The sequence below is a fragment of the Macrotis lagotis genome, chromosome X (assembly GCF_037893015.1).
Source record: "Macrotis lagotis isolate mMagLag1 chromosome X, bilby.v1.9.chrom.fasta, whole genome shotgun sequence".
Classification (NCBI taxonomy): domain Eukaryota; kingdom Metazoa; phylum Chordata; class Mammalia; order Peramelemorphia; family Peramelidae; genus Macrotis; species Macrotis lagotis.
In genome coordinates this window covers 625291265-625360590 of record NC_133666.1, presented here as the reverse complement: position 1 = coordinate 625360590, position 69326 = coordinate 625291265, and the positions used below count along the sequence as shown (strand labels likewise).

General features: G+C 50.2%; 3 protein-coding genes, 2 long non-coding RNA genes and 1 pseudogene across 12 annotated transcripts; 3 read left to right on the top strand and 3 right to left on the bottom strand.

The window, feature by feature from the left end:
* Window positions 1-87: 87 nt before the first annotated feature.
* Window positions 88-2401, bottom strand: LOC141496995 (pentatricopeptide repeat-containing protein 2, mitochondrial pseudogene; annotated as a pseudogene).
* Window positions 2402-3696: 1295 nt separating this feature from the next.
* LOC141500293 (uncharacterized) lies at window positions 3697-6135 on the top strand. The gene is made up of 3 exons (XR_012471902.1): window positions 3697-3855; window positions 5375-5445; window positions 6021-6135. It is a non-coding gene; the product is annotated as an uncharacterized LOC141500293 (long non-coding RNA).
* Window positions 6136-6151: 16 nt separating this feature from the next.
* On the top strand, window positions 6152-8206 carry S1PR5 (sphingosine-1-phosphate receptor 5). Its single transcript, XM_074203370.1, has one exon. It carries the CDS (start codon window positions 6152-6154, stop codon window positions 7298-7300), a length of 1149 nt encoding a protein of 382 aa, XP_074059471.1. The 3' UTR covers window positions 7301-8206.
* Window positions 8207-8390: 184 nt separating this feature from the next.
* KEAP1 (kelch like ECH associated protein 1) lies at window positions 8391-14865 on the top strand. Of its 3 annotated transcripts, none has more exons than XM_074203369.1 (6): window positions 8391-8527; window positions 10509-11185; window positions 11557-12242; window positions 12650-12855; window positions 13236-13412; window positions 13681-14865. In XM_074203369.1, exons 2-6 carry the CDS (start codon window positions 10550-10552, stop codon window positions 13845-13847), a joined length of 1872 nt encoding a protein of 623 aa, XP_074059470.1. In that variant the 5' UTR covers window positions 8391-8527; window positions 10509-10549; the 3' UTR covers window positions 13848-14865. The 3 variants fall into 3 exon arrangements, with proteins under 3 accessions (XP_074059470.1, XP_074059468.1, XP_074059469.1); XM_074203367.1 differs by lacking the exon at window positions 8391-8527 and adding an exon at window positions 8611-9020 and having other exon boundaries at window positions 13681-14864; XM_074203368.1 differs by lacking the exon at window positions 8391-8527 and adding an exon at window positions 9926-10089.
* Window positions 14866-23100: 8235 nt separating this feature from the next.
* LOC141500289 (uncharacterized) lies at window positions 23101-28036 on the bottom strand. The gene is made up of 3 exons (XR_012471901.1): window positions 25530-28036; window positions 23856-24010; window positions 23101-23527 (listed from the first exon to the last, which is right to left on the bottom strand). It is a non-coding gene; the product is annotated as an uncharacterized LOC141500289 (long non-coding RNA).
* A 73-nt stretch (window positions 28037-28109) lies between these two features.
* PDE4A (phosphodiesterase 4A) lies at window positions 28110-62574 on the bottom strand. 6 transcript variants are annotated; one of them, XM_074203364.1, is made up of 17 exons: window positions 62417-62547; window positions 61973-62107; window positions 61146-61375; window positions 44624-44815; window positions 44336-44369; window positions 44060-44133; window positions 43930-43979; window positions 43408-43520; window positions 37381-37474; window positions 36270-36460; window positions 35310-35408; window positions 34943-35107; window positions 33411-33510; window positions 32845-32999; window positions 29900-30022; window positions 29171-29353; window positions 28110-28861 (listed from the first exon to the last, which is right to left on the bottom strand). In XM_074203364.1, the coding sequence occupies exons 1-17, from the start codon at window positions 62417-62419 to the stop codon at window positions 28289-28291; spliced, it is 2514 nt and encodes an 837-aa protein (XP_074059465.1). In that variant the 5' UTR covers window positions 62420-62547; the 3' UTR covers window positions 28110-28288. The 6 variants fall into 6 exon arrangements, with proteins under 6 accessions (XP_074059465.1, XP_074059467.1, XP_074059462.1 ...); XM_074203361.1 differs by having other exon boundaries at window positions 28112-28861; window positions 61991-62107; window positions 62417-62574; XM_074203363.1 differs by lacking the exons at window positions 61146-61375; window positions 61973-62107; window positions 62417-62547 and adding exons at window positions 49631-49672; window positions 50536-50651 and having other exon boundaries at window positions 28114-28861.
* Between the last annotated feature and the right edge of the window lie 6752 nt (window positions 62575-69326).

Sequence of the window (69326 nt, the reverse complement as noted above, 5' to 3'; positions counted from 1 at the left end):
AATCCGGCCTCAGACACTTAATAATTACCTAGCTGTGTGACCCTGGGCAAACCACTTAACCCCATTGCCTTGCAAAAACCTAAAAAAAAAAGCTAGCTGAATGTGTCAAGGTTATCATTTCAATCCCTCCAATATCTCTTGCATACCAAACTCTAGCTTTCTACTCACATAACCATATGTAGCCTCCTCTTGGTCTCCCTGCCTCCCAAGTCTCTCCTCTATACAATCTATCCTCCTTACAGCTGCCAAAGTGATTTTTCTAATACAGATTACCTCACAACTCAACAAATCCCAATGACTCCCTAGGATCAAAAATAAATTCCTCTTGACTTGTAAAACTGTTTATAAACTTACTCTTCCTTCTGATGCAGTCTGTGATGTAGTCAAACTGACCCATTCACTGTTCCTTTGCACTGGATCTCTCACAAAGTCTAGACTGCACTCCCTTCCAACCCTTACCTCTTAGAATTCCTGGCTTCCTTTAAGACTCACCTTAAGCATTACATTCTTCACAAAATCTTTTTTTTTTATTCTATGCGTTGCTTTTATTAGTCTAAAATCTTCCTACTTGTTGTCTGATATTCTCAGATCTGGATGGTAAGATAGGAGGGCACAAGTACTGGTGTATATAGATGAGGAAACCAGGAACTAAATCATTAAGTGGATTGTGTAGGGTCACATAAATTAGGTAGTGGTGGAAGCCAGGACAAAATCCTCCTTAGTCCCAGTTTCTTGTTGAGTTACATTGTCCATGTAATTCTGCTTCTAGCAAATATTTTATTAGGGACTTTCTCAGCATTCACACCTTGGTGCTTTAGATACTAAAAACAGTATTAGTGCATTCAAGGAAATATGAAAAAATGACCATTTTTCAAAGCAACACAGCAAACTTCCTGAAATCCACAACAGAATCGAGTTTACAATGATATAACAAGTGCCTTTGGAAAGAAGGGTTACTAAGAGTGGACAAGTCTATAGCCAGCCCTGAAATTCTCCGTTTTCTCTTTGTGTGAACTGAGGTCCAGGAAACAGGACTGAGAAACCACTACAACCTTCTCTAGGGCACATCTGTCACTCAACAGAGACCAAAATAAAAATTCAGGTTGTTTGGGTCAATTGTCCACAATACTAACCTCTCAGTTAGGAATGTCAAAAATCTGGGAAGGGGGAAAAATATTCAGTCTAATTTCCTTTAGATCAATTTCTAAGACATTCAGAAAGACACAATCAGTTCAGAGTCACCTTAGCTCCCCTCCAGGGCTACTCAGCTATCAGAGATGAATTGAGTGGTTGTAAAGTCCGGCGGCTTATTTTTTGGAGAGAATGTGGGGTTTCTTGCTCTGAGGGATGACACAAAGTATTGTATCCACAGATTGGGGGATGACCTGGCCAGAGAGCTGGAGATTATCCCAAATCTCTTTGAATCTGGCCTGGAGAGCTGGCTGTCCATCTAATTTCTTCTTCACTGTAGTCAGCACTTCCTCTGAGAACTCTTGCTTCTTCACAAAGCTAGAGTAGGCTTTTTCAGTAGATGCCTCTGGGATCTGCAGGACTCCTTCCAACATGTCTGAGTGGGCATGGATAAGGATATTTAAATTACTGCATGCTTTGCTGTCTGGGTTCATGATATGAGAATAAATGGATCTTGCTTTTGCCACCTGGTTCTGTTTCAGTGCTAATGCTATAGCAAAACCATAAGCTTGCCTTGTCAAAACTACTTCTTTGATCAATGCTTCGTCCCATAAAGTCATGCAGGTACTGAAAGAATTGGCACTATTCAGTGTGTAGCAAATTGCAAAAGCAAGGATGTAGGTGTCTTTATTGAACTTTACCTCTTGTTTTTTTCATTTCTAATAAAAGCTCCAACGCTCCTTTGTAATTGCCTTTGATAAATAACATATTCATCAGAATATTGAATGATGTGCAGTCTGAAAAGAAACCACGCAAATGCTGGTCTTTGATGAGTTCCACTGCAGACTGTTCTAGGTCCAGCTCATAACAAAGTCTTATAAAAAGGGGTCCAAACTTAAATTCTCCAAAGGAGACATTTCTGTTTTCAGAATGGTACCTGTAAATGGCATTTCTTATCCGCTCCAGGTCATCTTGGGTCTCACACAAATGGAGCAGGATTTTCAATTCCTCCTTTAAGATGAGATCCTTTTTCTTCATTTTTCTCTTCTATATCTTTAAAAAAGATTTCTTTTTTGCCCTGAAATCGACAGGAAGCTGCCATTTTTGCATGCTGGAATTCTTGCAGCTTCACAACATCATCTGCAAGCAGATAGCGTTTCCCTCCCAGGGCCCAGCGGCCGGCCGGGACGCCGAGCAGCACGCCGCGGGCCGCGGGCCGCCGCATGAGTTCCTGCAGGATTCTGCCTGAACGTCGGGTCGCAGCCGCCATCCTGGCGGCTTCCCTAGGGCCGCACCAACTGCGGCAGCCGGACGGGGGATGCCGGAAGAGCGGATTCCCCCCCCACACACACCCCAAATCTTTTCTTGGCTCTTTACTAATCTCTTCCCTCCTTCCCTCTAGTGTAGTTTCTCTCTAAAGTAACTTGCATTCATTTTACACATGTATTCTGTATATTACCTCCCCCATTAGACTTTAAGCTCTTGGAGGGAAGGAACTATTCTACTTTCCTATATGTATCCCCAGTGTTTAGTATAGTTTAGTATAATAAGCACTTAACTTCCTTCCCTCATTTATTTATTCTTATATATATATGTGTGTGTCTGTGCGTGTGTGTGTGTTTAGAGTACCCACCCTAGGTGTTCACATGGATTGTTTGTGCCTGACCTGTGGTAGAGCATTCTGAACTCCCATCAGTCTAATCAGCCACAGTCTGACACTGTAATTTGTCTCAGAGTGATGCTGTTTGGTGTTCTTTGATAAGGATAAGAACCAACCAACCATTTACTCATTCATTGTTCCCCCTTTCACTCAGTACAGTTCTTGACCCAAGGAAAGCATTTAATAAGTGTTTGTTGATTGATTGTTGTTAAGGGAATTCCTGCTCTGAGCATATTGGATTAAATGATCTCTGAACTCCTATTCAACTTTTAAGACTGTGGTATTGACCATTTCTCAGAGGCTGCATGATCCTGGACTTGGATCAGGCAAGGCCCAGCTTGAAATTTTGCTTAGGACTCTTAGCTATGACCTGAGCAAGTCCCTTATTCTCTGTGAGCCCCAATTTTCCACATATATAAATGGAAATATTACTAGTACTCAGAGTACTTATATAGGCTTAAGGATCAAAGATAATGTATTCAAACACTTTACAAATCTTCAGTCCCCATCTACTTTTCACCCAGTCTGTTTCAAACCCCACCTCCTACCCATTATTCTTCAACTGGCCACAATTTCCCAGTAGGTGCAAAGGGCATTGCCCTTGGTGGAGGCCACAGGTCACCCCATCGCATCCACCCCCTTTGTCTAAGGTATGGCTCTGACCAAGCACACTGCCTTGCAGAGAAATGTTTTATAAAATACAGACTCAGATTAGATTAGATTAGGTAGCTGTCCCAGAACCCGGGGGCAGGACCAGAGAGCCAGGGGTCGAATCCTGCCTGGGAACTGGGGAGGAGGGGGCCAGGTGTAGGGAATTAGTAGGAACAGAAGGGGAGGGGTCAAAGGCGGGGGAGGCCCCCGGACATGGAGCAGGCGGGCCTTAAGGAGGGGGCGGCAGAGTTCGTGAGAGTCAGTCTGCCTCTGAGGAGAGAGCCGGCTGACCCGGGGAAAGGTCCCCACGGGAATTGAAGTCCATCCTCCCAGGCCTGCGGGCCCCTGGGGAGCTAAGGGGAAGCAGCTTCCTGGCCCTGAGAAACAGGACCATCCCGTAGCCGAGCCTCACTGTAAGTGTGTCTTTGTCCCAGTCCGTCCCTGGAGTTCTGTCTCTGTGCGCCCCTGTCTGTGTCTGTCTGCTAGTGTCTCTCGGCTGTCTCTGGGGTGCTGGGGGGCGGCGCGGCTTGGGGCGGCGGGGCTGCCGGGCTCCAGGGCTTACTCCAGTCCATCGGGTCTCGCCCTCTGTGCCCCTCTGCTGGCAGGGTCTTTCCTAAGGCGTCCCCCGCAAGCCCCCGCGGAGCCAGGTGCCTCCGGGCGGCTGCACGCCGAGCTCCAGCCCGGACGGGGTCTGAGCGTCCGTGTGGCCGCCTGGGACCGAGTGCCGCGAGCGAGGGCAGCAAGGCTGGCCCCCGCGCGTAGGGCCCCGTGCCGGCAGCGGGCACGCCGCTAGCGCCGGGTGACCCTGGACACATTGCCTCGCCTTGACGCGCTCTCTGCGGAGCCAGTCCCGTCCGGACGGACCCTGCAGTATCGACTGGAAAAGGGCCGCCCAGGAGGGCGCAGGCCCGGGGCCCGGGAGTGGGTCCCGCCGGGTTTGAGGGGGGCCAGCTGTTCCCGCGCCGCCCACAAGCCGGGATGGATCCTGCCTCCCACTCTGGGAACAGCTCAGGCCCCGCCTTCGCCCCCTGGCCCGCACCCAGGCCTGAGCCGAGCCTCTCAGGCCCGGGCTCTTCCCCGCCCAGCCCTGTGCGGGCACAACTCCGGAGGAGGAGCGCGCTTCATTGGGCGAGGAGGAGCGCGCTTCATTGGGCTTGGCGGAGCGCAGCTCGCTACCGCCGGGTGAGTGCGGGGGGCCTGGGGGCCCCTCCCGGGACATGCAAGGCGGGGTAGTGGGGTCTGGGTTCGAGATCCTAGAGCGAACTCGACACCTCTCCCCGAGGGTGTTCCCGGGGTCCTGGCGACGCGCGTGGGGCAGGGGGAGAGCAGCGGCGGGCGGGGTCCTGAAGCTAAGGGCTCCCCCGGCGTCCTTGCTGCACCGGAGACGACTGTGGGGGCTTCGTCCCCGGGCCACAGTAGCCGCTGTCCGGAGCCCTCCGGATGTCCCACGCGGGACACGGGAACGGGACCACCACCCTGCGGCTCCTCTGAACCAAGACCCCCGGTTTCTAGGGACTTCCCTGGCATTTCCAAAAAAGGATAAACCTCAAAATCAGCTCAGGGAAACCCCAGCCATCTGGGCTTAGAGGAATGGAGCGCGCGGGAGGGTACAGAGGGAAGCAGGCGCCGTCTAAGAACCCCCGCTGGCTCGCAAGCCTCTGCCCTTGCTTTCCCGATCCAGCCAGGCCAACGGGCACGGCACTCCTCAGCCACATCTCCTGCCCCGGCTCCAGGGAGTCCTTCCAAAATCCCAGATCTCTCCCATCGGCAGCACGCTCTATGCATTGTGGTGCCTGCTGCGTGTGTAATTCTGGATAGCACGAGTGGGTGCACTGTGTGTCTGATTGCCAGTGATTCTGCTTTTACATTTTAAATCCGGAGGGGGGCGGGGAAATCCGTTTCCAATTAAGGGTTAATTTCCTTCTAACTCAGATTCGGGGATTCAGGGACTTTGTAGCCGTGCACATGAGTGACGCTAAGCCTCCGTGGATTTGCCTACTTGTGTAAGTGTCATGCTCTCTGTCTGTGGATCCGTGCCTGCCTGTGCAACTCTGCTCGTGTGTGTGGCTTTTGTGTTTGTGTCTGTGCGTGTATCTGAGAGTTCTGGGACAATGTCTCCCGCCCCACTGGCTTGGCCCAGCTCCGGTGCCTGCCTGGTTCCTGGCCCGGAGGTCACAACTCATCCCCTCCCAGGAACCTCCCCCGCTGTTCCTCATCCTGCTGGAGCTGCCTGCCAGGTCTTTGCCAAGGGCTAAGCCCATTCCCCTTCGGCCCCCTCACTGCAGTCTGGCTCTAAGGACAGCTGCCTGGGCTTTTGCCCCAGAAGGGGGTGCCTCGAGGGAATCTCGGACATCCTCCCTGTGGAGCACCGGCAGCTCATTGGGTCTCTTTTCTGGGTTGGCCGGGGTCCCAGAATGGGGAGGGGGGAGAAGCTGCCTCTGCCTCCTGCTCCTTATTTCGAAGACTTTAGGGAGGACACAGGAGTCTGAGGGAAAGGAGGTCTCTGGGGTGCTGGACTCTTTAGAGGCCCAGCTCTGGGGGGGCCTCCACCACTGACTTCGCCCTTTCCCTTCCCCAGCAGAACAGCCCCTCCGGAGCTGTGAATGGTTTCTCTCCCCAGGGTCCCGTCTGGGGATGTAGCCGCCCGTCGGTGAAGCGCCCCACGAGGCAGAGCAGCAGCAGGAGGAGGAGAAGGGGAGGCGCGCCCCCATGGAGGCGCCCCCGGCCGCGCTGGGGAGCGAGGTGATCGCGCTGCACTACAACTACACGGGCAAGCTGAATGGGGCGCGCTACGACCCGAACGGGGGCCTGCGCGCCGATGCCATCGCCTTCCTGGCGGTGTGCGGCGTCATCGTCCTGGAGAACCTGGCGGTCCTGCTGGTCCTCTGGCGCCACAAGAAGTTCCACGCGCCCATGTACCTGCTGCTGGGCAGCCTGACGCTGTCCGACCTGTTGGCCGGCGCCGCCTACACCGCCAACATCCTGCTGTCCGGGGCCCGCACCTTGCACCTGTCGCCCGCTCTCTGGTTCGCCCGGGAGGGAGGCGTCTTCGTCACGCTGGCCGCCTCGGTGCTCAGCCTGCTCGCCATAGCGCTGGAGCGCCACCTGACCATGAGCGGCCGCCGGCCCGCGCCCGCCCAGCGCCGGGGCCGCACGCTGCTGCTGGCCGGGGCCGCCTGGCTGCTGTCGCTGCTGCTCGGGCTCCTCCCCGGCCTCGGCTGGAACTGCCTGGGCCGCCTGGCCCAGTGCTCCACGGTGCTCCCCCTCTACGCCAAGCCCTACGTCCTCTTCTGCGTGCTGGCCTTCCTGGCCATCCTGGTGACCATCTTCGCGCTCTACGCGCGCATCTACTGGCAGGTGCGGGCCAACGCGCGCAGGTGGCAGCTGCGGGCCGCGGCCGGAGGGCCCCGCCGCCTGCCCAAGCCCCTGGCGCTGCTGCGCACCGTCACCGTGGTGCTGCTGGCCTTCGTCGTGTGCTGGGGCCCGCTCTTCTCGCTGCTGCTGCTGGACGTGGCCTGCCCGGCCCGGGCCTGCCCGCTGCTCCTGCAGGCGGACTACTTCCTGGGGCTGGCCATGGCCAACTCGCTGCTCAACCCCATCATCTACACGCTCACCAGCCGGGACCTGCGCCGCGCGCTGCTGCTCCTGTGCCGCTGCGGCCCCCTGGGCGCGGGGCCGGGGCGCGGCGAGGGCGCGGCGGGTGGGCGCCGCGGGCTGCAGCGCACGCTCGAGGGCAGCACCAGCAAGTCAGAGCGCTCCTCCAACCGCGCGGAGGGGCCGGACACCAGCGTCTCCACCGGCAACGCCACGCCCTCGCGCGCGCCCCTTCGCTGCCTGCTGCCCAAGCCCGCCGACTGACTCTTCTCCCCCAGCCCGCGCCCGGGGCCCGCCTCTTTTCGGATTGCCGGGCGTTTCTGTTGTTTTATAAAAGTGAATAAAGTAATTTGTACTAGAATGTCGGGGGGTGGACAGACACCTTGGAAAACGCAGAGTCGTTAGGGCCAGCCGGGTCCCGGCTTCCTTGGCCGCCTGGACCACGGATGAGCCGCCGTTACAGGCAGGAAGGGGGAGGAGCCCCAGTCCCAAATCGGATCTGGCGGATGGGCTCGGGGCTTGTGGGAAAATCTTTGTGCAGCGCCATCCTCTCCTCGGCTGGGCTGTGCATACCCAGCCCGGCGCGTCCCTAACATAAGACCCAATCCGTCCTCTACCTCCCGGCACGCAGCCTTCTTGATCTCGGGGCGACCCGCCTGGGCGCTGCGGAAGAGGGTTGGGGGCAGATCGCGAAGCGATTGCATAACTTTGAGCCTGGGGTCTCCCACCTAAGTCTGATCCCCACTTCGCGGCCCTAGCAGACCATGTCGGCGCGCCGCCACCCTCCGGTAGCCTCCCGAACTGCAGAGGATCGAGGTAGCTTTTTTGCTAAGGAGGCTGGAAACCCAGGGATGGGGGGGGGGGGGGTCTGATTGCACCTTGGCTCCACCCCGCCTTGGGTTCCCAGTCTTCAGTGATCCCCACGCGTGGCTCCGGCCCTGAGCTTCCCCACACCCAGGCGTCTCTTTTCCCCGCCTCGGGGCCGGAGCTGCTCCGATTCAGATGTCAGTGGCCCCGCCGCGGCCGCGGACAGGCCGGTCCTCGGGCGTCCGTGGCACTCGGGCTTCCCGCGCCCGGCGGCGGCAGCCGGGGATCCTCCGGCCCCCGGGTGTCCAGGACGCTTCCGTGGCCGGGCAGGGCAACGCGCAGCCCCTGGGGCAGGCGGGACCCCCCTCCCCCGCCCTGCCGCCCCCTGTGTTCCGGGCCCGGGGGCGGCTGAAACGGTCGTTTTTCTCCCCACGTTCGGCCTCGCGCAGGGCGGGCGGGAGCGCCTCCGTGGTGCCGAACAGCACGTGCTCCGAGCTCCCGCTCTGCAGGCGCCTGCGAGAAGCAGAGGCCCGGCTCGGGGCGGCGGAGGAGAGGCGGGTCGCGTGGGGCGTGGAGGCCGGCCGCCGCGGCCCCGGACGAGGGGCGGGCTTGCTGGGCACCGGGCCCGGCTCCAAGGCGGGGCTGCTGAGCCACGGGCCGGGCGGACGTCCCCCAGCGCTTGCGGTGAGTCCTGGGGCCCAGGAGCCCGCGAAGCTCCGTCGTGGGCGCGGCGGGCCCCGGGAAGGGGTGGCCCAGGGGCGCCCCCCGGCTCCGCCCCCGCGGCCAGGCGCTTTGGTGACCCAGGGGCCCCCCTCGGAAGGGGGAGGGGAAGGGGTGGCAACAGGGCCCCCTCCCCCAGCCCTGCCTCCATGCTCTTTTTTGGTGTCGAAGGCAAGCGAGGCCCCTTTCCCCTCCTCCTCGCTCGAGGACGCGGTCTTGGCGACCCCATTGGCCGCCGGATCCCGGGCGGCGGACCAGGAGACTCTTATTCTGACGAGGCCGGGGCGCGCGGTCTGCTTAGTCATGGTGACTTTATCCTCCCCCTTGCCCCTCCCCCTCCGCCTTCCCTCTTCTCCCGCTCCCCACCCCCACCCCACCCCCCGCGCGCCGCGATGGAGGCGCCCGAGCCCGGGAGGCGGAGGCGGAGGCGGAGGAGCAGGAGCGCGGCCATGGCTGGGTGAGTAACGCGGCCGCGGTCGCCGCCGCCGGGGCTCGGGCCCTCGGGGCCGCGGGGGGCCGTGTCCGGCGGGGTGCGGCCCCGAGCCGGCGCCCGGGAGAGGCCCCCCGCTGCCGGCCCGGGCTGGGCTCCGGGGCCCGGCTCGCAGGCCGCCGCGGGGGGCTCCGGGCGGCGGGCCCGGGCTCGTCCCTGCAGCTCGGAGCCCGCCTGGCGGCGCGGGCCGCGGCGGACCCAGAGAGGGGTGGCCTGGCCCGGGCCGAGCCGGCCTGGCGCCCCCCGGCCGGGCGCCGCTTTGTTTCCCCCCTCCGGGCCCGGCCTTCCCCGCTCGCGCAGGGCTCCCCCCGTCAGAGGGCCGGGCGGACGGGCTCTGGGGGGGCCGGGAAGGCCCCCGCGGGCGGCCCCGGGACCCCGAGAGCCGGTCGTGGGCAGGCCGGGCCGGACCGGGGCCAAGGCCGGGGCAGGAAGTGGGAGCGCAGCCATTGTGCGGCCCCGGCCCGGGTCTCGGGCCGGCTCCGGTTGCGGCCCCGGCCCGGCCCCGGCCCCGGCCCGACCGACGTTAGCGCGGCTTCCCGGGCTTTGCCCCCTCCGAGCCTCCCCAGCGGCCCGGGGGGAGCGGGGGGCGCGGGCGGCGGGGAGCGCGGGCGCGAGCCCCGACGTCACGTAGCTGGGAGGCCGTCCCGCCCGGCTGGAGTCCGGGCTTCCTGCCTCGGAGCCAGCTTCCTCGGGCTCCAAGCGGGGCCGGGCTGGGGCCAGTGCGGCCCCCCGGACCCCCAGGGGAGGGCTAGCAGCCGGAACACGGGGCTTGTACCCTCAGGGGCCCCAGGAGTAGCCATGGCCGGAATGCCACCTACTAACTGGCTAATGGGGGGCACCGGGCGGGGGGGTGTCCACTACTTAGAAGGGTCACTTCTCAGATGTCTAGTGTGGCCGCAGCTCGGATCTGGGACCTTCTGCTTTTTGTACTCGGAGTTCAGAGCCCGACGCCGCGGGAACTGGGTTGGAATTCCAGATCTTAGCACCTGTGCAAAGTTGCTTCCCTGCAGATCCTCAGCTTCCTCTTTAGAGTGAGGTCGGAATGGATGCCTTCTGAGATCTGTGATCCCTTCAGGGCTCAGAGCCAGGCCAGAGAGACCTCCACCAGGGGGTCTGGCCAGGGAATATAATTAAGAGGAGGAGCCATAGTATTTATGTAGCTCTTTTAAGTTTTGCTGAGTACTTTACATAGGTTATCTCATTGGCAGGAGGCCTTACCCAGGCAAGAATTGCTACTCTGGAGTGCCAGCTGACACTGATAAGGCTCACTTTTAGGCTGGTACTCTGAGCACCTAGGGTGGGGGGAGTTGGCTACCAACTCCTGGGATAGTCGTCTTAGCAAAGAAGAAATTGTTGTTCCCCCAAGAGACAGAAAGAAGCCCATGGAGGAGTGGGTTTTCCCCACCAGGACTGGCATCTAGGGCCTGATCATCATCCCCTCACCCTCACTCCCAGGTGCATGATTCCAGGCGGTGGCAGTGTTTTTCTAGAGGCTGATGCAGCCAGTGTCTGGGCATAGCAGGGGTGTTCCCTGTGCCCATTCTCTCCCCCTCCTGTCCAATCGCCCTGGGGGGGCTGGCGATGCGGTGATGTATGCCACGGAATGCAAGGCGGAGGTGACACCCTCCCAGCATGGCAACCGGACCTTCAGCTACACCTTAGAGGACCACACCAAACAGGCCTTTGGCATCATGAATGAGCTTCGGCTCAGCCAGCAGCTATGTGATGTGACTCTGCAGGTCAAGTACGAGGATGCGCCTGCTGCCCAATTTATGGCGCACAAGGTGGTACTGGCCTCCTCCAGCCCAGTTTTCAAGGCCATGTTCACCAATGGGTTGCGGGAGCAGGGCATGGAAGTGGTCTCCATTGAGGGCATCCACCCCAAAGTGATGGAACGACTCATAGAGTTTGCCTACACTGCCTCCATCTCCATGGGGGAGAAATGTGTGCTACATGTGATGAATGGGGCTGTCATGTACCAGATTGACAGTGTAGTGCGGGCCTGCAGTGATTTTTTGGTGCAGCAGCTGGACCCCAGTAATGCCATTGGCATTGCCAACTTTGCTGAGCAAATTGGCTGTGCTGAACTCCATCAACGAGCCCGGGAGTACATCTACATGCACTTTGGGGAGGTAAGTGTGTTATGTTTGGCCTGGGTGGGGGGGGGGTGTGAAGGGTGGTGTGGTGAATGATTCATTTTCTGGACAAAACTCTAGTCCTGTGCCTAAGTTGAGATGTACAGGGTGAGAGTGAGAAAGTCTAGGTTGATGGGCGTCTGGCTGCTTTGTTACTTGTTCATTTGTTTATTAGTACTACTTTGAGCTTTGGGGAGGAGCTGGGGGCATTCTGTTTCCCTGTGTCTCCACTCAGGGGTGGCCCCACTGAAAGCAGGAAGTACACAGCTCCTGACGATGGTAGTCAAATCCCAGGAGGATGGGAGGGCAGCGCTTTGGACCGTGGTCAAGAACTCCTTGCCCCCACTAGCTCTCATCCCCCCTACCAGGTAGCAAAGCAGGAGGAATTCTTTAACCTGTCCCACTGCCAGCTGGCTACACTTATCAGCCGGGATGAGCTCAACGTGCGCTGTGAGTCCGAGGTCTTCCATGCCTGCATCAATTGGGTCAAATATGACTGCGAGCATCGCCGCTTCTACATTCAGGCCCTTCTTCGTGCTGTCCGTTGCCATTCCCTCACTCCCCACTTCCTGCAAATGCAGCTGCAGAAATGTGAGATCCTCCAATCAGATTCACGCTGTAAGGACTATCTGGTTAAGATCTTTCAAGACCTCACCCTGCACAAGCCCACCCAGGTGATGCCCTGCCGGGCACCCAAGGTGGGCCAGCTCATCTACACAGCAGGAGGCTACTTCCGCCAATCATTGAGCTACCTGGAGGCCTACAACCCTTGTGATGGCACTTGGCTCCGTCTTGCAGACCTACAGGTGCCTCGAAGTGGCCTGGCAGGCTGTGTGGTGGGTGGCCTGCTGTATGCCGTGGGGGGCAGGAACAATTCCCCAGATGGCAATACAGACTCCAATGCCCTGGACTGCTACAATCCTATGACTAATCAGTGGTCCCCCTGTGCACCCATGAGTGTGCCCCGGAATCGTATTGGTGTTGGTGTCATCGATGGCCTCATCTATGCAGTTGGGGGCTCCCATGGCTGCATTCACCACAACAGTGTGGAGAGGTGAGTGTTGGGCAATGAATAAACTCAACAGTACCTCCTATTAAGATAGATATGGGAAACCAGGCCCCAAGAGCTTAGTTGAGGAAAACAACACCTGAGAAGCATCTGAGAAGGCATCAGTCATCAGACGCAAAGCAAAATAGTGAGAACAGGGTAATTGATTATTATTTCATATTCATACTCATGAAATAAGCCCATTCCCTGCTCATTGCTCCTAGTAGGAGGAAAAATTTGGATCCTGAGTGGGGTTTACAATCAATTTACCTTACAACTTTGTCATCTTGCTTTAAGAGGCCAAAAGCAAGACGACATGGCCAGCCTTGTGGCCCCGGCCCCCTGTTCACCCCTCCCACCCTCATCTGCAAGGACAGATTTGGTTGATTCTCATCCTCTGGCTTCCCTTGCAGGTACGAGCCAGAACGGGATGAATGGCACTTGGTAGCCCCGATGCTGACACAGAGGATCGGTGTGGGAGTGGCTGTTCTGAATCGTCTCCTTTATGCAGTCGGTGGCTTCGATGGGACAAACCGTCTCAATTCTGCTGAGTGTTACTACCCGGAAAGGAACGAGTGGCGGATGATTGCCCCTATGAACACCATCCGAAGTGGGGCAGGTGAGCAGGGAGATATTCGGGGGTAGGGATGGGGTCTGGAATCCTAGACTGAAGTTTTCTCCTCTCAGGGACCTGACCAAAGCAGAAATAGATATTTATTGTGTACCTGACCTTGGGGATGGCAAGGCCTGGCCTGGTTTGCAGAGATGAGCAAAAGAAACAGGCTGCCTATTCAGGTCCCTGTGCTCTGCCTTCTTAGAGGGGGATCTTGTTACAGCTTTGATGCTCAGACAAGCAGACTAGTTCTCTCCATGCTCAGATTTATGTGATCTTGTAAGGTAAGGAGAGGACCCTAAGTAGAAGTGCTGTCTGGGGATTCTGAGGAACCTGGATTTTCTATTCTATGGGTCACCCATCTGTCTGTCTGTTTGTTTGTGCAGGAGTCTGTGCTCTCAACAATTGCATCTATGCTACAGGAGGCTACGATGGCACTGACCAGTTGAACAGTATGGAAAGATATGATGTGGAAACAGAGACCTGGACTTTTGTGGCCCCCATGAAGCATCGGCGGAGTGCACTGGGGGTCACTGTACACCAGGGAAAGATCTATGTTCTTGGTAAAGTTAGCTGTATGGATTCTGAACCCTGAGGGGGGGCACAGACATCCAATGTATCTGATATACTCAGTCCTTTGAGAGTCATTATGGAATAATAGCACAGCCTTTCTTTCCTTCTCCATCTGCTTTTTGCCTTGCAGGACTGGGCAGGGGAGGGAAAAGTAGAAAGAAAGCAAGAAGACAAGTTGTGGGGATTTGAAAAGCCAGTCCTCTCTCCCCTTCTTCCCTGACCTGATGCAGATATATGCTTATCTTGTCCCCCTTGCAGGTGGATATGATGGACACACATTTCTGGACAGTGTGGAATGCTATGACCCAGCCACAGACACATGGAGTGAAGTGACACATATGACCTCTGGCCGAAGTGGGGTAGGGGTGGCTGTGACCATGGAGCCTTGTCGAAAGCAGATTGACCAACAGAACTGCACCTGTTAAAAGATTTTTATCTCTTTAACAAAATTGTCAGATTTTTTTTGTATGAAAATGAAAAACAAAGCAAAAAAATCATTTCCAAGACCAGAAGCTGGAATAACAATTCAGTGTTAAAATAACAAAGCAGAAGAAGCCAACACAGGAACCTTTGATTTTGCCACTTTGGCCCTGAGACATTTTTTGTAAGGTATTGTCAGGGATCCACTGGCTTAGGAGGAGTTTGGCAAGGGGGAGGATTCTTAGGAGTGGGGCACTGGCATCCAGTGCGCCTATAGGAGAGGGCCTGCCTGCAGAAGGGAGATGGAAATTGGACCCAGACCATAGCCACAGACTCCAGCTCTCTTCATTCCTGAAGCTCCTGTGCTGAACAAGAAGGGTTTTGGTGCCAGGATGTTGGCATGAACACTGGGGGTGGGGTGGGCTTGTACATAAAAACTTGGGCTAGATTATCTCTGGGCTCTCTACAATTATCATGGTAAGTTCTCTTGTAACTTTCAAACTGAAATAAAGATCAGACTAACTAGTGTTTTCAGGAAGTTTCCCTGCTCTCCAGATCTGGGCAAAATAGGCAGGGGGCTGGAAGACCCCCCACACACACACATTAGAAGCAGGACTGCTAGAATGAAAATCCAGAATTCTTAAGTCACACCCACTTCCTCCATCATTTCTAATTAGTTTGGGGCTTAGCAACCAGTCTAACTCTACCATTAAGATGCCATTGCTGATCCCTTATTTCAATTATCAAAGGACAAAGAGATTATGGTTAAGCATAGAGGGAAATGATTTAAATCAAGGGGGCCAAGGCTATGGCCTGTTTCAGATCACTTATGCTTAGGGCTGTTATCCAGGAGGTCTTGCTTTTTTTGACCAGGATGAAGCACTTCACTGGGAATTTAGAACTAGGGTTCCTTTCCCCATTAATTAAGGCCCTAAAGATTTAGATCTGCTATACTAGGCACTATGGGGAACACAAAGAATGTTTCTGCTACAAGCTGTTGTAGAGGGTTTTTTGTTTGTTTGGGCTTTTTTTTTTTTTTTTTTTTTTTTTGGCTTGTAAGGATTGAATCCTGCTTGTGGAGCTAATTCAGAAATAATAGTTGGTGAATTCAGTGTAACAAACTCCCCCTGCCCCAATTCTCCTAAAGGAACAGGCCCTTTACAAAGCTCTGGCTGAATTATACAGTCAGCCACCAGTCTCAAAGAGCCTTGGCAAGGAAGAGTGCTTGACAGAGTCAAGGAGAGCAGCAGCATGGGACATATACTCCAGAAGGGGGTGTCTCCCCACATATGTAGGTGGGGCAAGAACCTACCCACAAAAGATCAAAGTACAGGGACTGCAAAACAGAGCCACGAGTAATGATTTGTTGTGGATAAACACCAAAGGGTGGAATTAAGGTAAATCAAGTGTCCAAATGATCCAACTCCCTAAAAAACATTTCCTCTAATTGCCCATTCTGGTCCAATACAATAGCTGCTGCTTCCCAGGAAGGCTACAAGAATCCCCAGCTTCTGGACTTCATTTAGGCCTGGTCTAAGTTCCAACGAGAATTACATCAAGCCACCAGCACACCTGTAAATCACAAGCTGTAGTCTATGTAACTGTCATCATCCACAGGCATGTATTAAACATTTACTATGCACCTGGTACAGGTAAACTGAGGATAGAAAGACTAAAACATGGTCCTTTGCCCTGAAGGAAATCTCGATCTAATGAGACAACATGTAAAACAAGTACCTACAAGATACAGGGGACAGAGGCAAGGAATTGGCAAATCTCTTGCACAAAGTACAATGTGAACTTAGGGAAGCCAAAGCACAGAGGGGAAGAAGAAGAGTACTGCAGGAACAAGAGAAATCAAGTAAAAAAGCAAGACATCCAGTTAGAAAAAGCAGTTGTAGCGGTGTAGCAGGATTTTAATGTGGAAAGTGGTGTAAAGGGACTAGGAAGGAAGGCAAGCATCAGGCTGTGATTAGCTTTACATGCTGAAAAGGTGATTTTATATTTCATCCCAGAGATAAAAAGGACTCGGTGGAATGTGTGTGTGTCTGTGTATCTGTGTGAAGACCTTATCTGGCAACTGAGTGAAGAAATGTGGACCAACCAGTAGACTTATTAGCCAAGGTGGTGAGGGTTTTTGTTTTTGTCTATTGTAAGGCAGTGGGGGTTAAGTGACTTGCCCAAGGGTCATACTGCTAGTTAATTATTAAATGTCTGATGCGGCATTTGAACTCAGGTCCTTCTGACTCCAGGGCTGCTACTCAATCCACTGTACCACCTAGCTGCCCTGTGGTGAGGATTTTTGATAGGAAAGAGGCTGTGTGCATAGGGAATAGGGGATGAATTTGAGAAAGGATAAGACTTGGCAATAGATTGAAAAGGGGAGTAAGTGAAAGAGACAAGGATGACTAGGAGGATGGTGAACAATAAGTTAATAAGGAAGTCAAGAAAGTAGGAATGTTGGGGTCAAAGGGGATTGATGAGTTTGATTTTGGACATGTTGAGTTTAAGATGTCTTTTTCTTGGGGGTGGCTAGGTGGCACAGTGGACAGAGCACTGGACCTGGAATCAGGAGTGCCTGAGTTCAAACCTGGCCTCAGACACTTAGTAGTTGCCTGGCTGTATGGCCTTAGGCAAGCCACTTAACCCCATTGCCTTGCAAAAAAACAAAAACAAAAACAAAAAAAAAAAAACCAAAAAAAAATCTTTTTCTGGCAGGCAAACAGGGTTAAGTGACTTGCCCAGAGGCCCAGAGTCACTTAATTAGTTAAGTGTCTGAGGTTGGATTTGAATTTAGGTCTTCTTGACTCCAGGTCTGTACTCTTCACTGTATCACCTACCTACTGCTGTAAGATATTTACAAGACATTTAGTTTAAAGTGTCTAAGAAAGTTGATGATGAGAGACTGGAATTCTGTTAGGAAGAAGATTAGGGTTTGAATAAATTTGAAAATTATCTCCTGTGAAGATGATAATTAAATCCATGGGAGCTGACAAGATCACAAGGTGAAATGGAATAGAGGGACAGACATCCATGGGTAGTGGGCATGACCTGGAAGAAGAATGAGTAGAAGAAACTGAAAAGAAGACATTTGATAGGTTAGAGGAGAATCAGGAGAGAGGAGTATCATCAAAAACCTAAAGACAAGGAATTATCCAGGAGAAGGTGTACAGCAGAATCAAATGCTGCTAAGAGGTCAAAAAGAGTAAGGACTGAGAAAGATAATAGGCAACTTTTATGTAAAGCAGTTGCAACTGAATGATAAAACCCAGACCTCAGAATTTAGAAGAGAATTCAAGGAGAGGAAGTACAGAGATCAATTAACTATACATGGCTTGCTCAAGAAGTCTGACCACAGCAGGAAGGAGGGACACAGAATGATAACTATTAGGGATTAAATAAGTTTTTTAAAGGAAAGCCACATGTTTGTAAAAAATATGGGGGCCTGTAGATAGGGAGACAGTGAATGGGGATGATAAAAGGTAAAATTTGCTGAAGATGAGATGGAAAGGGATCACAAGCACCTAGAGATAGGTCTGCCTTAGCAAGAAGGAGGGCCATCTCTTCATGTGAAACAGGTATAGGAGGAAACATAAGAGGGATGTGAAATGAGGAGGGGGAATTTTCATCAAATAGCTTTGATTTCTCCAATAAAATTGAAGGTGACCTCAATTTGGAGGATAGGAGAAGGAATTCCATGGAAGAAAAAATTTACAACAGCCATTATGGTAAAGGAGACAATGAACTGAATTAGGAATGTGTAAAGAACTTCCTTAATGAAATGAAGGTCCACTCAGATAAATTTGTAGTCAAGATTTGCTCAAGCCTCATTAAGCAAGTGAATAGGAACAAAAGCAGCTGAAAGTGGGAGTGTCCTAAAGTTGGAGCTTGGCCGGACATGATCCATTAGTACAGAAGATAGTGTACAATTGAGTTGATTTACTAATCTGTTGATAAGGAAGAAAGGAGATAATGCTAGTACAGGAGTGATGGCCTGGGAAACAAATATATGCTTATTCCATAAATACATTTTACATATATATATATGTATATATGTATATGTATATATGTATATGTATATATATGTATATATGTGTATATATATATATATATATATATATATATATTTATATATGCTTATTCCCTTGCCCCTTAGGAGTGATTAGGTCAAGAGAAGGATGATTAAAAAAGAAAAAAAAAAGACAGATTATGATCACTAACAATTTTGTAGTTCTTTAACATGGAAGCAGAACATTTGTAAGTGATAGCAGGAACAAGAATATGACCATCTATGCTTAGATGAGGTGGAATGGAAAAATAGGTTATGGGAAGTAAATTGAGGAACTGGAAGGTTAGGATATTTGAAGAAACTATCAATATGCACATTGAAATCCCCTATTGTGATGGCAGTAATTAGGGTAGAAAGACTGAGCCAGGCATTAAACTCTTTAAGAAAGGAAGAAGGGGGTAATTAGATGGCACAGAGGATAGAGCACCAGCCCTGGAGTCAGGAGGACCTGAGTTCAAATCCAGCCTCATACACTTACTAATTACCTGTGTGGCCTTGGGCAAATCACTTAACCCCATTGTCTTGCAAAACCAAAAAAAAGAAAGAAGAGTATCTGAGGGCTTGGTAGAAATCAGCTACCAGAATCTTAAATGGATAATACATTTGAAGTGAATTAAGCTCATAAAAGTGGGGATTCCTTAGTAATTGTGGTAGAACCTGTAGAGATAGGTTTGCCTTGGAAATGGTAATGAGGGGCATTAGTAAAAGTGCAACTAGGGCTGGAAGGAGTGGATAGGGATGCAGTATTATCAGGAGGAAACCTGAATAATGTATATTGAAGAGGTGGATCAACAGCAGCCAGACAAGTTGGACAACAAGGCAGATTACAATTTTTAAGTCTACAGTTTTTAAGTTAAATTAAACAGACATCTATTAAGGTTTAATGAGATGGAAAATATGATAAATTCTCCCTACTTAGAGTTCCTTCTTCTGGAGGACGGGTGGTATAGTGGACTGAATGCTGGACTTGGAATGGGGAAGACCTGGGTTCAAATGCTGCTTCTAATAGATATTGGCTATGTTACCTAGGTAAATGAATGAGGGACTCAGCTTCAGTTTCCCCCATCTGTAAAATGGGAATAATAACACCTACCTCATAAAGTTGTAAGACAAATGAAATATGTAAAGTGCCTTGTGAACTTTAAAATGCTACAAAAATGTTAGCTGTTAGAATCTGGAATCCCATCAAAGGATATGACACAAATAATTCACACTATGCCAAGAGCAAAAAGTCTAAGGGGAAGTGCAGGTGATGCCTCTTAGGCACTTAATGCCACTTTTTCTCATGAAGTCTTTACAGAAAGCAGAATGGTGGACCACACTTTCAAAGTCACAAGTGTCAGATGTTGGAGTGAATGCAAGATTACATTGAGTTTTTGGTTGATTATAAAAATGCCCTTGACTTCACAAAATAAAGCCTAGGCTTATCCTAAAAACAAAAATGTGAGACTCTTTGCTATAACCACAGTCATAATTTTCTATATTCAACCTTGTATAAAGACCAAATCAGTTATTCTCCAGATGCTCCAGCTTGCAGGTGTCATTATGCTAACGATACTGAAACCTGATTAGATACAGGGTCACTCAGAATAAATCAATCTAGCCATTGATACAGGAAAATCAAGTAGAAGAAAATTTATTGTCTGGATTACGATATGCAGTTGGATGGGTAGTCCATTGATGGCAGGTGACATCGTGCTGGGACTGGAGTCAAGAAGACCTGAGCTCAAATCCAGCCTCAGATAACTTTAACAGATGTGTGACCTTGAATAAATCATTTGGCCTCAGCCTGCCTTAGTTTCCTTGTCTGTAAAATGGGATTAATAATGGACCTTTGTGAAGAGAATGAGTTTGTAAAGCACTAAATAAACATCAAAGAAGGCTTATAAGATATGTTTTTCTTAGATAGGGATTATAGATGAACTGCCAACTAGACCCAGAATTGAACAGGTTAAGTGGTTTGGGTCAACTTTGGGAGAGAAATGCTTTCAGTGATTCCAAACTGCTCTCTTTAGCCAAAGATATGTTTTCACACCAGTATTCTGATAATATGTTATAGCTGCAAATTATGAAAAATTACAGTCTTAGAAGGATAGAAACCATAGGTCACCCAAAGGGAAATGAAAACACAGTGAGATATATATCATATAGCTAATAATGATTTTTGAGCCAAAAACAAGACATCAAGGATGTATATTATCAGAAAAGGATATGGGCTAATTATTTAATGAGGACAGGGCAAAACAGATAAATACTAGTAACATAAGGTATAAAAAAATTAGAGGAAAGTTTCTCTGTGTCGTTGAGTGCATCCCCTAAGGATGGAAATCGCTGGCATGGATCTGCATTACAACCTCTAGTGCTTCCTACCTGTATGACCTTGAGCAAGTCAGTTAACTTCTTGGGCCTCTCTCCTTTCATCTCTAAGATATGAAGGTGGGACTGGACCTCAAAGATACCTATTATGATTTATGGAAGGAGAAGGACTACAACTTCTCAGTAAAGTTAGAGACACAAGTATATTTTCCAAACATGAGGTGCCGTCACCTCCACATACCCATCCACATGCTAGCTACCCTTTCTGTGCAGGTGGAAACAGAGGACATAAATGTCTGATCACCCCTGGTGGGGAGATGAACAGGGAGAAAACAGGAACCTCAGCCAGAACTCTTCCTCCTACATAACATTCAGAACACAAAGGAACCATCATCACTGAGTAATTGTACTCCCTTTGAAGTTTTGCTATTATTCATCTTGTCCAACAGTTTCTGTGATCTCATGGATTATTCTCTCCATGGGTTTTCTTGGCAAAGATGCTGGAGTGATTTGCTATTTCCTTCTTGGATGAATTAAGGCAAATGGAGGTTAATGGACTTGTCTGGAATCACACAGCTAATGAAACTGAATTTTAATTCAAGTCTTTCTGTCTCCAGGCCCAGTCCTCTATTCACTGAGCCATCTAGCTGCTTCTGAGGTTTACTCAATCCATATCTACCACCCAATCAAAATTCTGGTAGCTATTATTTACCAATTACAAGACCTTCTCCTTCTTTCCTTGATGATCACCCCTGATCCCCCATACTTTTTAGAAGATAACAAAATTTGGCATGGAGAATACAGATGCTGCTGTGCTCCAGAAAGGCAAATAGTGTCAAGAAGCTACAATGAAAAACAGATAGAGTTTAAGAGGCTGCCCTCAAGTTCCCAAAGAGGATGGGGGCCTAGGATAAGGAGGAATGGCAAAAATTAGAGGCAAGATAGTGAAGAGGGGTGGAAGGAAAAAAAACCATGTTAACTAAAAGCATGAAAGAAAGATTTGGCTAGCTAAAAAGGACAGTATAAATGCAAGTACTGAGAACCTGGAGAAATGGTGATATGAACATACTTCCTTCCCAATTCTTTTAATATCTGAGGAAAACAAGTTCCTTAATTGTGTTCATTGTATGTTTGTCATTCATTCTCAAAGAAGACCATGATATCAGGGGAGTGATGCCATGACAAATACATGAATTGGATTTGAGTGATGAGATGGTGGGCTAAAGGCATCAGCCTCACTTTCTCCTTTGGAGTAATCTGAGTCCAGTGGTCAGACAGGGATCAGGACAACTGGAGATGGGTTAAGGGACTCGCCCAAGGTCACAGAGTTAGTGTCCAGTATCTGAGGTCACATTTGAACTCAGGTCCTCCTGACTCCAGGACTGGTGTTCTATCCACTGCTCCAACTACATCCATATTTTATAGGTGGAAAGGAGCCCCAAGGGCAGGATTGTGGAATTGGGACCGTCATCTGGCATGAAAGTTCCAAGAATGAATCCCAGAGCTACAAAATAGAAAGGGGAAGACTACCCTCTAGTGGCCCTCTGGAAGGGAACAACATGCCTCAGAGTGGAACCTCAAAGAGCCAAGATATGATGGAAGCCCAGACTGCCAAGTCTTTGAAAACTGGTGTTCTCCAAGAGCCGCGCTTAAAAACTATAAATCAAATTGAAGGGTGAGCGGCGTTGAGGAAGTACACTACGTTCAAGGGCGCTGGCCTTTGGTAATGTGAAAAATGTCAACATTCCGCCCCCTTCCCCATTTACTGATTTTGTAAATCTGAATTTTCATCAAGGGGAGTTTACTCGGAGAACTCCTTACGTGCTGCTCTGGGGCAGCAAATGAGCCATCTGGCCAACTAAGACCTCCCTGGGGGGCGGAACAGAGGAGCTCCTGGGCCCCTAAGCTGTCTCGGGCGTCCTTACCTGGGCCGTTCCCCGCGGGGCTCCCTTCCCTCTGAGACGCCTCCTCTTTTCTGATGCTTATGGAGGACCTTTGCCGGCCTCCTCCAGGACAAACCTTGATTAGAGACAGGGCGCAGCGGGGCTGGGGCTGGACGCAGCAGGGCGCGGGGAGGCACGTCCTGGAGGAGAGGATGCACCGGGGCAGGGAGCCGGGGATCGGAGAAGGCTGGGCGGGGGGGGACACCTGCGGGGCAGCGGGCGCGTCCTGAGGACGGACGAGGAGGCCATCACGAGAAAAGCCACGAAGCGGCAACAAGCGAGGATGGAGACGCGACGAGGGCGCGACGGGCAAGGCGGCCCGGGTCCGGCGCCGAGGACCTCCGGCAGCCGGGCAGCCAATCAGACAAAGCGTCTCAGCCGCTTTCCGGACCAAAGGGCTGAGGGCCCTTCCTATTGGCGGACCTCCTGGCCGATCGACAGCCCTTTCGTCCAATAGGAGCGGGCTTTGTTCATCTTCTCGGACTGCGCATGTCTGCCTCGCTTCGACGCGGAAGGGTCGGTTCCCACACCCCACGCTGGGCGCGTTCTTCTCCGCTCGGGAGGACGGGTTTGGGGGAGCCCTGCGAACAAACACAACGTCGGCCCACTAGCACGCTTTGGGCGAAGGCAGGACCACTGCCCGAGGCTTGAGGCCTCTCGGGGGAGCTTTGATGCGCCCCCTCCTCCTCTCTCCCCCAGATCTCCCCCCGGAGCGAGGTCGCTGCTTGGGAGACACTAAGAGATCCTCCGATTCATGTGACGAAGGAGGAAACAGGCCCCGACAGAGGGGGGACGAAAACCCGAGCCGACCCGGGGGGCCCGTCACCTGCCGGATCTGACCCCCTCCCCTCCCCCTTTGGGCCTTGCGCTTTTCTATGCCAGCCCTTGCTGGACAGACCCCCCCCCCACACACACACACCCGGCCTTTCCCTGGGTAAGCCCTGCTCAAACCATTAGACATCAGTCACAGAATCACTTGGTGAAAATCAAACTGTGCAACTGTCTGACGGGCTGAGGAACATGTGATGCTCTGTCTTGTTCATGAAAGGTAGATCAGTATTGATCATTACAATTTATACTGTTTTTTTTTACTTCATTCTAGTGTTCTTTACATGTTAACTGTGTAAATTTTTAAAACTCTTCAGATGATGTTTTTGTTTTTGCTTTTCCCAATCTAAAACCATTTTCAGAGTTTTCTCTTTCAGAAAATAGGAAGTAGAGGGGCGGCTAGGTGGCGCAGTGGTTGGAGCACCGGTCCTGGAGTCAGGAGGACCTGAGTTCAAATGCAGCCTCAGACACTTATTACCTAGCTGTGTGGCCTTGGGCAAGCCACTTGACACCATTGCCTTGCAAAAACCTAAAAATAATAATAATAATAATAATAATAAGTAGTACCAAAGTAAGACTTTCCTTAAAGAAATGAAAGAAGAGTATTAAGAGCTTTGTCTTCTTACCCCATGAAAGTGAATGAATGGGCTATTGAACCAGTTAAGGGCAGTCTCCTCTTTGATCTTCCCCTGAATCATTTGACTTTATGATCTACCCCCTTACCATTTAGAAAGAGTTAAAATATAGTTGGAAGAGAGAAGATATCTTCCCTTTGATTACTCCAGGATGTAGGAGTGATCCAGGAAGGAATGGAGGTACCTAATTTGTAATGAAAACAGCCAACTATTTTAACATACCTTTTCCTCGTCTAGATTCCTACATGAATCACACCTCACTTCATCTTGTTGGTAGAGACACACATGGGAGAATAACAAGGGAAATAGGCCATTTTGGGCATATCTTTTAAGTCAGAAATGGCTTTGATATTAAATTGCTTCTGGCAGACTTGTACCTAAAAGACAGAGTAAATTATTAATGTTTTCTTTGGCAAATGAAATCTCTGGACCCCTTCTCATAATAATATTTTAAAATACATAATAAATTATGAAGAAACCAATTATATAGAAATGCAGTTATCAGAATATTTTTTAAAAGTTTACAAACTCCAGATTAAAAAAACCCATTTTACATTTTTTGTATAGACATTCCCCAGAGACCTTTTCTTTACTCTATTGACAGTCCTCCAACTATATGGTCAGTCTTCAATTTAACAAAATAAGTCCCTACTATGTACAATAAATTATTGTATTTTTTGTGATGCTTCTTATATCAGCCCTTTTCCTTCCAGGGCCTGCTGCTCTGGCCCAGTCCTTCGGGACTTCACCACTGGAACAATAGCTTTCAGCCCCATTTCAAGTCCACCCTGTATCTGACTACCAGCAGATTCCTCTTTCAAAGTTCCAGTTTTCATTGAAATCCATATAATCACAACTCAAATTTGCCTGGTACACTAGTTTTAAAAAATGCTTTTCTCATAACCCTGGAAAGGAGTCAGTAGAGGTATTATTATGTTGGCTTGGATTAAGGAAGACCTAATTCAAATCCTGCCTCAAACATTTGATTAACTCTATGACTGATCAGGTCACTTAACTTCTCTTATTCTGTTTCCTCATCTGTAAAATAGGAATACCACCTTTTTCACTGGATTGTCATAAGCAAATGAGACCATGTAAAACATTTTTTTACAAATTTTAATAGCTATAGCTATATCATGATCATTTAAAAAAATTTTTTTTTCCATCATCATTTTAGTCTCAAAGAGATTTAAGAGTCACACAGCTAATAAGTATTGGAACAGAGTCCTGAACTAGATCTTTTGGCTCCAAGTACAGGTTTTGATTTTTTTATTGCCATTATTATTGCTTTTTTTAAAAATATTTGTGTGTATCCTATCATCCAATGAATACAATGTCTGCCACATAATGCTTAAAGTTTATTGACTATTGACTCCAATCCATCTGGCCCCTCATCATGTCACTCTGCTGGTTAAAAACAATCTCAGGTCCTGGGACCTCTCTGGAATCCAGTTTGCACCCTGAATCACGTCCAAAGTACCCCCCTCCTCGAGATCTAGCCCGAGTCTTTTCTCCCTGACTTTGCCTTACCCTCTTTCTTATACAAACTCTCAGCTCCAACCTGACCTCTCTTCTTCCTCTCTAACAGATACTTCTGGCCCATCTCATCCCAAAACAGGACCTTTCAACACCCAAGCTTAAACTCAATCATTCCCTATCTCCTTTAGACATAGCTCAGTAATTTGCCCAAAGAATAGGAAAGGGGAGTGGGACAATCATTAAGCATGGGCTAATGGTCATGTTGTCGATCATGGAATGTTAAAGTCTGGAGGATTTTAGGATTTAGAGCAGGAAGGAAACTTTGAAGATCAAATGGTTCACTTACTTTACCTCCATTCACTGCCCCCCCCCCAATTTACCAATGAGGAAACCCCCCCTCATGCTGGAGCAACTTGCCTAGGATCATTTAGCTTGTGAATTGCAGAGCCAACATTCAAACTCAGATCTTCTGACCTCACCCAGATTTAGGTTAGGGTCACCACCTAAGATTCCCACCAATCCACACTGATGCTCAGCAGAGTTCAAAAAGAGGGTTCTATACCTAGATGAGGAACAAAAGGTCTTCTGAGCAGGTCAAGGTCAAGGCAAACTAAACCCTGGAACAGAGGAAATAAAGTCACACCAGTCAGGTCTGTTTAAGGCCTCACTTTAATTGGAGACACCACTGACAGCCCAGTGGACAAAACACCAGAGAATTGCAGAGTCCTCATCACCACCACCACCAAAAACCACCCCCCTCCATAATCCCTCCAAAGTCAGGGAGGTGGTCAAAGCCCATGGCATGGTGGTGGGGGATAACAAAGGGTGCTGGGGTCCACCCTTTTCTACCCCCGACCCAGTTGCTCCAGGGCCTCTGGAGATAGATAGCTGAGCAAGGGGGCAATGGCCAAATGTCCCTTTCCTTTTCCCCATTGCCGGCCATATCCCCATAACCCTCTAAGGTGGGGTTAAGATCTGCTTCCCCTTCTCCCACAACATATCTCATGAGAATAATAATTATAATAACAACTCTACATTCTCCCACTTGTCTATATTACACATTATAAATACACTGGGGACTGCCTCACCAGGAGGCTACCCTGCCCTGCCCTGCCCTCCCCTCCCTAGGCCTCTCTTTCTCCCAGTGGCCAAAGGGGAGGACAGGACAGAGTGGGACAGGACTAGAGTTAGGAAGAGGATGATTTGGAGTGGGGAGGGGGATGGTTTCCCTTTGTTCTGGAGAATAATTTACAATCCATCCTTACAGTATATGTACAGAAGGTGTTGGCACAGCCCCCACCCTTACCAGCTAGACAGATACCACTTTCTTTACAAAAATAAACCCTGTACAAGAGCCCAGGGGAGGGGAAGATAAGGGAGGGAAGGAGGTGTGAAGGACATGGGATCCACTGAGGCAGAAGGATCAGCAGACAGAAAAATAGGAGGGAGGAAGAGAGTGATGACTCACATTTATGTAGAGGGCTTAAAGGTTTACAAAGCACTTTCCTTACAACCACCTTGTGAGGTAGGAAGTGTAAGTGATTATTATCTCCATATTAGAGAGCAGGAAACCAAGGCTTACGCAAGGTCACACAGCTAGGACCAGAACCAAGATTTGAACCCAATTCTCTCCGAGTACTCCAATGTCTGTGCTCATTCATTAAACGGAAATGACTAATGATGGGCAAAGGAAAGGAGGGAAGAGATGGAGAGCAAGAATTGGCTTTAAGGACAAAAATGGATCACAGAGGGGGTAAGGGAACAAAGGAAAAGGGCTAGTTGCTGCTACAGTACTGTGTGTGAGATCAGAATTGGCAAGGAGAGGTGCAGCAAAGGAAAAGAAATAGTACTGCCCCTTTTCTACCTCCACAGCCTATGGTGGGGCTTCCCCTCAGGGTGGACCTCATCTCCTTCCCTGCCTGGGCACTTCCAGATGGAGAGGGAGAGCCCTATCTTTCTGACCTGTGGCCCAAGAGCCCCTCAGCTCCCAGTGTTTGGGGCACTGGCAGAGGCCAGAGGGAGAATATGGAGAGGGATTACCAGGAGAACAGGCAGCTTTGGTTCCCAAAGGAGCAGGAATGGGGGCTGCCAGGGGAGGGGAAGAGAGGGCTTGGGGTGGGAGTTTGGGTTGGGTGGGATTTATTGCTTGGAGCTCCCCCCCCATGGGGGGCCTGCTGGGGAGGGGAAGGAGGGGGTTGAGGGGGAACTGCAGTCTCCTGAGCATGGACCCTCTGCTCCCCAGCTCCCCTCACTGTCCCCCCAAGGCCACAGGGAGGGGTTAAGGCAGAAACAAGGAGAGCAGACAGCAGCTAGGTGGGAAGGAGGCAGAGCTTCCCCCTCCACCCCATTACAGAGGCCAAGAAAACTCATCACACCCTCCAAAGGCAAAACTTAAGCCTAAGGAGAGGTTTCAATTGGGGAAGGGAGAGAGGCAGCCCTTCCTGCCCTTTCTGTCCCACCCAACCCACCACATACACACACACACACACACACACATACAGACAAGTTTTTGGCAAAATTAAAAGAGCAAAGAAAGCAGCTCAGGGTGCTGACCACACTGCCCAGCCCCCCAACATGCACACCCTTCACCTCAGCTCTGCTCCCCATTGTATTGCCAATCACTGTGCAAAATATAGAGGAAGACTTCCTGGAGGTGGTAGCCTGGGGTGATTGTTGGCTAGGAGATGGGGTCCCCTCTTGCAAAGTGACCCCTTGCTCCCCCTAGGATGGCTATGCCCAGCAGGGGGCACCCCAAGGCCTGACCACAATCAGGACAAGATACAAGTTAGTACTTGGGCACAGACTATATGGAGGAAGACCGAGCCCTAGAGGCTGGGGTAGGGAAGGGCATCTACAGTTGTTGTGTTTCATTCCCTTTTTTTCTGTTTTTTTTTTTTCTAAAAACTTCATAAGTTAAAAACGGAAAAAATACCCCCCTTCCCCACTCCCCCCCCCCACCCTTTCCCCTCCACCCCCTTCCCTTGCCCCTACCCCCACCACCAAAAAAACCTAGCAGGGAAAAAAAAAGAAAAAGGGGGAAAAATATTTTTCTTTTTTCTTTTTTTTCGAAACTGCAAGTTTTTGCTGCTGCTTCCGGGAAAAGGTCGAGGTGGTTGGTAGAGGTGGAAGTGGAGGAGTCCAGGGCTGGGGATGAATTAGGGATGGGGAGATGTAGCTCATGATGGACATTCCAGGTCCTCTAGGCTGGCTAAGGCTTGGGCCTCCTCGGGTGTTTTTTCCTCTGCTTGTGAGGCGGCTTCGACCTCTGTTACTTTCCCGTCTGCCTCCAGCTCCTGAGGCGATACCAGCCATGGTTGCTGCGCCTCTTTGGCTGCTGTGGACTCCTTTGGTTTCTGTTCTTCCTCTTCCATCGTGTCTGGTCTTTGACAGCTGTGATGAATGACTAATGGGCTTAGGGGCCTTGTGGAAGGTGGGGCGGGTAGGCTGCCCTTTTCGGGGCCATGGCCTGGGCCTACCCGCCCCATCTCGGGGGCTGGCTCATCTTGTTCCTCAAATTGCAGGACAGGCTTTGTGGCTGCTATGTCCTCCTCACGGATTAATTCAAATTGGAACTTGTCCTGACCCTGGCCAGGAGGCTCTTCAGGGGGTGGTGAGGGGCTCTGTGGGATAGCACTATGGTACCAGTCCCGATTATCTTCCAGCATGTCCAAAATTTCCTGAGCATCAGGATGAACCAGGTCTGCCCATGTCTCCCACAGTGGATGCACAATGTAGTCAATAAAGCCCACCTGGATCAGGGAGGGAGAAGGAGAATCTATGATCCTTATTACCAGATAGTGTGGTATGTGATCCCCAAGTTTCTTTGGAGCCACGAAAGGGAGACCAGGGAATCCCATTCAGAGGTCCTTTGGGGCAATGTCTCCTGGCAGTAATGGGGTAGGGGCCACAGAAGGGGAGAGGGTGAGATGATGTCCCGTAGAGGGTCCTTTGGAAATAATGGGATCCTTGGCATCCCTGGAGGGGTTAGGGAATCCCACAGACGTGGGGGGTGTGGAATAGTGCCAGAGATTTTCAGGGCATAGGGAAGGGGCTGGTACCTGTGATTTCTCCACAGATGCTGTGTGCTTATCACACATAGGGCTAATCTCCATGCCTCTTTCCCGCTCCTTGTCTCCCTGGTGGAAGAACTCTTCCATGATGCGGTCAGTCCATTGCCTGTACAGTGCCAGTGGCTTTGTCGGGTTGCTGAGGTCAGCACAGTGCACCATGTTCCGAAGGACCTGGAGGATGATCAGGAGGATTCCTTCAGCTCTCCTTGATCAGAGGGCTGGGGACTAGAAATCCTGGTTCTACTTTTCCTTTTGTCCTAGGACTCTTGAATCCCAACATTGGAAAGCATTTAAATAGAAGGTAATTTATTCTAACCCCACCCCAGATAGAAATCCTCTCCCACCTCCCTGACAAATCATCATCATCTATAATCAGTTTTCAGACCCCCAGTGAAGAGAAGCACACTCCCATATAAGGTGACTCATTCCATTTGGGGACATATGTCTGGTTGCTAGAGTTCTTCCCTTGTCTGGACCTCAGTTTCTTCATCTCATAATGGCAAGAACAATCTGCCTCAATCCAGTCCCATTGGCACCCAGAGCTGATATATGGACAAGATGAAATGAGAAAGTGAAGAAGATTCTGGGGAACCGTTATCAGGTAGGGGACTCAGCAAGGAAGTACAAGAAGTTTCTCAGCCAAGAATCTTCTCATCTCCAGAGTTCTCACTAAATGACTAAAGGGGTGAAGCCTGCAATTAGGTCCCAATTCCTTACCTGAATTCGGTCCGTATAATTGTCCAACAGCAGGACCCCTGAGCTTGTCACTTTCTTGGTTTCCACCATGGTCTTCAGGTCAGCCAGAAGGCTCATATGTTTGGACATATCTGTGGCCAGCACCTGTGGGTAAGAGTATAATCACTAGCAGGGGCAGAAAACCCTATTTCCTCACTATAGTTAAACACTAGTCTTTTGACCTCTAGTCATTCCCCTGCCTCCAACTTCTGTCTTCTCCTGCTCCCAGTTCTCAATTTTCCCTTGATCTCAATTCCTGACTCCAGCCTTGCCCACCACCAAAGTTATAACTATTCTTGGGGTAAATTTGAGTATGCTAAGTACAGAAAGGAAGCAGTGATCTTGGGATATCCCTAGACTAGCTGGTGTTGCTTTCACCACTGATCTTGGGTATCGTGCATAGGGCAGGCCCCCATGTGGAGTAGCCAGTAGAAGTCTGCCCTGGCAGGTGCAATTGAATTGGTGGAATAGAAGACAGACCCCAGGATAGAACTTAAGGAGGGTGCTAACAGCTAAGGAACACGAGTTTTGTCAGGCCAGGACTGGACCAGCAAAGGTCCCTTCTCATATTCTTGCCCAGTTGTCAACACAGAGGAGGTGGAAGGGCAGGGGGCAGACATCCTTTTTGTGGTGGATCAAGTTGCTAATTATAGTTCCATCAAGTATCTGATTCTGACTCTGCTCATGCTGCCCACCTAACTACTATATCAATGATACTTCTCCCCACTCCTTGTACTACCATCAATGCTCACTCTCAGTGTCTTAACTAGGCTTTATGGTACTGAGGGGTTTTTTTTGGGGGGGGGTGGAGAAATAGAATAGTCTACCTCATTTGAATGTAGTCATTATGGATCTGGGAGAGGTAGAAGCCTATAGAAAATAACCTTAAGTCCTCTACACTCCAAATCCTAGAAGGAGATGGAGATAGCAGGTGGGTCCTAACCCACTCCTCTCCATGTTGAAACCATTATACTAAAATAAGGTTGAAATGGGTACAGGATTTAGACATAAAGACTGATACCATAGACCAATTAAGAGTACAAGAAATACTCTCTCTGTTGGATCTATGGAGAAGGGAGAAGTTTATGAATAAACAAGAGATAGAGACCATTGTAAATAGCAAAATGTATGATTTTGACTACATTAAATTAAAAAGTTGCACATATAAAAGTAACAGTCAAAATTAAAAGGAACAAAGAAATCTGGAAAACAAGTTTTATAGCTAGTGTTTCTGATTAAGGACTCATTTCTAAAATACATAAAGAACTGAATCAAATTTATAAGATTACAGGTCATTCTCCAATTGATAAATGGTCAAAGGATACGAATTGGCAGTTATCATATAAAAAAATGATCCAAATAATTACTGATTAGAGAGATACAAATTAAAACAATATGATAGAAGTACCTCTATCAGATTGACTAAGATGACCAGAAAAAAGGAAAATGATCAATGTTGGAGAGAATGTGGGAAAACTAGGACACTAATGCACTCATGGTGGAATTTTGAACTGATCCAACCATTTTGGACAGCAATTTGGAACTATGCCCAAAGGGCCATAAAACTGTGCAATACCCTTTGATCCAGTAATACCATTACTAGGTCTATATCCCAAAGAGATCATAAAAATTGAAAAAAGTCCCACTTGTTCAAAAATATTCATAGCAACTCTTTTAGTAGTAGCAAAGAATTGGAAATTAAGGGAATGTCCATCAATTGGGGAATGGCTGAACAAGTTATGGTTTATGAATGTTATGGAGTACTATTATTCTGTAAAAAATCATGAGCAGCCAGACTTGAGAGAAGCATGGAAAGACTTGCATGAACTGATGCTGAGAGAAGAACATTGTTCACATTAACAACAACATTGTGAGATGATCAACTATGATGGATGAAGGTCTTTTCAGCAGTTCAGTGATCAAGGACAATCCTGAGAGACCTGTTATGGAAAATGCCATCCACATCCAGAGAAAAGACTTTAAAGTCTGAATACAGAGCAAAGCATATTAAATTCACTTTTAAAAATTTTCATGTTTTTTCTTTCTTACTTATGGTTCCCCCCCTCATTTCTAATTCCTCTCTCAACATAATATGGAAATATGTTAAATACGATTATACATGTACAACTTTTACCGGATTGTTTGCCACCATGTGGAAGGAGGAGTGAAGGGAGGATGGTAGAAAAATGTGGAACTCATAAATTTGCAAATGAATGAATGTTGAAAACGACCTTCACATGTAATTGGAAAAATAATAAAATTCAAATCTGATTTTTCAAAAGAGAGAGAGAGAACAATGCAACAGTGCTCTAAGGTACAAAACTGGCAACCTGAATTATCTCAGAAGAGATAGACTATGCCTTTCAGACAGCAGATACCCTCAGGACTCTAGGGCAAATATCCAACAGATTTATCATAAGTACACCTCTGCCTCCTACCACTAGCTATCACCCCAACCTTCTTTAGCATTTCAATGACCATCACCCTCAGCTCCCCTTCTCCCATCATATCAATGACCATTCCCCTAACCCCCATCAACATGTCAATGATCACTCCCCCCAGCCCCTCTCCAGTAGATCAGTGTCCAGACCTCAGTTCCTCTCTGTCATATCAGTGACCCCCCACCCCAGCCCCATACACCATAGCAATGACCATCCCTCAGCTCCTTCTCCATCCTATCAGGGACCATCACCCTCAGCATCCCTTCTACACCATATCAATGGATCAAACCTCAGTCCCTTTCCACAGTAACTGCCCTTCCTTCTTCATCAAGTCAATGATCAATCATCCAGCCCCATTCTATCACAGCAATGACCATCCCTCAGTTCCTTCTCTATCAAAGTGGTGACCATCACCCTCAGCTCCCCTTCTCCATATCAATGACCATCCTTAGCCCCTCTCCACCATATCAATGACCATCTCTTCACCATGTCAATGACCATCCTGCGAAGACTCTGCCTCTGCCTCTTGTTCAGGTTCTGGAAGATATCACAATTCTCTTCTTGGAGCAACTTGAAGCCCACAGCCAGGTGGTGATTCTCCAGAACAGACTCATCATTGTACATCAGGGCTAGTTCTGAGTCTGAGGAGAGGGAACTTCAAGTCAGACATAGGGCAGAGTGTCTCAGCCTAGCCTCCTCTCCAACTCTCCACACCAAGAGCTCTTTATTCTACTCTTCCCCAGGTATCCCTCCAATTTTTCTCTTCCAAGACATCTACCTATTGTAAAATCTTCCCACCCTTCCTCCAAAGTCTTTTCCCAAGGATCCTTCAACACTCTAGACGCTTGTCCTCACTCCATTCCACTGTCTCCAAGTTCTAATTACTCTAGCATTAGGGATAAGGGTGTAAGTGCTTAAAGACTTGAGGTGTCTCTGGGGGTAGATTCAGATCTAGAAGGAACCTTCCTGAGTCTAAACTTTCATTGGGAAGGAGGGAAACTAAAGACAAAGAGGATAAAAGTACTGCTGAAGACAAAGAAAGGGTCTCTTACTGGTATTGATGAGGAACTGATTAGAGACCCCCGGGTGGTCAACGTCATGGATGGCTGCGGCAAACAGAGCAGCTAGGATTTCCAGGTCTGTGAACACAGCCTAGGGGTACAGCACAGAAAGGGGCAAAGGATTAAAAGAATCACTTCTTCAGCAGGGTCAATGAGAAACAGGGGCCCAGGGACACAGAGGGGCAGATTCCAGCATGACAGACAGGAATCAGATAGCAAGCAATACACAAAAGGGTAGGGGCTTGTGTATCGTCATGTATGTCTCTCCTCTGTAGCCCTTTGTGGCCTACTGACTAAAGCAAAGGAGACATCATGGCACAGTGGAGAGATTCTTGATTTTTGCTGTTTTTAATCATGACCGACACTTTATGACCCATTTGGAGTTTTCTTGGCAGTGGTTTGCCATTTCCTTCTCTGTTCCTTTTACATAAGAGGAAACTGAGGCAGGCAGGGTGAAGTGACTTGCCCATGGTCACACAGTTAGTAAGCATCTGAGACCAGATTTGAACTTAGATGGATACATACTGACTCTAACTACTGTGCCATTTAGCTGCCCTAAGTGGAGAGATTATTAGCCCCCTCTTCAGAGGATCTGGGTTCAAATCCTATCTTTGATGCTTATTACTTTTGGGTAACCTTCCATAAGTCACTTGGGAAGCAACAATAGATAGTATGTGCCTGCTGTGTTCTAGATATTGTATTAAATGATGAAGTCTCATTGAGCCTTGAGTTGTTGCCTATGTAAAATGAGAGGTTTGACTTATATAACCACTAGTTAGATGGTCCCCTAAATTATATTTTTTGTTTTATTTTGTTTTTTGCAAAGCAATGGGGTAAAGTGACTTGCCCAAGATCACACAACTAGGTAATTATTAAATGTCTGAGACCTGATTTGAACTCAGGTCCTCCCAATTCCAGGGCTGGTGCTCTATTCACTGCTCCAGCTGCCCCAGTCGCCTAAATTCTTGACTGACCTTCGAGGTCATCAAGTATTCCTTTCACTTTAGATAAACTTGATTTTCCTCCATACCTTTGTTCCTTTGCTTACACTTTTCCAAGACCTCCTTTCTTTGAGATTCAGTTCAGGTCTCTACCCCCTCCCTCAAGACCACTATGGTCCAGGAGTCAGGAAAACTTGGGTTCAAATCCTGCCTCGGTCACATAGCAGCTAAATGTAACTCTAGGCAAATGACTTAATCTCTTTGTGCCTCTTCTACCAAGTGAAAGGACAGGATGGCCTAGAATATCCCTTCTGGCTCTAAATCTATGGTATTTTTAAGTCTTATTTTTCCTGTTCTCTCCCTCATCACACTTTCCTAGAATGTTTTGCATCTGCTTCTCTCACAGCCACCCTAGTATCTCATTTATTTCTGTATAATTAATCTAAGTGCCTAAGAGAAGACCCTATGTTCTGACCCAGAACTGAAAGAATAGCTTTGAACAGTAATTGAATTGGGCTTGAAGAGTTCAGGAGACTCAAGGGAACTTGGGAAGCTAGGAAAATATAGGGCAGCAGGCCTTACATCAAGTGCTGGCGTGGCCAAAAGCACGTGTGTGGACTGTAGAACATCAGCAGCATGGAGGCTGTTGTGATAGGCTACATCAGCGTGGTAGTGGTCCTCCAGAGTCAGCATGTAGGTAACCAATGTATCCACTGGAATCTTGAAGGTCTTCAGCAGGTCTCTCTCCTAGGAAAGAATTAGGGAGGTAAATGCTTTCTCCTCTCCAAAGTCTCCCTTCATCGACATGCCCTCTAATCCCAGGAGAGAGTGATTGTGGCCTAGTCAGGTTTCTCAGAGCCCTATACAGGTATGTCTCATTTGCCCTTCTCCCATTCTACACCCCCCAACCCCCTTCCTCAGCCACCCCATGAGAACCCAGCCCCCACACCTGGAATATGGTATACATGATACATCCTAGCGATCGGCCATTGGAGAACTCAGCTACTTGGAAGATGTTAAGGCCCCACTTGTTCAGGTTTTCCAGCTCCTGGTAAGATAGTAGAAGGAAGCTCAGACCTGGGAGCAGAGGCCTGTAGCTTCCCCCCAAGTTCAATATGCTTACAGAAGGCCTGTGGGGGAACTTTACCTCATACCCCATAGACTGAGGTGTCTGGAAGACTGCTTCATCCTGTACCTACAATAGCTACACATATGTCACCTCACCTGTGGGATGATATAAGAGGCACCCTTTCCACCCCAAAATATTTTTCCAGTCAATCTGTCAAGAATGTCACTTTGAAGTTTGGGTTAAGCCATTGACATAACTATGAAAATGAGACATCCTTAGCTGAGGTAAAACACTATGTGATCTTGGGCAAGTCACTGTAACTTCCCTATCTTGGTTTCTACATCATAAGAGGTTAGACTTGCTGACTTCTGAGGGGATCCTATCAGCTCTAGATATATGATCCTAAGTTTCCTTCTCTGAAAAGGAAGTTAGATAAAAAACAAGAGTTCTTGACCTTTCTGATATCCCAGATACCTTTGGTAGTCTGATGAAGTGTGTGAAATCTTTCTCATAATATTGTGTGTTGCTTACATGCACAATTGAAAGAAATGCTAAGCTCCAGTTAGAGGTTAATGAAAATAAAGATTTTTTTTTCACCCAAGTTAGTGGACCCCCTGAAACCACTCAGGATCCATAAGAGTCCAGGTGCAAAATCTCTGTATTATCTCAAAAGACCTTTCTGCTCTTAAAATAACAAGGCCCCAAATGAAAAAGTTATCATTGAGTAATGCTTTACTGTGAATCACTCAATCATTCTCTTGCCCAAGGGACTGAGAGCCTGGAGAGGGTCAAATTTGGAGTTCAAGAGAAACTGGTTGAGTTGTGCAGGCAAATACGAACCTTGCCCAACAGCTCCTCCTGGTCGGTCTTGACCCCAAATCGGGGGATGCCAGAGTTGCTGAGACTGGAACTATGTGTGAGCTTTTTGACCCCACTGATTTGGGACATGGGTTGCCTCTGTGGCCGTTGCTGAAGTTGCTTCTCCTGCTCCTTGGGTGTAGGGGCTGGTATCTCTACATCAGCCTGCTTGTCTATAGAGGAGGGGGGTGGGGGAAGAGATGGAGAGATCCATAGGGCATAAGCATTCCTTGCCATAGTCCCTGTTTTCCACCAAGACACCCCCAAAGCTCCACCAGGGAGGGGGAACCCTTTCAAGGACCCCCCCCCCCCAGGATCTGGTGATCTTTGCTACACAAGAGTAGATGAAGGCTTTGGTAAGCTCACACAGGAGGAGGCTGTCACTGAACCGTTGATCTCGATGGAAATTTAGTGACTGGAAACCACAGAAGATACAGGGAGCCCTTTGGGAGGATGAGGGTAGGGCACAGTTGGGGGTGGTATTTGGGTTGGGGGTTTGAGAAGAGGGGCCAGGGAGCACAGAGGCCTGGTAGCTAGTAGCCAGAGAGGGCAGGAACTGGGATGGAGACAATAGAGTAAGGCGCTGAAGGCCATGACTGGTCGTGGTAGCTTCAGGGTCTGGCTGGAATCGGATGTAGTGGCCCGAGTTAATCCGGGCACTAGATGGAGGCAACAGAGAAGGGAGTGGGGGTGGGTGTTGGGGCCTTGGACTCCATGGCCCCCCCAGGCACCGTTGAGGGGGGACTGGAGGGGGGACCAGGGCACCCTCTCCCAGGGGCTTCCTGCACATCCCTCCTCAATCCACTAAGACTTGCATTATGATCTCAAGTGTCCCAGTAGCCAATAGCTCTGGCCCACCTGGAATGTGTTTGCATACCAGTCTCCCATTGGCAAGAATCCTCAGAGTCAAGCCCTGAGCCCTGAGAGGAATCTCTTCAAAGTTCCAGTGATTGTCTATTACTAAACCCTTTTCTTGAGGAACCTCTCTGCACTAATCATGTCCACAATTAAGGAGTCTTCTTTCTCAGTGGCCCTGAGGTTGAGAGTTAGGGCCTAAGTATCCTGGGCTCTGGCTCCCCATTCACTCACTCACCCAGGAAGGTGGTGGAGATGTATTCCGAGACCTGATTTCCCGACCGGCTCATTTCTGAGAGGTGTGTCAGCTCACGGTTCAGCATCCTCTTGAACTATCAAGCCCAGAGTCACGGAGGGGAAGGGGAGAAATGGGAAACATGGTGAGGAGAGGAAAGAGGCTGGATAATCCAGGCCTGAGGAGCATTGGAGTATCTGAAGAGCAGTGTGGGGAGGGATGAGGGGAGTCTACTAGTTTAGAATTTCTAATCCTCAGGGCTGGAAGAAAACTTAGCAGATATCCCTCATTTCACATTGTAAGGCCAAAGGAAGTGAGGTATCATCAATTCTTAAGCCAGTTAGTTAACATTTATTAAAGCACTGCTTAATTCCCTCATCTTAAAGATGGCTTTCCTTCTAAACTCTTCATGCTTCCTTTAGCACCGGATAATCTTTGGGGTCTGTGAAGGCTCTAGCCAAGACTAGAAGAATCCTCCCTCCCCATACCACAGAATTGAACTCTGGCCAAGGTTCTATTGGGTGGGGGGGAGAGTACACTCTTTCTTTTACCCTCCCCCCTTCATAGGAGACAGAGACCCAGGTTTTGAGGTTAGACTCTAGGGTCCAATGGCCCTAGGGGAGGGGGCACTCTCTAAGTGTCAAGGAGGGAGCTGGAGGAAGGGGAGGGGCTCCTGCCTCCCTGGTGGAGCCAATGGAGTAGAAAGAGAGCTCAGTCTCCATGGTGATGGGAGTCTCCTCAGCAACTGCCCCTCCAACCAGCGGCTCTGGCTGCCAGAGTGAGGAGGGGGTGGTTGCAACCAAGGGCACTTTAACCCCCAGCTCCTCAAGACCCCAGGCAACAGACTCTTATGAGTTGGGATGGCACTGCATTCCTGGGTACTCTGGAAGTGGAAGCAGCCAGCAATGTTGCTCCCACTCCACTCTGGGCTTGTTCCTGGGGAGTTCCAGGCATCCTGGCACTCAGCCACTACAAAATCTGGAATGTCCTTGGGAGTTGGGGTCCATGCTTATACAACTTGCAGGGGAAAATAGGAGTGTAAAGTCTCAGAGTGAATAAAGAGATTCCCTAATGGAGGGGGATTCTCCTACATACTAGCCTTCACACACACACACACACACACACACACACACACACACACACACTCAGTATAGTAGGGTGGACAAAGGAGATGGCAGTCTAAGATCAGAGAAACTGGGTGGGTGGGTGTGCTGCCTGTGCCTGCTTGTTCCATCTGCAGAATACATACAAGATACACAGAGGCATAAGTATGCCAGGCCTGTGACATTGTAATTGAAGGAGGAAGGGCATAGCTCCTAGTTATTTGGGCTCTCTCTGATGGCCCCCACAGTCATAATTGTGACTCCCTATGGTTGGAGATATTTCCCTTTCCAATTTGTGGTAGTTGTTCTGAACCCCTAGATAACAAGGAAGCTGAACCAGAAAGCAAAGAATGAAGGTTTACTTTAATACCGTAGTCTAACCCCATAGTTTAGGGGTGATGGGAAGTGAGGATAAAGTAGTCATATCAACTGGAGCTTTCCAAGTACTGTCCCCTGACATTGGGGCTCCCCACACTAACACTTCTAGAAACACAATCACTAAAATACAGGTTCACAAAAAAGGGTCACAGTCATAGACACATACAGAGAGGCTCAAAGACACATGGTCACAGTCACCCAAGCTCATAAACAAACACCCTCATAGAGTGACAGTCACAGGCTCTACACTGAGAATCCCAAACAGAATATAGTCACAGAATGACCCACAGTCAGTCACATACAAAGCCATAGAGAGAGACACAAGTGTCTCAGAGTGTCTCAGACTCACATAGGTCACAGTCACAGCCAGAGAGACACAGAAACAGCCCTAGAAATCTAATTTTGGTCATGGAAACATAGGTGTAGGCATAGACAAGAGTTATATGCCCGTAGAATTGTAGGGAGCCAAAGAAAGAAACACACAGAGAATCATTGACACACATAGGGTTACACAAACATAGACACAGGCATAGTCACCCAAGTTGCAGACACATACATACAAAATCACAAGTAGAGATCTCAGACATAACAAGAAACAGACACAAACAGGGTTACAAGTTATGTACACAAGAGTAATAGACCCTCAGATCACAATCACATACAAACAGACCCAGGAAAACAGATACACACAGTCACACAAACTCACACACACACACACACATATACACATAGTCACAAACCCATATAGACAAAAAGTCAGGGTTCAAAGCTAACACATAGTCTTACACATGGTCACAGAAACTCAGATCACAGTTTACAGATAGATAGGTCAAATAATCAGAATTCTAGGTAAACACAGTCACACACACAGACAGGGTCAGACACTCAGATCACAGTCATATCCAGACAGAACAAATAATCAGGGTCACTCACACAGTCATACACACACACACACACACACACACACACACACACAAAGGGTAACAGACACAGATCACAGTCATATACAGACAGAATAAACAATCAGGGTCACAGAAACACTCAGATCACAGTCATATCTAGAGAGAATAATCAGGGTCACAAATTTATACAATCACAGTCTCACACACACAAACAGGGTTACAGATACTTGGATCACAGTCATATAAAGACAGACCAAACAGGGTCACAGATTTATACAGTCACACAGTCATATACACATACACAGGGTTCACAGACACTCAGATCATAGTCATATACAGACAGACCAAATAATCAGGGTCACAAGTTCATACAGTCACACAGTCTCACACACACACACACACACACACATACACACACACACACACACACACAGACAGGGTTACAGACACTCAGATCATAGTCATATAAAGATGAAACAATCAGGGTCACAGATCTATACAGTCACACAATCATACACACATACAGGGTCACAGACACTCAGATCATAGTCATATACAGACAGAATAATCAGGGTCACAGGTTCATGCAGTCATACAGATCAACACACACACACACACACACAGGGTTGTAGACACTCAGATCACAGTAATAAAAAGACAGACAGATACATACATACATACACATAGGGTCCCAGATACACACAGTCACATTCAGGGTCATAGATACACACAGTCACATACAAGGGCATAGACTCTCAGATCATAGTCACATACATACATACTGACTGGCACTTAGGGTCACACATACACTCAGATCATAGTCACAGACAGTCACACAGGGTCACAGAGTCACAAACCACACAAATCACAGCACACATAGCCACAGATATATAGACACTGGGTTGCAGACACATAGGGTCACAAAGACACTTCTAGCCACAGACACAGATTCAGAGGTGGCAGTAGCAGTATATCCATGAGAGCTAAAACTAGAGTGTCCCCTCCCTGTTCCCCAGCCCTGGCCCTGCAGGGCTCCCTACCTGGTCCCACCAGCCCACCAGCCATGGTTTGGAGCAGGTCTCACAGAAGAAATCCACCAGTGGCATCTTCTATCCTCAGCCCCCAGCCCGGGGCAGGGGGGAGGCCAGATGCAGGTGGTAGAGCAGGACAGGGTGGTGTCCCAGGGGTGGGGGCAGTGGGCCACTGGGTTGGGGAGGGGGCCCTCTCCCCCTTTGGTGGGGGGCCAGGGACACAGGCAAACAGCAATGAAGAGGACCCTGTTGTTTGGGCCCCAGCCTGAGTACAAAGATAGCTTCTAAGACCTTGGGGGGAGATTCAGGCCGCCTGGTTTGGGTAGCGGGGGGGCCGGGGGCTCTCTCCTCTAAGGCTGCAGCCCCCTCCCTGCTCCCAGCTCCCTGGCCCAGCCTGACCAAGCCTATTACATCCTCCAGGTGCCTCCCGGCCAGCCCTGGCAGGCCCCCCAAGCTCTCTCTGGCACTTGCAGTCCAGAGGTCCCCCTGACAGCAGCAGTAGCAGCAGCAGCAGTGGTGGTAGCGGTGGCGGTGGTGGCGGCAGCAGCGGCAGTGGCAGCAGCAGCAGCAGCGGCAGGGTCAGAGGGAGGGGAGGGACATCTTCCCATGGAGATGGAGGAGGAGGCGGAGGCAGCAGGAGGAGGGGGAAAGTAAGAGGCTGGGCTTCCTGGGGGGGGAGTGGGGGGGATCAGTCAAGGTTGGGGCCCCTGTGGGCTTGCTCCCCACTGGGCCTCAGCAGCAGAGCCGCAGGCAGGATCCTGGGGGTTTGTGCCCGCGTGTGTGTGCGTGCATGTCTCAGCCGCTCACTGCAGCACTGGCAGAACAGACTGGGATGTGATGTCAGGTGGTGCTGGGTGGGGGGGGGGAGAGGAAGGGGGGAGAGGAGGAGGAGGAGCTGTTAAAGGGGCAAAGATAGCAGGAGCAACATCAGTGCAGAGATGCAGGGATGGACACATGGACTGGACACAGGCACTGTCACCCAAAGATGGAAAGCCAGGCAGTATCTGCCTGTGGACCCAGATGGACATAGAGTTACAGACATGTCAGCATAAATAAGAAGTGCATCATAGGCATCCACACAGAAAGATACACCAGGGAGTCACACAGACACATGCTCTCTAGTTGCATTTACACACTACCCAGTTGTCCATACAGACACTAAAGACACAGAGTACAAGAGAAGGAGATTTCTCTGTTTTTCTGTCTCTGTCTCTCCCTCTTTTTGTATCTCTCTTCCTGTCTAACCCTTCCTCTGTTTGTCTCACTCTTCCCCTCTGATTTTCTTGCCTCTCCTTTCTCTCTATGTCTATCTCTCTCCCTTTGTCTCTCCCTCCTTTTCTGCCTCTGCTTATTCTCCCCTCTCTGCCTCTCTCCGTTCTCTTCCTTCCCTGTTTATCTGTCTCTATCTCTACCTCCTTTTGTGTCTCTCTCCCTCCCTCCCTCCCTCTCTCTCTCTCCCATCTCCCTCTTCCCCACACTCTCTCCTTACTCTCCCTAGTCTGTATGTCTTTGTTCTCTCCTTCCTTTTGTGTCTCTCTCCTTCTGTCTCCATCTCTGTCTCCCTCTTCCTCTCTCTCCTTTTTCTCCCCTCCCTATTTATATCCGTCTGTCTGTCTGTCTGTCTGTCTGTGTCTGTCTGTCTGTCTGTCTGTCTGTCTGTCTGTCTCTCTCTCTCTCTCTCACACACACACACACACACACACACACACACACACACACACATATCTGGGTCCCCTCCTAAGAGTGATGTGTTAACTTTTTTTTTTTTTTAGTAATGGCCAATGATTTATTTTATTTTAACTCTCAATTTTTAAGTTTTATAATATATACACATAAATGTTTACATATTTTTCTTTTAGACAGTCAATGCTGAAATTTGTTTTATCATACATATTTTTGGGTTTTTTTGCAAGGTAATGTGATTAAGTGACCTGCCCAAGATCATGCAGCTAGGTAATTATTAAGGGTCTGATGTGTTACCTTTAAGAAATGTTTTGCATCTTTGCTCTTTCTTAACTCCTCTATTCACCTATCCCGAGGCCTCTCTGGGTTCAATGTTAGTCTCAACTAGTACTGGGGTATCAGAAGTTTATTTGAAGGTACCCTAGAAGGGGCAGCTAGGAGGCACAGTGGATAGAGCAGCGGCTTTGAGGTCAGGAGGACATGAGTTCAAATTCAGCCTCAGACACTTAATAATTACCTAGCTGTGTGGCCTTGGGCAAACCACTTAACCCCACTACCTTGCAGAGAGGGAGAGAGAGAGAGAGAGAGAGAGAGAGAGAGAGAGAGAGAGAGAGAGAGAGAGAGTATTTGAAGGTACCCTAGAATATCAGATAGGACCCAGCACTCCCCACTGCCAGTCTTCCTCCCCCGAAGTTGCTGAGCTCAGTGATGTAAAGGGAAAAGAATTTTTCCTCAGAATCTTAGAAATCATCTCTGTCCTCAGGTTAGGGAAAAGTACCAGAAATTCAGAATCCCAGTCAAGTAAGTGCACAAGTCTTGGAGCCCAATCTAGCCTAGCTCTGGAGCAGGTCTCACAGAAGAAATCCACCAGTGGCAGTGCCAAGGAACCCTCTCATTTATTCATTCATGGTGACCGAGTACCCACAGGCTTACCTTGTGGGAGGCCATCTCACTCACTGACCGGTATGTCTGCATTGTCTCTAACTGGTCCAAGCACCAGTCTAGCTCTTCCAGGGTCTCCCGGGCCAGTTGCTGGTATGTCTCCTCTGGAGAGTGGAGGGGAATGGAATGACAAGAGACCAAAGGATTTGGGGAGCAAAATCAAAGCTATTCCTGGGGGAGACAGTTTGACCACAAACTTGCTCTGGGGGAGAGGACAAGACATAACCTGAGATCCTGAATATTCACTGTACCGGGACCAACATTTATTCTTTCAACATTTAAGTATTTGTTCATTGTAAGGCACTATATTGGGAGACACATATTCAGAAAAGTTATAGCTCCTGCTCTCATGGAGTTCCTTGTCTAATAGGGGATAATACCAGTGCAGAAAATGACAATAGGCAACATTTTAAAGTGCATTAGATTGGTATAAAGTGCTATAGCTGGAGGGGTCTGTCTTGGGCAGGGCCCTCTCCATCCACTCCTTCCTCTTCCCATGTCAAGGACTATTACCTGAGAGTGTGGCCTTGCATACTGCTGGCTGATTGCCTACTGGGGACTTCCTGGGGGAAAAACAGACATGACATGAGCCCCCCCAAAGAGGGTCCCTGGGTACCAGACCCCCTGCAGACTGAGCACTCACTTGTTGCCAACAGTGGCTGGTACATTGGCCAGAAGGGAGAAGTTGCTTCGGACACTTCTTAGACTTGCTAACACCTGGGATGGCATAAGAAGGACGATCAGTAAAACTCCCAGCCACTGGGCCAGGCTCTGGCATTCAGGAAGGGTCCTAAGAATGTGAAACCCCCAATTGTTATGCATGAATGTCTTTCTAAATCATTTTCTTGAGTAGCTCAACTCACATCATTTCCATTCCCTCCTCTCCCACTCCCTTCAAGGTTTTCCTCTTCAAACTGACCTGGGCGAAGGGTGTCACAATCAAGTCTTCGTGTCTGCAACAAACCACAGTTGGAAGTGGATGTCAGAAACCAAAGATCAGAGGTTAGAGACTTGGGGAGCTAGGTCTCCCATACCCCCAAACTGCCAATGGGGAGGCCATCTGGAATAGGAAAAGTGGACACTGGGGCTAGGGGGCCTTAGACAGTTACAGACAAGAAGGTTTTATCATCCTTGGGGCATAAGGAAAGGATATTGGGGGTGTTGGGTCTTGATGATCTTGGGAAGGGTTAGGAGGAGGTATGCTCACACTTCACTGGCAATGGAAGAGTTTCGGGACATGGTCTTGGGTGACATGTCATAGTCACTGTCCGATCGGTACAGGAAAGACTCACGGCGCTGGCTCTGGGGGGCGCTGGGAGGCAGCACCAGTCCGGGGCTCGCCTGTGAATCCAAGGGGCTACGTCCTGGGGATGGAGAAGGTCCATTCTCCACCTCAAAGCTGTAATATGAAGAGAAGGAGAAAGGCAGAGGGAGAGGATGGGGAGAAAAACAATGAGAGACAGAGAAGCAGAGAGAGAGAGACAGGTGGAAATAGACACAGATGAAGAAAAAGAGACCAACGGAGACAGAGGTGGGGACAATGATAAATGAAAACTAAAGGAGTGACAATACAGGATGTCAGAGATATATGAGAAATAGGGACAAAGATTGGGAAAGAAACAACTAGCTGGAGACACGGATAGAAGGAAAGCAGGGGCCCTTTTTCAACCACAGAGCTAAAATGTTCACCTCCTAGCACCCCACTGACTGAGTCGGGTTTCCTCTCTTTGAACTTGGAAGTGGTACAGTGGCACCATGGAAACTGCTTGTCTTAGAGTTAGGAAGTCCCAAGTTTAAATCCAGCCTGAGACATTTACTAGCTGTGTGACTCTGGATAAGTCACTTGACCTCTGCTTGCCTCAGCTTCTACATCTGTAGAATAGGACTAATAGGTTGTTATGAGGATAAAAAGAGATACTTATAAAGTACTTTGTAAACCTTAAAGTGTAACATACATGGTAGCTATTGTTATGATGGAGGAGTGTGTGCATGGAAAAGCAAGCATCAGAAGTTGTAGCTTCAGAGTCTCTGAGATTAAATCAAGTGGGAAAGTTGGGAAGAAGGAAAGAAAGGGAAGAATCTGCAATTGAAGATTTGAATTTTAGCACCCAGCTTGATAGTAATAAATTTAATATCAAATGGAATTGGCTTGGTCCTAACTTTGCCATTCTTATCACGGGACCTCACCGAGTCTCTTCCCTGATATGAGCTTTCATTGCTCCACCTGAACAACCAGGGAATTGAATGAGATACTCTCTGACGTCCTTGAATCTCTGTGATTCTCTGTTTCTAAGTCTCTCCTGACTCCCAGAGCCTAGGGATAGAGAAAGGATGTGACTAGGGAACTAGCCCCTCCTCCCAAGTCACTGAGGAATATGGGTACTATTTCTCCTGGTTCCATCCTAGTTTTTCCCAGAGGGAAAACTACAGGGAATGAATGTGAGATTTATAATTGTAAGGAATCTGAAAAAGGGTGCAAGACTAAGGATACAAAATCAGTCTCTGTCTTTCACACATACACATGCACACACACACACACACACACACACACACACACACACACACACACGGAAACAGGGAAACTGACAAACCAAGAAACCACAGGAAAAGACAGAAAACTAGAGAGTTTCTAACTGTATGAGAGGCAGAATCAGTCTTAAAAGAGTCTGAAAAAAAGTTCTAGACAAAGGAAGAGACAGAGTTGGTTTCTGACTGAGAAAAGTAATCGACAGCTCAGTCCTGGCCTTGGCACCTGGCCCAGCTCAGTCCTGGCATGGCGCCTGCCCCACCTTCCCCTAGGGGCCTATGTCTATGCACTCCAGAGCCCTGGGGTTGGGTACAGGTGGGGGGGGGAGGTCTCAAGAGTCCCCTGTTTGTGCTTCCAGGAGCTTGGTCTCCTCTTAACCCTGTCTTTGCCAAACAAGAAAGAGGCAGCCCAGCCTGAGCAAGGGAAAGGTAAAGTGTAATCAAGTTGAATATGAGTGGGAAAGATCTGACCCCAGGAGGAGGAGGATTGGTAACTTCCCTACCAGGGGCTGGAGGTTGAGAATCAGTGGCCATGCCCCATGGCAGCAGCAGGGGAAGTAGAGACACTCTAGATGGAGGGATGGAAATGTTCTATGTCATCCAATCTCTCCCTTCACAGCCTGACATTCTGCAGGTTTCCCCTGAATCCAGCAAATTTATCCTACAATGTAGCCCCAGAGAAGAGATCAACACAGATAAGGGCTATTCTTGGGGGTCTTTATTTAGGCCTTTCTACTTGTTCTGGTAGTCCTCTCTCCATTCAGCCTACCTAACTCCCCATTAATGTCATCCCAACAAAGAGCTGGGAAAGGTGAAGTCATTCCATTCATTCCAAATGACTGGGTTATCTGGTCCAAAGGCTTTGCTCAATTTTTTTTCTTTCTCATATGCTCTCTTCTGGCAATGTCACATCTCCCAAGGCTACCTCTACCACTCCAGAAGTTAACTCCTAAATCTTCAGCTTCAGTCTGATCAGTGTTCTAAGCTCTCAACCTGCTTCTCTGCCTCAAGGAACTGTCTCTTTACCCCCAAAACTGCTTCTCCTGTTGATTTCACTATTCCTATTCTTGGCGCCACTACTGACCAACCTCCCATATTTGAACTTCAGGGTTATCTTTGTCATTTCCCTCTCTCACACATCATTTGACAAAACTTTTGATTCTACCTCTCACACACACACCTTTCTATTTCCAATGCCACTAATCTCACATGAGCCAAACTATCATTGGTCTGGATCATTACAGTAAACTCCTAGCTCTTCCTGATTATACAACCTCCCTTTCCCAAACCATCTTTTACACTGTGGTCAGACTCAGCTTTGCTTCTCAAATAAAACACAAGATTCATCTGACAAACTTTCAAGATCTTTCACAGTCTGGCCTAAACCTTTTTCCCTCTCCTATGCTGTGCACTTTGCTTCATGTTCTGTAGTCTACCACTTCCAAGCAATTGCTCCTGCTGTTCCTTATACCTAGACTATCCTTTCTTGTCATAATGAACATGTATGCATGTATGTTTATTAAACCAACTTAAATGACATCTCCAAAATGGTTTGTCTGACCTCTCCCTTCTCACTAGTAACTCACATAGCACCTAGTTTGTTCCTACAGACAACTGGTGATACAATGAATAGAGCATTGGGAATGGAGTGAAGACCTGAATTAAAATCTGGTCTCAGACACTTAATAGCTGAGTGACCTCTGGACAAGTTTATTTATCAGTAATGTAAAATAGGGATAATAGAACCCACTTTGCAGGGTTGTCATGAGGATCAAATGAAATATTTGTAAAAGCATATCTTCAGCAGAGTTCCTGGGGCATGTAAATATCTAGTATGTTTTATCATATGTTGTACATTTGTTTGTGCTTTATTTCTCCACTGAACTCTTTTAAGTTGAATGAATGCAGGGAGTAGTTTATCTTTATCTAAATTTCGTATTTATCCCTAGAACTAAGCAACTGACATGGGTAATAATTATTCGATCAACTGAATTGAATTTGACCAGCAAAATTCCATCTTCTTCCTCTGCCCACCTTGAGCACTGATAACTGAAATACTCAGGGTCTCTGACATCTCCCCTCAATGCCCCCAAACTTCTTTAATTCCTGATTCCTTCAGCTTCAAATAGAAAGATTCCATGAAACAACCTCCTCCCTCCACCCACCTTGGTAGGTCTAATTTTGCTGAGGTTGGGGGCTAGGAATGAGTAGGTAGCTGATGCACTGCTGCCCAAACTGGCCCCTTCTTCCCTTTCCCCACCCATGGCAATGTCCCCTCCCCCTTCTCGGGCTCCAGGGTCTGACTTGGCCCCAAGGAAGTTCCCGGTCTGGTGACTGCAAAACAAGTATATGGGAGAGGTGGGGGAGGGAAGGAAGAAGGGGGGGGGGGGGGAGAGGAAGAGAATAATTTCAGTGGCTGAATACATGTACTTGTCCCTGACTGGTAGTGTGTATGGCTACTGTATGTCTTTGAGATGGCAGGCTGAATGTGTGGCCGGTCAGTTCTGAGTATATATGATTTTCTGTCACTGCTCTGAGTTTGTGTTCAATGTGTCTATGTGTGACAAAGTCTGTTTTTGAGATTACTGTTGTGTCTGTGTCACGTGTTTCTAAGCCTGCTGTGTGACTGTAATGTGTTGAAACTGCTGAGCTTCTTGTGTTTGTGTGTGCTATCCTATGAGACTGCTGCCTGTCAGATGTGTAGTTCTTAAGGTAACTGGATTGTTGTTCTTGGGTTGGGTGAAATGTAAGGCTAGCATGGTGAATCTAAAGAGACCCAAACTTAGAACCTATGGAGTCAGCTCAGTTCCAATGTGGTTTCACTGGAAGCCTGGTATAGGTGGCTCTTTCCACTGGGAAAGTGACAGGGCAGTCTTAAAATTGCATAGAACCTGAGTTTTGGGGGGGTTTTTTTAGGTTTTTGCAAGGCAAATGGGGTTAAGTGGCTTGCCCAAGGCCACACAGCTAGGTAATTATTAAGTGTCTGAGACGGGATTTGAACCCAGGTACTCCTGACTCCAAGGCCGATGCTTTATCCACTACGCCACCTAGCCACCCCTAAAATTGCATAGAACCTGAAAGGTCACTCTAGATTCTCACTTGCAGAAAAGAAAACAGACCCAGGAAGGTTCTGTGACTTGTTCAAGGTCACATCTGATAAGGGTTAAAGGTGGGATTTGATTCCACCTCCTCTGATTCCAATGATTCCAATGTCCTTTTCCTAAGGAACTGTCTTCCCCCCAGCCCCTGCTCCCCTCCACAATCCTTAAGTTTCTCAGCCCTCATTTCCCTCAGTCCTGGTCTCTCCCACTAAGCCCCTTGGATCCCTCCAAGTTCCCAGTGGCCCCTACAAAGCAGGCCCCCTGTCCTCCATTTCCCCAGGTCTCCCTCTCTTGAACTCTAAATAGACTCGGAGACACAGGAATCTCCCCCTCTCCGGTTTCCCCAGTGCCTCAGCTAGGACAAGCTAGGGTTTCAGGGCCAGGGCTCTAGCTTGGGCACTCTGAGAAGGGGGGGTGGGGAGGGAGAGATTGAGAAGTCTAGGACGGGGCAACCAAGCCTGAACTTGGTAGTTCTCAGCTGACCGAGAAAGGACGCAGGGTTCAGGCCTTCCCTCCCCCAAGCAGAGCAAAGTCTGGGCCCGGCAAGGGTCTGGGTCTGGGTCCAGGCCATGAGGCTGGACACCCACCTGACAGACTTGGTGAGTCGGTGCTGGCGAATGTCCTCGTCGCTGAAGGAGAAGCGGGTAGAGGGCTCAGAGCCGGCACCCAGGAAGGCCAGGGGCCGGACGGGGGGCAGCGCCAGGGCCAGGGTCGGGGGCCGAGGCTGGGGTCGGGGCCGGGCCGGGGGCGCCCCCGCCTCCCCCGGGGAGCCGGGCGGGCAGGAGCCAGAGAACATGGGGGCGGCGCATGGAGAAGCTGGGTGCTAGAGCGAGGGCAGGCTGGGGCTGGACTTGGCGCCGGGACTCCAGCGCGGGTCCGGCTCCTCGCAGCCCCAAGACAGAAGGTGGCAGTGGCACCGCAAGGCTGCGATCGGGAGCGGCCCTGAGGGCGGAGGGGACGCGCCGGAGTCTGGGGCCTGTGGCCCCGCCTTTGGCGGGAGGGGCCAGGAGAACAGCCCAGGGTCACCCCCAAGGGACGGGACGAGACCCAGGAGTCCTGGAACCCGGAGCATAGCGCCGCACACGGAGGAAGGCGGGGCCGCCCGGAGCCCGGGTCTCAGGAAGCTTCTCTCAAGAGGCGCAAACTTTCCATTGAGTGACCGCACGCCCCTCCCCAGTGACCCACCCAGGACGGAGAGAGGGGCGGGGAAGGGGGCCGCTCCCGCTGGGGGAGTTTGCTTCGCTAGTGTCCCTCGGGTGACAAGTGACGAACTGCCTCCCTGGAGCTCCGGTGCCCTGCTCCCCTTCCTGTCCTAACTCCCCGCAGGCACCCGCAGCTCCCCCAACCCACGGCCCCAGAGGGGCCACCATCGCAGGTTACTCTAGCCCTGCCCCCGAGCGGCGGCCAGAGTCCCCGCCCCCCCCAACCTCTCGGTGACGCCCGAGCTCCGCTGTGCCCCAGGGCAGCGCACGTCCGGGGACCTGGGTCCCACCTCATCGCCACTTGCTGCTTGGGGGAAAGGACGTCTCCCGGGCCGCCGGGCTAGGGAACGGCCTCCGCTAGGACGCGCTCCATCTCCCGCTAACTAAAGCCAGACATTCGACTCCAAGGCTACCAGGGAGACAGAAAGGCAGGCGCAGACTGTCGAGAAGGCAAGGACCCGGCGACAGCCGCAGCCTCCGATTCTCCCGGAGCTTGGCCCAGTTAAGCCCCCCCGCCCCCGCCCCTCTACGGGCCGGGCTCGTTCTTGCACCCCCCCACAGCTTCGCCTCCGCGACTCGAGCCGGCGGCGCCTTGTACCCGGGCAGGTGCACCGAGAGGGAGGGGCTACAAGTGTGCCCGCACTAAGGAGGTTTGGGGCCGGCCGCTCCAGGTGACCTCCTCCACTCGCGGAGGGACGAAAAGTCGGGTGACCCGGCCCCTTGGAGCCCAGTTAAGGTCAGACCTCCGTTCCTTTGGCCTCCTCCCCACCTCTCTCCCAGGCAGCACCAACAGGGCGGGCACTCGTTTTCCCGCTGTTCCGAGAAGCGCTTTCCCCGGGCGGGCACCCCACCCGAGGCCAGGCTGGGTCCGTGGGCCGCTGTCCGGGAAGGTGAGGGCTGGGTCGGGGGCACGCGCGGGCCGACCGCACTTACCGCACGCGGGCTTGGCGGTTGGAGTCCCAGAGCCTGAGACTGGGCCGCAAACACCTTCGTGAGGTCGGAGAATGGGTGGAAAAGAAGACAGGCGAGTGGGGAGGCGTGGGCCGGAGGCGCGGGGGCCTGCCCGGGGATGACTCCGACAGGAAAGCCTCGTCCTCTGCCTCGGACTCCCTCCGGAGCCCCGGGCCTGACAGCCGCAGCCTCGGGACCCGGCCCAGGTTGGGTCCCCCGGCCATGGCTGGGCACGGGTCCGGGGCCCCGGCTCCTCGGAACAGCCACGTGGGACCCAGGAGAGACGGCTGGAGGTCTGGCTGTGGGCCCGGGCCACCTCCCTGCCTGGGCTGGGGCCTCCCCTCCAGCGCCGGAGGCTGGCGGAATGGGGGGAGGGGGAGGGGGAGGACCAGGAGCGGAGGTCTGATCTCGCGGCCCCGCCTAAAGCAGGCCGGGGCCCTCCGACCGCGCGGTTCCGCCCCATCCCTTGCCCAGTGCCCCGCGCCCAGCCCCAGGCTCCAGCCCTTCCGGCTTTTCTGGAGGGGCAGAGGAGGAGGGAGGGGGTCGAGGGAAGGAGCTGCTCAAAGCAGGAAGCCCCCGGAAGCTCCAGCTCTCAGGGTGAAGTACTGGCCTGGGGCTACAACCCGAGAGACGGGGTCTGAGCACCCCCGAGCCCTCCGTACACCGTCGGGGTCCTGTGTGCCCCTTGGATCCATTCTGGCAGCTTTAGGGGCAGACTGCACCCCAGCCAACCTCCTTCCTCCTCAGACGGTAGCCTTGGAAAAGAGGAAGGACTGGAATGGAAGGCGGGGGCCCAACGGGGCCACAATCCCGAGAGAGACAGAAAGGACCCCGCCGAGGTATTCTCTTTGCAGGGGCGCGCCGGGTAAAAGTTGGACTTGGCGAAGCCGCAGTTGCCATTAGACGCTGTCAGGGCCGGCTCCGCGATGGCCTCGGATTCAGAAGCGGTTCTTCAGGCCCCGAGCTCGGCCAGAATAATCCCCGAGAAAGGTTCTCTGCTTGTGCCCCAGACTCCCCCTTCAGGCCAGGGGCTCCAAACTCCACCTAGCTCCGCTCAGACCAGGGTCTTTCTAGCGGCCTCAGAGTGCAGCCTGTATTGCACTGTATTTGCGACTTTGGTTGATACGGTATTCCCCTCCAGAAGCACAGATGTAACCCCTCTAGAATTAACCTTCAAATCCACAAGCATGATCCTCTATGTGCAGACAACCTGGAAAGTTGCTTCTCCGAATTTACCGAGGTTGCCTGGGAGGATGAACAAACAGCCCTTCTCTGGGGCCTTCCCTAATCAGTCTTTCCAGGGTGTCCAAGTTTGTCCTTGGCTGGTACAGTCTCAGAAACCCAGTGTCACCTCCCTCCTGGCAGGAGGCAGCCAGGACATTTTTGAGTGCAGTCAGGTCCCAGTTTGATCCCCATAAAGGTCAGTTAGTCATCTTCCATTACTGAGCCCTTAATCCAATTTAAATCTGATCCTATCTGTACTCTCAGCACAGTCACAGGATGACCCATGTAAGTCACACTGACTCAGTCACATTCTGACCTCTGATAATAGCATTTACATGGGATGTTAAGGTTTGCAAAGTACTTTACCTATGTTATCATAGTTGATCCCTACCACAACCCCTTGAAAGAGTGGAGATTATCCTCATTTTGCAAATGAGGAAACCGAGGCTAAGATGTTAAGTGATCTGTCCAGGAAGATTTCTAGTGAGAAAATCTTAGAACTCCAATCTTGCTGACCCTAAGCGCAAAACTACCCTTCTATCTTGCTGATCCTATAACTCATAGTCCCCTATCTCACATATATGATTCAGATTCAGACCCCAAACCCCAGGATCTGTACCCCATTCCCATTAGACCTGTCCTTATACACCAAGCACCTATGTCTTCTCACTATGAAATGTCATCTTTTGGGTTAAGGTTTTCCTTTTTTTCTGTCATTTCAGTCATGTCTGACACTTCATAGCCCCACTTGGGGTTTTCTTGGCAAAGTTACTGGAGTGGTTTGCCATTTCTCCAGCTCATCTTAACAGTTGAGAAACAGGCAAAAAGGTTAAGTGATTTGTTCAGGTTCACACAATTAGTGTCTGAGGCCAGATTTGAACTCAGAAAGATGAGTCACCATTCATTATAGTACCTGGCAGCTTTGAGCTGCCCTGGGGATATCCCTTCTAGGTATGTATTGAAAAATGGGACACCCCTTGTTAGGTAAAACCGAGAGAGAGATAGAGATAGATAGATAGATAGAGAGAGAGAGAGAGAGAGAGAGAGAGAGAGAGAGAGAGAGAGAGAGAATCTGTTTGACATCAAGATTCCTCTGACAGTCTGAGCTCACCAGTCTGCTGTGAAGTCCATGAAATTCTTCCATAGAGGTTAACAAGAAAAAAATAACTCAATTCTCTATTTCATGAGAGAGGCAGTGTGCATATCCTTATCCCTGTATCGTCAAGAAACTGAGGTTCAGAGGGGGGGAAATGACTTATTGATCTCTCTTCACAAAGCTATTCAAGTGGAGATTCAGGCCAGATGTGAGCCTAATTCTTTCCTGCCTAGGATCTTCCCACACACATATTTTGAATCTTGAATGGTAGATTTTCAGGCTCAGGGACAAAAGAGTAGGAGGAGAGACTTGGGGTACCCATCTTTCCGTGGCCCAGAGCCTGGGAATTGGCTGGCACAGGAAGTTGTTTGGGGCTCTGCTAAGATTAAACATCTCCAATGTAGATGGCTATTTATAACTCAAGATGGGGGGCACCTTCTCCCACAGATTGCTTCTCTCCTCTCAGGACTGAAGAGAAGAGGCTGTCATTTTAAGTATGGGGAGAAAGGTTTCTAGTGAAATAAATGGGGATCCAGAATAGAATTTGACCTTGTCACTTGTATGTGATTCCAGGTAAGTTATTTTTCCTCTGGGTCTCAATACTTTCCTTTGGGGGAAAAATATATAAAAGCCCAAGCTCCTTCAAGTGCTGAAATTCCATGATTTTCAGACTTTCAACCACTCAAGGGTTCAGTTCCTATCCTCTACCAGCTACTCCACTGATAACCCACACCAGCCCTAGGGCTCTCCAACTAGGCTTTTCCCATCTTAAAACCTAGCCCAACAGGATCCCATAGTCTAATGGGGGGGGGGGGTGTTACTCCTGACTGACATAGGGTGGGGTTCCAGGATCCCTTACTCTTTTTTTTTAGGTTTTTTTTTTGCAAGGCAAAGGGGGTTAAGTGGCTTGCCCAAGGCCACACAGCTAGGTAATTATTACGTGTCTGCGGCCAGATTTGAACCCAGGTACTCCTGACTCCAAGGCCGGTGCTTTATCCACTGCGCCACCTAGCCGCCCGTTCCCTTACTCTTGATTCCCACAATCACTGGTTTACTGACTCCAGTGGAAGCTTGAGGGGCTGCGAGAGGGTAAGATGGGGGGCCTGTGGGGTTTATCCAGGGATGATGGAGAAAAGTAGGAACAAGGGGACTCGCTGAATCTTTGTCCTATTGCCGGTAACCACGAGGGGGCGCCAGTAATCTAGTGACGGCAGGACCGAATTAGGGATTTGGAGAGAGGAAAGAACCTTGGAGGATTTGGAGGGGAACAGCAGAAATAGAGACACAGTGAGTCAGAGGCAGGACGTAAGGTCTCAAGCTTGATGGGAATCAAGGTACCTGCAAAGTCTCTAAAATCTAGTATCCCAAAGAGCTTCCCTTCCTCCTCCAGAAGCTGCCCCGCCCTTGTGCCCATGAGATGGTGGGAGAGACTTTGCCTCTCTCTGCACCTCTTGCTCCAAGAGCCCAAGCCCTGCTTAAAGGATCTTCCTGTTCCTTGGGGGTTACATCAGTCTCTGAGCTTTGGCCTAAGGCGCGGCTCCCCAAATCTCCCGTCCTTTCAAGCTCCAAGCTCTATCTGTGGCTTTCTCGCTCGCTATCTTTGTCATGCTCGTCTCCAGGTCCCGCGCAGGGGGTCACGTTCCCCAACCCTCCCTGTGCAGTTCTCTCGGGCTCCATCTGCCTCCTGACTGGAATGTCAGCCCGTGACTCAGCCCCACTAGGGGGCGGGCGGGGGTGGGGACTCGGTGTCTCCGTCTCACATCCCCTCTAGTGTGCCAGTGTGTATGGGGACGCAGGACTCCACTGGGGGGGGGGGGGGCACAAGGCGCTTCCCTGTCTCTAGACTGGCGTTCACTCCCCTCACTCCTACTGCGCTAGCAAGAGGCCCTTGGCTCGCCGACACCCCTAGAGCGCACTGCTCCCCTGCCCCGGCCCTCACCAAAAAAACAATCAGGGTAAGTTTAAGTTTAGTAGAAAACAGATTGCCCCTTCTCCAAGCAACCCCTGAAGTCAGCACCTCTTTGCCTGCCACCACCCGTGAGCGCAAACGTCCTGGGACTGAGAGGGAGGAGACAAAGACATATTTGAGTAAGGTGAGGCAGACAGAAATACAGAAATGGACAGATACAGAAGAAACAGAAAGAGAAATATCGAGATAGATAGATTGGACAGAGATAGACAGAGAAACAAAAGGCAGTCAGACAGAGAAACTCCCTCCAAGTGCCACACTCCCTGGCCCAGGAAGGGATGTCCCTGTTCTGCTCATCTCCACTTTCAGGACAGAATTCTGTCCATCCCTCCCCCTCACCTTCCTTTTGCAGTGCTGTCCCTACACGAGCCATAGGGAACTCTATTTTGAAGACCTGGGTCTAGGCTGTGCACCCCCAACGTCTACAGGATCCGTCAGATCCAGCCGCCCACTCATCTCCCCCCCGCCCCCCAAGTAAGGAAGGAGGCTCAGAGCCTCTGGTTGAAACAGTCTCCACAGGAACTCCGAGTTCACTGCAGTTACAATAACACAGCGGGGATAAAATTCCCGAACCCCTGCAGAGGAGGTGGCTCTGCTATAACAGCCCTCAAAGGAACCTGGATCTCCCTCAGCTCTGCTCTCCTTTCTTACTGCCCAGTCCCGACTTCTCCCCCCCCCCACCACCACCACACACCCTGCAGGCAACCCTAAGCAAAAGCAAGACACAAAGCTCTGCCCACGAACCAGTTCAGAGGCAGGACCCTGGGACCCTAAGCACCCATCCTGGCCATAAATGCCTTAGGAAAGGTGCCCCCAAGGAATCCTTTCTATCCCCTAAGTTCTTTCCATTTCTCCTCGCTCTGAGCTTTCCCGGCTGCCATCAGCTCACTGCCCAGACGAGGCTACTTCTCCAATCTGACCGATTACAGGCTATCTTTCCTTCAAGAGTGCTGCTTTCAGCCTGGACACAGACACCCTTCGGCCAGCACACCCCCGAGTACATAAAACCTCCTCTCCCCCAGAATCCTGCCCTCAAATCCGATTTTAGAGCTCTTGAGGTTCCAGAGTAATGTCCACAAGTCTTCCACAAAGAACCCTGAAACCCTACATCCCAGAGACCCGTTCCCCCACTATAGCCTCTGTAGGGGGCTCAGGGCTGTGACCCCCCGAGTCCAATTTAGCGCTCTCTAGGGCCCCCATCCGGTGACTACAGATAATCCATATAGTTCAATAAGATTCTGAGCTGTGTTCCAGATGCTAATGTAACATCTTTGGTACCCTTCCACTACGATCTGGAACCCCAGAATAGAGCTAACAAAGACCACAGTGAAGTGGTCCTAATTTCAGTTAAACGGGTTGTTGTTTTTTTGAGATTCCACTTAGAACGCTGAAACCTTGGAACGGATTCCTTCGAGGCCAGGCGTCTAGCGCTCCCTAGCGCCCTGCCCGAGGTCCCCCCTCTCCAGCACACCGGCGCCCTCCTCTAGCCTTCCTCCCTTACCGTTTGCCGCCGCCACCGGCCGAGGTCCCGTGGAAAGAAGAAGGCCAGGACATGCGAGTCTTGCGCAGACCAGGCCGGTCACTCGTGTCCACGGCATCAGCCCGCTCTATGGGCCGGTGCGGGGGCCTCTCCCTCTCGGAGTCCCCGCGCTCCGGCTCCCCGCGTGCCCCCCGCGCTCCGCGCTCCGGATCCGTGTTGTCGGAATAGCCTCGCTGCTGGATCCGGATCGGGGTCCGCGGTTGGCGCCACAGGTGCTGGGGTGGCCTCAGCGTGGCCTGGCCGTCCCGAGCCCCCGGGAGGGACAGGGACAGGCTCTTCTTAGAGCAGGGCGGCGGCTCCATCCCGCCCGCTTCCCCCTCGGACCCCGGCTCTCAGTGGTGCGCGGCCCCCTGCGCCCAGGCCGGAGTCCTTGCGCCCTGCCTCGCCCGAGCCATCTCGCCCCTGGACCGGTAAGGGCGGCCGGGGGCCACCTGGCGAGCTCCGGGCGCAGGCTCCAGGGGCAGCGGGGCGAGCGGAGCGGGGGGTCGGGTCACTGTGCGGCCGGCAGCGGGGAGGGCTCCTGGGCGCCAGGAGGCATGGGGCTGGAGCGAGATTCGCGGGGGCCGCGGGGTCCCGGGCCACGGAGCCCCGAGCCCGCGGGGGCTAGCCGGGAAAGGCGGTCTTTGTCTTCTTCCCTCGTCCCTGGAGGGCTCGGGGGTCCCGAGGGGCGCCCCGCGCCCCGCAGCCGAGACCACCTAGCCGCTGCCGCGGTGCCGCCGCCTCACTGAGCCCGCGGCTCCGCGCTCGGCTCCGCGCCCGCCCCGCGCGCCCGCCCCGCCCCCGCTGCCGCCATGGCTGCCACCGCCGGCTGTCAGCGCCGCCCCCAACCCCTGAACTAGAACTTGGGGGGAGGGGAGGGGGCGGGGGGTAGCCCAAGACCCAGCTGTCCCTTCACCTCCCGGATCGCCCTAGCCAGCCTAGCCCGGCCCCGCCCGCCTGAGTGGGAGGGGGCCCGGCGCCCTCCCCTTCGGGAGGGCCGGCCGGGCAAGGGCAGGCGCTAAGGGGTTAACTTAGTCAAGAGCTCCGCTTCCGTCTATCAGTCCTCCGGCTGTCAGTCAGAGGGCGGAGTCTGCGGCCCCAGGTCTTCACGGAACGTGGGTGTCCATCTGTGAGGATCCGTGAGGTCTTGGAACGTGTGAGTGAGGCTGGGAAGGTGCCCGAAGGAGCCAGCGGGTCCGCAGGTGGGCCTGTGGGCGCCCCTTGTATGTCTTGGGGTGTGTGTGTGTGTGTGTGTGTGTGTGTGTGTGTGTGTGTGAGTGTGAGAGCCCCTGCGTGGGTCCGGGAGTGTGCCTCAGCGAGCATGTTGTCTGCCGTGGGCAGAGGAAGGAGCCGACCGGAGGAAACACTTGAGCTCCTCGAACACTCATCGTTTTCTGCGGGGACTCCCTAACTTGCACAGAGTGGAAACTGAGGCACCAACTCTGCTCCCGGCGGGGAGGGGGGGACCTTCCCTGCGGGGCCGTCGGGCTGCGGGGACCGTTTCTTAGCTGCAAGGGTGGGCAGACTGGACTCCCTTGGTCTTCTGGGGACAGGAGAAGGAACCTCTAGGTTCCGGAGAAAAGCGCGACCTTTCCCGAGAAGACCGGGAGCGCACCCCCTTCCCCAACCCCCCCCACCCCCTGCAGCGCCTAATTCTGGAGAGGCCGTGACTCACTCCCCGCCGCCCCCTGCGCCCTGCGGAGCCGAGCCAAGCGGAGCCGAGGAGGGTTGCAACCCTGGGCTTCGGGGCCTCAGCCCCCAGCTCGGGACCCCCTACTAGCCTTACAATGCGATGCGGACCTATGGAATCTACACTAGCGCCACCCCCCCCCAAGTCCAATCTCTACTGCGCGTCCCTCCCTCCCTCTGGAAGCAGTGGAATAGTCTGTACCATCCCCCCTCCTCGTACGCCCGCCCCCCTCTCTCCAGCGCTTTTATAAAAAGAGCTGCCAATCTTGCTGCTGCGGGAGACCGATTTCATCCCCCACAAAGCTCTTCTCGTTCCCACCCCTTCCCTTCCTATCTTCTCCCCCTCTCCCCTCCCCCCTTCCAATCAGGCCTGCGCTCCCGCTAACGAGAAGTAATGGAGGTGGTGGGCTCCCAAGCCTATGAAGAAAGATCTAAGATGCGAGCACCTGGACGCAGAACCAGAATCTGTTCCCAATCCTGCCCCTCCCATCGTCTAAAGAGAATTCCCCAATAAAGATGGACCTCTCCATAGTGACCCCTCAGAGGGGATAGAATCTTCCCCCTCCACTAGAAGACAAAAGAAAGGGTCTGTCTTCAGAAGTGAGCCTTCATAACTCATATTTTTGCTCTGTCTGCATTTTAGACTTTGGGGTTAAGGAAGGCCTTAGTAGTGTCAGAGTGCAGAAAAGATACCCTATTTCCGGACCTATTAGTGACAGCGGAGGGGTTAGAGAGGGAGAGAATAGTTCCTAAAGGTGTGCTGAGGCACTGGAAGGTACTTTCTGCTTGGACATAGAGATCAAAGTTCAGCAATGCCTTCCCCCTAACCCTCCCCTCCAGGAAACTACAAAGGCTGAAGCCCTCCTTTTGGGGTTGTTATCAGAGTACTAAGGGAAAACTGACTCTAAGGTGGAGATGAAGTGGATGGGGAGTGTCACTCAAATCCATATAAAATGATAGAGCCATCCTGCTGTGTCTGTCTCTCCTCCTCATCCCAGGCCTCCACCCCAGAGAAATAACAGGATCAGTAAAGATGGACTGTACTTCCTCAACACTGGTGATGAGACTGGAATGTAGCAGGTGAACATTGAACAGGCAATTCTTTCTGGCTAATTGATTCTCAAGTCCAAGAGCCTAGGTTAGTTCACCAGGTATTATTCCCATGTTCAACCTCAGGTCCCCATAATATATATACATATATATATATATATATGCATATAAAGAATTCTATATAATGAAAAAATAAGCATGATGCTCCACCTTAGGGCTATGGTCTTTTACCCTTCACTTCCCTCTTGATTTATACCTCTTGACTCTAGCTTAACACATAATACATATAAGACTGAGACTTCCCTAAACTATATTACTTCTAGAAGCTAAGGAATTTATTAATTGGGGCCATTTAGAGTTTATTGAATGTATGACTGTCTTATCTACTAGGCTAGGGACCATAAAAGTAGGGCCTTATCTCAATTAGTTATCTTCCCCTAAACCAGCAGAATGTTTAGCACACTTATTTTTTGTTGACTGGAAAAATCATGTAATAATCACTTTCTAATCTATAAAATAGGAATAGTGGTCAGATATTGGACTTATACTAACCACCACATAGTAATGTTGTGAGGAACATACTTTGTTAAGTAAAAAAATGCTTGGAAATGTAAAACAAATGTAATTATCCTTTTCATCCAAAGGAAGGTTTGGGAGAAAAATTACTGAATTAGAAACCAGAAGATCTGGATTCTAATTCAGGTTCTGGTACTAACTTGCATTGTGATCTTGAACTATTCCCTGCCATAATCTGGGCCTCAATTTCCCCAACTATAATAGGAAATTATTTGATAAGATCGCTAAAAGTTTGTTCAACTTGAAAGCTGATTCCTCTAGTATAAGTCAGATCCTGATAGAGCCCTAACTAGATCTGAGCCCTGAGGCTCCTGAACATGCCATGGCAGTTTTGACTGTGGTTTCAAAGAGAGGACCCCATGTACCAAACAGAAGAAAAGCCAGTGGGTTGAAAAAATAGGGAGATCAGAATATGAGCATTCCCATATTCAGGGATCAATTCAAAACTGGTCTGGTTCTTAATATAATTAGAATGGGTTCACCACCACCCATAAGGAAACACACACACAAAGACATTTGAACACACAAACACACACACACACAACACTCATACCCAACACAACACCTTGGCTTCTCTTATTTTTACACTCTACCATGTCCATGAATTCCCCTATGTCAGGGTAGGAGGTAAAGTCAAGTATCAGTGGGGGGGGGGGGGGAGGAGAGAAAGAAAGCAATGTTTGGAGTTAGACAGCTGACTAATTACTTTTGAGACTTTGAACTAGTTCCTTCACTTCTATGGGCCTCAGTTTCCTTTTCTAAGGTCCCTTTTAGTTTGGAAAGAGTTCCAAAAGTGCACCCTCCCCCTCCCCCACCTGGCTCCTACCTGTCAGGCTCTGCCCTGGTGACTGAGATGAGGGGAGGTATCAGTAGCGCCAGCGTGTTGGGCCGCGGCTGTGGGGCTGCATCCGCTGGTTCCTGGTCCACCCAGCCCAAGCCATAGGGACCGGAGGAAAGGCGGCGAAGGTGGAGACGTGAACGCAGCTCAGTGCCCAGAGTGCTGCCCCCTGTGTGGGAGAGCCTACAGCGGCTAGATTCCCCGGTCTCCCTTGGCCTCTGCAGAGGGCAGGATGGGAATTAGGGATTGGGTTCTATTCCAGTTCGTATTTATCCCTTATCCTCCACCAACCCCCGAGGAATGTCCCCGTTTCCATCCGAATCCAAACTTGTGCAATAGCACATCTCAGAAGGCTATAAATCCAATGTAAATCAGAACTGAGAAAGTCATTGATCGCATCTCTGATCCCCAACTGCTTCGAACTCTACCCCTAGATTGGCCTTAAAAGTCTGGGAATAGCTCGTTTCCAATATGCCCACTCCATCTCTTGTCAGTCCAGAAAAATTGGCAGGGACAGGTTTGGGGGGGCTCCAGACAGAAGCTTGAGGGGATGTTAATCCCTGCAGGGAGGAGGTAGTGCTCTAGCCTCTTTAGCTTGGGGAAGCCTACTCATGCATCCTTGCCTAAATTTGTTCCGTTTGCCTGAAGTTCAAGTGGCACAGGCTGGGACCCCAGATTCCAAGACCCGGCGGTGGACGTGGGGAGGTTCTTAAAGGGAGTGGCCAACAGAGGGCACACTAATAGAACCTCTTTAAACTTGTGCCCAAGCTCCTTCCTGCCTGTGCCCGGCCCCGGGACCCCATGCCCCCTCTCACCCTGGCCGAGTAGCGCACCTCATCTCCGCTCACAGACACGGCCAAGAAACTGCGACTTCTCCTCATCCTGCGGTCCCTAAGAAGTAGGGGCCATGGAACCCCCAGGACAAAAGCCTGGAGGGAGCATGAAAGCTCCTAGGAAAGAAAATGGAGAAAAAGGGAAAAAGGAAGGAAAAAAGGCGGGGAGGAAGAAAAAAAAGAAGAGTGGAACTCTGGTAAGAATACCTTATTCTCTCCTATCCAAGCACCCCCTTCCACTGACAGGAGGTTCAGAATCCGCTTAATATCGTGTTCCCTCACCAATAGGCCTTATTCCCACTCCAACTTTTCTCCCACGCAGGTAAGCATCCTATTCCCCCCGCCCCAAATAGGCCATGCTCCCCCCCACAATATGGGAATCCCATGTCCTCCAGTCTTCATCCCCATCCTGCACTAGCTTCTTACCATCCTTAGGCCTTGTCTCCCTCCAAAGTGGAATGCTCTTGTCTCGGGCCATGTCCTGACCCCTCCCTCCCCCCATGCCCAGGCTGCTCCCAGTTTCTCGGGCGCCCCCTGCCAGCCAGTCTCCTCCTGTCCCAAGGCGAGATGTCAGAGGAATCCCTATGTCTTCTGGCCCTGCTGTCATTTCCCCGAAGCATGACGCCCCCCCTGCCCGGAGTGGATGAGGCCCCTAAGTGGGGAGGGGAAGGAATGTGCTGTGACGTTGCCGGTGGTTGCCGCGGGAACGTATGACGCAGAATTTGCTAGGTGGCGTCAATGCTGCGTCTCTTCCCAGCGGGGCTCTCCCAGTGGAGGAGATCCCAAGGAATGTCTGACCGAACCCCTCCCCATCAGTTTCCCTCCCGGGTGGTCCCTATAGCCGGTATTACAGAGTGAGTCGGACTGGGTGCAAGCCTAGATGGTTCCCTAGTGATGGTTTAGGCAATTTGGGAGTGGGGAGGGGAAGGTGGAGTTGAAGGAGGAGAGTGATTGTGGATAGAGAGTGAGGGGCTTGAAGGAGAGCAACAGAGACAGAGACAGGAAGAGACAAATGCCTGGAAAAGAGCAAGATACAAAGGGAGAAGAGAGACGGGCAGGGAGAAACAGAAAGACACAAAGGGAGAGAGAGATGGAGAGCGAGAAAGAGATAAGGAACAAAAATGGAAAATAATGAAAGAAGCAAAACCAGAGAGAATAACGCCAGAAAAAGAAAGGGTAATGATGGTACAGTGATAGAGATAAACAGATGTACAGAAATGTACAGAGCTCCAACACTCACTGAAATGTATGGGTCGAAATTCCCATCTCACCCCCTCTCTCCAGTGTGCTCAGGGACAGAACGAAGGAGGTAGAAAGGGAAGGAAGGAGGCAGTCACTGTCCCAACACCTGCCAGAGTTTGAGGCTTCCCCAAAACGACAAAGGAGGAGAGAGCCGGAGAGCTCCGGCCACCGCACCTCCTAGTCTTGCTGCTCCACTCCTCCCTTCCAGACTTGCTCCTCATAGTCCCCCTCCTAAGCCGGATGTCACTGCTGGGGTCCGGAATGACGCGGGGTAGGCCACTGGAGGGCACAGATGGCTGGGCAAAACAGAGGCGGGGTTGAGGGGGTTGGCACCAGGATGGACTTAGGAATGAGGGCTTGTCAGAACTTAACTCCTTCCCAGCTGGACTTGCTACTGGAAACTTGTAAGGCTAGGTGGGATAGGCTGAAGAGAATGAGCTGTCTAAAGGGGCTGAAGGGACTGGAGGGAAACACTTCGGGGAACACTTGGCAGTTGAGAAAACATTCGTTAAGGAACTGGAAGGAATGAAAGATCTGTAGGAACGAGGGAGTTGAAGGGATATGTTCATCTTCAACACTGACAGCCTCAAGATCTTTGCAGTCTTGGGAGCCTCCTCCCCATCGTGGGATGCATCCCTTCAAACTTTACAGTCAAACATTGGGGCTGAGAAGAGAAAGGGCTGGTTAAGAGTCAGGATGCTTTAAGAGAAGGAACAGGTGCTCCCTCCCTGTGACCAGAAGAGTTGGGAGAAAGCAAGGGGGAAGCCCTGTACTTAACCCCAGTAGCTTGTGAGTTTGAGATTTTTATAGGTGTCTATATAAAGGAAAGTATGAGTAGTGGAGTTTGCATGTTCAGGAGTAAATGTGGAAGCCTGTTGGACAATGTATTCAGTGGCTGGTTGCTCAGAGGATTAGGGTTGGTCCAGTCTTCTCAGATCCTCTTGGAAAAAGAATGCCTGGAACCAGGGGTGGAGCCATTGGGAAGAAGGAGACCCAAAGGGATAGTTTGAAGGGCTCTACCTAAGCTATAACCTGGAGGTGCAAGTTGAGTATCTCCAATTCTCAGACTGTCTCAAACGTTATTCTGAGTTCCAGCTCCTTTAGTTCTAGATGGATGCAGGGAGTGAAGGCCAAGAAACCTGTGGAGAGTTCAACACCCCCCCCCCCAAGTGCCTTTCCCTCCAGATGAGTCCTCAGAGCCTCCTAGTTACCTAAAGGTCTTCCCCCTCCAGGTCTTCCCAATGTCACCGTTCTCCGAGGTCCCCTTGGTCCCCACCCCTTCCAGGTCCGCTCAGTCTCCCCATCCCTACTCACTGATTCCCCATTTTCTCAGTCTTACAAGTCCTCTCAGAGTCACCCCCCCACACATACAGCAATATCTCTTCGTGTTTAACCCCCACCTCTCACCCCCGGTTTCTTCCCTCCCTTCAACCCTTCCCCTCCCAGGAGGGAGGGAGATGGGGACTGATGGAGGGACTGGGCTGCCGACCCCTCTCAAACAGACCAGATGCTGACGTCTCCAGGGTAACAGGGTGAGGGGACAAGTCGGGGTTTCCCGCAGCGGCTTCTTACCTCGGGCTGGGCCCAGTGGTTCTGTTCCCCCCACGGCCCCGGGGCCCGCCCAGCGTCTCTCCCCGCGGAGCGTGAGCGTGAGTGTGTAAAATGTGTATGTTTTAGCGTGCGTGCCGGTGTATGAGTGTGTCCGCACCAGTGGCGCTGCCTCTAGCGGGGACTGGCAGCCAGATGGGGAGGGGTAAGGAGCTTCTTGCTCTCCTCCCGGCACCCGCCCCCCCAACCCCCCGAGTATGAATGGAGCCCGCCGGAGCCGCCGCCGGGGGCGGGCTGGGGGAGGGGCGCCAGCAGCTTTTGTCTGGACCAGGAATCTCCCTTCCGCCCCCTCCTTCCCTTCCCTTCTCTTTCTGACTCCCCTTCTTTTCCGCAGCCCCTCCCCCGGGCTCCCAGGGCTGTCCTCGGGAATCCCTCCCCTCCTCCTTCGCCATTCTAAGGGGGCAGAGCGTGCTTGCAGAGGAGGGGTCGGCCGGAGCCAGCCGGGGGAGGGGAAGTAAGGCTGGTTTGCGGGCGAGAAGGGATGCTGCGGCCGCAGCAGCCGCAGTCCCTGACTCCCGGGTCGGGAGCAATCCCGGAGCTCCCCAGCCATAATCCAGGATAATCTCCGGCCTGGCCTGGACAGAGCTCCCGATAAAAGGGGGCTTTGAGGACGTGGGGGTGGGGGCGGCCGGCGAGCCTGGAGGCCTAGCCAGCTCCGCTCCGGGCCCTGAATATAACCCCATCTCTCCGCCTCTGGGTACGGATCCTGGCCTTGGGCTCTGCCCCTCGCCCTCAGGACCCCCTCCCACTCCAGCTCTGTCTTCCGAGCGCGGGTCCCTTCCTCAGGACCACCCACCCTAGATGGTCAAAGCCTCCAGCCCTCCCCTCCAAAGCTACCTTGGCAACGACCCCCCCCCCCCGCTCCTTTGGGTCCCGGCGCCCCTAGGCGGCTGCGGGGGAGAAGGGAGCGCAACCGCCGGAGCCGCCTCCGGATGCCTGCCCAGACGCCCAGGCATGGGTCTAGGGTCTCTGACCTTCTCATCGCCAGGGCTGGAGGCCCCGGCCACCAGCTGCTGGTCTCACTAGTCCCCGCCCCGCCTCCACCTGCATTCGAGAGCCCCGAGACAACTCCGGATGATTCCTGCCCCTCCGGTCTTGACCTCCATCCTCTGCCCTTTTTGTTCGAACTCTTGATCCTCCGGGGGCCTTCGAGCTGGGCAGGAAACAACAGCCCCAACCCTGCCCGAGCCCTTCCCTCCTTTCCTGGTTGAATTCAGTTGCATTCTAGTCAACAGATATGAAGAGCTTACTTTGTGTCCAGACCGGCTTCCAGCCTCTCAGTAGTGGTGAGGCAAAGAGAAATTAAGAAAAAAAATTAAAAGAATTCTTTTAATGAGTTTACAACATTCTGACTGTGTGTTCGTGAGGGAATAGAGGCATCAACAAGAGGAACTTTAGCAGCTGGTACCTCTGCTTTCTGGGCCAGCACTCTCTTATTGCCTCCCCCTTTCCTTTCCCTCACTCCCAATACATACTTCACAAAACTGCCAACTTATTCTTCCTAATGCATAGATAGGATAGACAGATTGTGCAGTGGTTAAGCCTGGAGTCAGAATAGATTAGAGTTCAAATTAGCTTCACCCAATGAGGTGACCTTAAACAAGTCATGTTAATTAACCTCTGGCAGCCTTACTTTCTGAAAAGTTGGAGTTACTAGAACCTACCTCCCAGGGTGGTGATAAGGGTCAAATGAGAATATTGTAGGAACTATATAAATGCTAGCTATTATTATTACACAACAAATTTTGGAAACTCTCCATTATAGAATAAGATTTAAACTACAGAGCATTCAGGGCCCTTTACAATATAGTTCCAATACCTATGCAATCACATTACATTATTCCTTTTCAAATACTTTTTTGTTTTTTGCAAGGTAATGTGGTTAAGTGACTTGCCCAAGGTCACACAGCTAAGTAATTAAGTGTCTGAGATGGGATTTGGTGCTCTATCCACTGGGCCACCTAGCTGCCCCATTTTCCCAATACTTTTTTTGAGTTGCAGCTAAACTGGACCTGTTCTCATCTATGTTTAGCCTGTTCTCTCTAGGGTTTGTAGCTTTGATTCTAATGACCCCCAAACCTGGATTCAATTATCGCTTCTTCCATCTTCATTTATGCAAGTAATTTTCTTTAAGGTCTTGGTTCAATTGTTACCTTCCCCATGAAACTTTTCCTAAAACTTCCTCTAGGTGAAAGTGATCTTTCCTGCCTCTGATTTCTCATGGTATTTGGCCCCTCCAATATGATGGTAAGGATCATCTTCATCTGGGTGCTTATTGTCTAAATCAGATTAGAAACTCATTGGAGGCAATGATTGTAAAATGACCTCCTCTCTAATCCTGTGGTGAGAATAGGGACTTGCATGTAGTAGTCAATTTAACAGGATCTGTTAAATTGAATAAAAAACATGCACATATCAGCATAGATAAAGTGTACTAGAGACAGATGAGAAATACAGGCACAGATTCTGTATAAGACATTTGAGAAGAGATTACTTTTTCCTGGTGGGATTGCAGTAAGGCAGCCAAGGAGAAGTGGCTTGACCCTGAAAGAAGACTTTGATGCACCCTTTCTCACCAACTATATGGTGAACTTTTTAGCAAAAAAGGTGGTTTTCACTTGAAAAAATAGATTTTTTGCATGTATGTCTTGTAAAAATAAAAAAGTGACACCAGCAATCCAGGTCCAGGTCTAAATGTTCTTCCATATACAGAATATTCTTCTCTAAGGATCTCTGGACTCTTCTTTACTATGGACTCCAAACTCATGCCTGGATAGCGTATTGACACTTCAAACATACCAAGTATGTCCAAAGTGAAACTTAGCACTTTCTTTCTTGAAACCCACTCTTCTAAACTTATTTCTGTGGAATTCTTCAAGTTATCACCATCTGAGTAATCTTGGACTCTTCCATTTCCTTAGCCCCCATTGTGGTATTTATATACTATTTACCAGGTTCCCTAACACACAGGCTGAATTAATTTTCCCTTAAAAGGCAGGGATACAGTTCCCACAACTATACTGGTACAGGTCAGAGGTAGCCACATGGGGTTTACAACACTTTCCATTTTGGTAGATCAAAAGAATAATTGTAGAATATTTAATGAAATAAGTAGAAACAATAAAACAAAGATAATATATGGTGTTCTAAGTCAATATGTGATGTGCAGGATCCTTACAAGTAATTTAGTGACCCCCTCTTTCTATTTGACTCCCTTTGTACATGATCCTGCTGGTGAAATTTGGAAAATTCTCCCAGCAGGTTAGAAAAGGGACCCCTAGAGATCTGTTCAAATTAGTTTAGGTGCAAAAAGAGATTGACTTAGAAGATAAGATAGCACTAGTTTGAGCATTTCCTGTCTATTTTTAATGATCTTGGAAAAGCTGGATCACCAATATAAGGAAAATGAAAACAAACTATGAAATTTAGTCACTAGAGAAAGAATTTTTGGTTTTTATAGATTCTGCCTTGAAGGCAGGCTTACTCATGGACTTAGTAACAGTACAAGTGAAAGGGGTGATGCTAATAAGGATGTGGACTGGCAGACAGCTAAAGGGAAGTATGGTTTTCAACCCAGAATTCCTCATGGAAAATGTGTTATGTACTGCTGAGATCAGGGTTATAAGGGAAGAAAATGATGATGACAGTGAGAACAGGGACCCAGTAGTAAGAGAAAATCAGGATCACCCTATTATTACCCCCTGGAGAGTGATTTTCTCCACTGGAGGATTAGAGGGTAATGGACTTTTTTTTGGAAGACTGCAGGGGAAATTTAAATAACAATGGTGATGAGTCACTGACTGCTGAAGCTTAGTCCAATGCGTAGCTCCTTTTGGTCACAGAGTTCCAGCTGCTTAGGGAACTCACAGAAGTGTACTTTGCAGACTTTTGAATTAATTAGAAACATAGGTTGGGTTCAATCCATTGGGCCATTTCAGGAGATTAAGATGGTGAGTTGTTTCAATGTTATAGAATTTTCTCTGCAACCTTTGACTGGAGAACAGCAATGGAAGGAATGAAATTCCTAAGTGAGGGGCTTGGTAGACTAGATCTATGCCACCACAGCATGATTCCCTTATGCCTAGGAACCAGTTAGATTTAAAAATAATTTGTGATATCAGCTATTAGCTATGGGTCTCTTCTGCCACAACCATATCTGTATAGGAGGATCATTGGTGAAATCTCTTAGTATTGTGAAGATTACATTCCCCCACCCCCCCAAAAAAAAACCCTTATGAGTCACTCTTGGTAAAAGGTTGATAAGGAGAATATTCATGGGCAACTTGTGGGGGAATGTTAGTTAAACTTATTATTGCCATTATTCATTAGAAGCATAAGAAACCTTCAGTCCATCCAAAACCTAAAACATCCCCCTAAAATCCCTGACTCCCTGGGCAAAAAGGATTGCCAAACACCATCTTTCAGATTACTATTATCCTAGGAAATTCCAGCAAGTCCAGTAGGGGTCTCCACTTTCAATTTTGCA

Coding starts and splice junctions, on each gene's coding strand:
- PDE4A (XM_074203364.1), bottom strand. Junction 37,475..43,407: donor GTGAGATGGCCTCCCACAAG/GTAAGCCTGTGG, acceptor TGGGCTTGATAG/TTCAAGAGGATGCTGAACCG. Junction 35,409..36,269: donor AGGAGGAGCTGTTGGGCAAG/GTTCGTATTTGC, acceptor CTATCTTACCAG/GAGCTGGAAAACCTGAACAA.
- KEAP1 (XM_074203369.1), top strand. CDS start 10,550: ATGCAGCCAGTGTCTGGGCATAGCAGGGGTGTTCCCTGTGCCCATTCT. Junction 11,186..11,556: donor TCTACATGCACTTTGGGGAG/GTAAGTGTGTTA, acceptor CCCCCCTACCAG/GTAGCAAAGCAGGAGGAATT. Junction 13,413..13,680: donor GGGAAAGATCTATGTTCTTG/GTAAAGTTAGCT, acceptor TCCCCCTTGCAG/GTGGATATGATGGACACACA.
- S1PR5 (XM_074203370.1), top strand. CDS start 6,152: ATGGAGGCGCCCCCGGCCGCGCTGGGGAGCGAGGTGATCGCGCTGCAC.